This window comes from Lathyrus oleraceus, chromosome 3 (genome assembly GCF_024323335.1).
Source record: "Lathyrus oleraceus cultivar Zhongwan6 chromosome 3, CAAS_Psat_ZW6_1.0, whole genome shotgun sequence".
NCBI lineage: Eukaryota > Viridiplantae > Streptophyta > Magnoliopsida > Fabales > Fabaceae > Lathyrus > Lathyrus oleraceus.
Window position 1 is genome coordinate 226,499,375 of NC_066581.1, and position 72,089 is coordinate 226,571,463.

Genomic DNA, 72,089 nt, shown 5'->3' on the forward strand with positions numbered 1-72,089 from the left:
GCAATGCTTGTGTTTGTTTATCTTTGTGCCAAGCAGGTAAAGTCCTCTTATGAGGCAATTGGTAGATAAAAGAGATGTGCAATCCATCTCCTGCTCTTCAGTGTGTCATTCACTTTGCTCACACACCTTGTGTTGATGCATTGTGGATATTAACCCAAGATCCAGGTTGTGTCAGTCATATGTGGAGAAGAGTTCCTACTTTCTGAACTCCCACACTTTCATTTGTCTAAAGCTCTCCCAGGCCAGGGATAAGAGCTGTGAGGTCTTACCCTCACTTCCCATTTCATCTGCTTCACCCTAACTCTCGATGTTAGGGTTAAGAGCTAACTACACCCGATTCCAGTTGGCTTGTGTTTCACAGCCTAACCTTGTATGAGCCCAATTGTATGCATATAGTGTGTGTGCTTGCTTTTTGTGCTTGTATGTATTTGCCTGTGCTGTTTAGGATAGCTTGCTCCCTGTGCAAGTTAGATAGAAACTTCAACCTAGGACCATGGTGAATTTACATGATAACTATTAGGCTCGAGTTAGTCTCCCTCCTAGTTTGTCATTTCCCAGTCTCTGGTTAGGTTAGAAGTTCTTTCCCTGCGTAGGGGAACTACGTAGCCCTGATCCTCATACCAGATGAGGTACGTAGGCAGGAGATGAGCTGATCTCTCCGGGCGCCCTTTTTCTTTTTCAACCCCTTTGTGTGTGTTTGGAGTCCGACATAAGTCCAGCAATTGACAGTCGGTTTCCTGTGTCTTGTTTGTGTGTTTGGAGTCTGACGTAAGCCCAGCGATTGGCAGTTGGTTTCCTGTGAGTGTGTGTTTGTTGGTTCGGAGCCTGATGTAAGTCCAGCGATTGGCATTCGGTTTCCATGTTTGCCTGTTTGTGTGGAGTCTGACGTAAGTCCAGCGATTGGCAATCAGTTTCCTCTTTGTGCTTTGTTTGGCGTGCGTTAGCCGAGCTACGAGTGCTCTGATTCTTCTCCAGTCAGAGAAGATACGTATGCATAGGATGCGACATCCTAGCGAGCACGTTTCCCCCTGTCCCGAACTACGTCGACTCTGATGTCTGTGCTTGACAGACTACGTAGGCCCAGGATGCGATATCCTGCCGAGTCCTGTTTCTCTTGTCTTTCTGTGTGTTCTTTCCAGCCTTGTGTGCAGTGTGTGAGCAGTTTTTAGCAACCTTGTCCTTTCTTTTGAGCGTGGATCCCGTCGAGTACGACGGATGCGTAGGGGTGCTAATACCTTCCCTTCGCATAACCGACTCCCGATCCCATCTCTCTCTGGTCGCGAGACCATGTCTTTTCTAGGTTTACTTCGAGCGTTTCCTTTCCCTCTTTTGGGATAAATAACGCACAGTGGCGGCTCTGTTGTTTTGTTTTCCCGCCGGTTTTTCGCGTAATGCGACAGCTGGCGACTCTGCTGGGGAGATAATAGAAGTTGATCTCTTGCTGGTCCATATTCCCTAAGCGAGTCTCTCCTAGCGCTCTCTAGGATAGGATTTAGGTTGCTTGTGTTGCTCTATTTATTGCATTTATGCATTTATGATTATTATGTTGTGTATATATTTGCATAAATGTTTGCATGCATCATACTATCATTGTGCTGTCTTCTGTACAGGTGATTCCTCTGATTTGGGGTGGGTGTTCTCAGTGGGGCTAAAACCCAGGCCCGAGTATACACCTAGGATTAGTGTGGTCTCATGTTGCCTCTCATGTTAGGTCAACATGTTTTTTGCGACGTGACATACCACAAGCCGGACGAGGTTTATTTGAGAATGCTCTTCCTTTGTGGAGTATCCACTTTGGTTGGGTACCTCTTATGAGCTGTTGACTTCGGTGACCGTTCTTTCCCGAATCTTTGGTTTAGACGATCTTAAGAGAGCTGCAACGGCACACCCGAAAGGGCAAACCCGTTGAGTATCTTTGCCCGATTGTCGAGACCATTGTCCGCCTTAGGATGACCTTGTTAGAATTCACCTGTGAGGGGAGGGTTTGATTCTTGCAAGTACAGGTTTCTGCCAGTGATGCTGTGTTGGTGATCTTAAGCTGGATTTATGGATCTTTATTTCTGGACGCCGGAGGTTTGACCCTGGTTTTGATCAGAGGGTTCCGTTTATTTCGGATCCCTGGGCTGAATTTGAGGGTACTTGCTCAGATGTGGACTTGGTTCAGATGACTTTGGGTTTCAGATGATTTGTGGTTCCGAGTTCAGGCCGAAGCTTTGATCCCGTGCCGCGTGATACTCAGCCGACCAGTTATGGCTCCATCATTTGCATCATAGCATATTTATTTTCAAAAAAAATAATGCATAAGAAAAAGAAAAGTTAACCTGCATACGCATCGCACGCATCATGCACATATCATTCTTGCATTACAGGTGTTCTTGATCGAGACTTCTCACTCTGGTTCCTGTGTCAGGCAGGATAGCTGATCATCGACCGCATCGTTACTCAACCAGACTCAATCATCATAGGAATATGGACCAGGTTCAAGCAGAATTGGCTGAGATGAGGGCTAACATGGCCCAATTTATGACAATAATGCAAGGGGTTGTTCAGGGGCAAGAGGAGCTGCGTGCCTTAGCCCAAAGACAGGAAGCTATGCTCCCACCGCCTAGCCGTGCCTCACCAGTGGGTGTGCCTGTTCATGAGAATGTTGTTGCTGCTCCCGTCAATGACTACGCTGTAGGGGACGAATTGAGGGGTATTAGAATCAACGGACAACCTCTTGCTGCAGAGACTGTTAACGCCAGAGCTACCCGGGCTCCGATTCGTCATCCTGCTCCGCTTGTTGACAGACAGGAGGATATGTTCACACTGCTTAGTGAAGACGATGAGGTTGTGGAGAGAGTTGAAGAGAGGGACCGTAAAGTTGATGCCCTTGCTGAGAAAATTAGAGCTATGGAATGTCAGAACTCCCTTGGGTTTGATGTGACCAACATGGGCTGGTGGAAGGTTTGAGAATCCCCTACAAATTCAAAGCACCCTCGTTCGATAAATACAATGGTACTTCTTGCCCTCGCACCCACGTGCAGGCCTATTACAGAAAGATCTCTGCTTACACAGATGACGAGAAAATATGGATGTACTTCTTCCAGGACAGCTTATCTGGGGCTTCCTTGGATTGGTATATGGAGCTTAAGAGAGATTCTATCCGATGCTGGAGAGATCTGGGAGAGGCCTTCTTGAGGCAGTATAAACACAACATGGACATGGCGCCGAGCCGGACTCAGTTGCAGAGTCTTTGTCAAAAATCTAGAGAGAGCTTCAAGGAGTACGCCCAGAGGTGGCGTGAGTTGGCTGCCAGAGTACAACCCCCTATGCTGGAGAGGGAGCTGACTGATATGTTCATCAGTACTTTACAAGGTGTATTCATGGACCGGATGGGAAGTTGCCCATTCGGTAGTTTCTCAGATGTCGTTATTTGTGGTGAGAGGACTGAAAGCCTGATTAAAGCTGGGAAGATTCAAGATGTGGGGTCCTCATCTTCCAAGAAACCATTTGCTGGGGCACCTCGCAGGAGAGAGGGTGAAACCAATGTTGTGCAACACGGTAGGAGGAATACAAACAGAAATCAATATCGCCAGGTTGCTGCTGTGACCATTCCGGCACCTCAACCTCGTCAACAACAGCAACAGAGGGTTCAACAACAGCCGCCACAACAACAACAACAGCAACGTCCGTATCAGCCTAGGCAGAGGATGCCGGATCGACGTTTCGATCCTTTGCCAATGACCTATGCTGAGTTGCTACCTGAGTTGCTCATATTGGGATTCGTGGAGTTGCGTACCATGGCACCGTTGACAAATATACCACCTGGGTATGATGCCAACGTGCGTTGTGATTTCCACTCTGGTGCACCGGGGCACCACATTGAGAACTGTCGGGCTTTTCATCATAAGGTCCAGGACCTAATTGACGCTAAAACTATCAATTTTGCTCCTATGCCGAATGTTGTGAATAACCCTATGCCTCCGCATGGTGCACACAGAGTGAACAATGTTGAAGGGGGAGAAGCTGAGGACTTGGTGGTCAGTGTTGAGGAGATCCAGACTCCGTTGATTGGTGTGAAAGACCGTTTGTTGAAGGGGGGCGTATTCCCGGGCTGTTGTGAAGGCTGTGTAGACTGCTCAGAGTCAGAGAATGGTTGTGATCAGTTGAGGGCTGGTATCCATAATTTGATTAACGAGGGATGTTTACAATTCAGTCGGGCTGTTAGAGATCGTGGGGTGGTGTCAACCATCACTATCTACTTCAAACCGTCCGAGGGACGTGGCCAGAGGGCTGGTAATGCGCCTACAACTGTTGGTACCCCTGTTACCATTTCCGCTCCGGTAACCGTCAGTACTCCAACTACAATTGTTGCTTCGGGCAGAAAGGCTGTTGATAGTAGGGTTGTGCCATGGAAATATGATAACGCTTACCGCAGCAACAGAAGGGCTGAGAGTCAGGCCAGACCGGTTAATCAGTCTCTTGTGACTATTGGTGTGTCTAGTAGGTCTCTTGTGACTATTGGGGGACCAGGAGGTTTTACCAGAAGTGGACGTCTGTTTGCTCCGCAACCGTTGAGAGACAACAATGCTGAGGCTCTTGCCAAAGCTAAAGATAAACAGACTGTGGTTGATGAAGAACCAGCTCAGAAGAAGGCGCCCGAGGGCTCATTTGAGAAAGACGTGGAGGAGTTCATGAAGATAATCAAGAAGAGTGACTACAAGATTGTAGATCAATTGAATCAGACTCCGTCCAAGATTTCTATACTCTCATTGCTCTTGTGCTCTGAGGCACACCGTAATGCCTTGTTGAAGATGCTGAATCTGGCTTACGTACCTCAAGAGATCTCTGTCAACCAACTGGAGGGAGTGATTGCTAATGTAAGTACTAGGCATGGTGTGGGGTTTACAGATTTGGACTTGACGCCCGAAGGACGTAACCATAACAAGGCCCTGCATATTACTATGGAGTGCAAGGGTGCTGTGTTGTCACATGTGCTGGTAGACACTGGCTCTTCTCTGAATGTGCTGCCCAAGAAGATTCTGGGCAAGATCGATGTGGAAGGGGTTATCCTCACTCCGAGTGATCTGATTGTGCGTGCATTTGACGGATCCAAACGGTCTGTTTTTGGTGAAGTCACCTTGCCAGTGAAGATCGGTCCGGAGGTGTTTGACATTGTCTTCTATGTGATGGACATCCAGCCCGCATATAGTTGCTTACTGGGGCGTCCTTGGATTCACGCAGTTGGGGCAGTTTCGTCGACTCTCCACCAGAAACTGAAGTATGTCTGGAACGGTCAGATTGTGACTGTATGCGGTGAAGAAGATATTCTGGTGAGTCACCTATCCTCTTTCAAGTATGTAGAGGTGGATGGCGAGATCCATGAAACTTTATGCCAGGCATTCGAGACTGTTGCTCTTGAGAGGGTGGCTTTTGCTGAGCAGAAGAAGCCAGGTGCCTCAATTGCATCATACAAGCAGGCAGTGGAGGTTGTAAACTCTGGTAAAGCCGAAGGCTGGGGCAAGATGGTGGAGTTGCCTATCAAAGGAGACAAGTTTGGAATTGGCTATCAACCGTTGTAGGCGGAGCAGGGTGTGCAGACAGGTCCGAGTACCTTTACCAGCGCTGGGCTGATGAATCACAGTGACGTCTTTGCGGCTAGTAGTGAAGATGGTGACAGTGATTGTGATCTGGACAACTGGGTTCGCCCGTGTGCACCAGGGGAGATGATCAACAACTGGACAGCAGAAGATGTGGTCCAAGTTACTCTTCAAACAGAGTAATTTTCTTTTGTTTTTCATTCTGCACAAAACCCTATGTTCTGCCCAAAGCGTAGTGGTTCATTGTAGGGTCACAGCATGTTTTCAATGATTATCATTAATAAATGACGTTTTGCAAACAATTTTGTGATCCCTGTCTTTCTGTTTTTATTTTCACTTTTAAAATAAAAAATAAAAATGGCAATGTTTTTGTTTTTGTGACTTTCTTGAACTCTTTTTTCTAAAACAAAGCATTAAACATGCAGAAGTGATCTCACGGAATCCACTATGAACAGTTTTGTTATGGCTCAGTATGATTTCAATAATCCCATCTACCAAGCTGAAGAGGAGAATGAGGAAGACTGTGAACTCCCTAAAGAATTGGTCAGATTGTTGAAGCAGGAGGAAAGGGTCATCCAACCTCATCAGGAAGAGTTGGAGATTATTAATCTTGGTACTGAGGACGCCAGAAGAGATATCAAGATCGGGGCGGCTTTGAAAGGAGATGTCAAGAGAAGGTTGATTGAGATGCTGAGAGAGTATGTGGAGATATTCGCCTGGTCATATCAAGATATTCCTGGGTTGGATACCGATATTGTGGTGCATAGACTACCTCTCAGAGAAGATTGTCCTTCAGTCAAGCAGAAGCTTCGTAGAACTAGTCCTGATATGGCTGTTAAGATCAAGGAAGAGGTTCAGAAGCAGTTTGATGCGGGTTTCTTGTCAGTGACGACTTATCCTTCGTGGGTGGCCAACATCGTTCCCGTGCTGAAGAAGGACGGTAAAGTCAGAATGTGTGTAGACTATCGGGATTTGAATAGAGCGAGTCCGAAAGATGATTTCCCATTACCTCACATTGATGTATTGGTTGATAATACGGCTCAATCCTCGGTTTTCTCTTTCATGGATGGTTTTTCTGGGTATAATCAGATTAAGACGGCGCCAGAAGACATGGAAAAGACGACACTCATTACACCTTGGGGCACGTTCTGCTATAAGGTGATGCCATTTGGGCTGAAGAATGCCGGTGCTACCTATCAGAGGGCTATGACGACTCTCTTTCATGACATGATGCACAAAGAGATTGAAGTGTATGTGGATGATATGATTGCGAAGTCGCAGACAGAAGAGGAGCACCTGGTCAACTTGCAGAAGTTGTTTGATCGGCTGAGAAAGTTCAAACTGAGGCTGAATCCGAACAAGTGTACGTTTGGGGTGAGATCCGGGAAGCTGTTAGGCTTCATTGTCAGTGAGAAAGGGATTGAGGTTGATCCAGCAAAAGTCAAAGCTATTCAAGAAATGCCTGAACCGAAAACAGAAAAGCAGGTTCGTGGGTTTTTAGGGAGATTGAACTACATTGCAAGGTTTGTATCTCACCTAACTGCCACGTGTGAACCGATATTCAAATTGCTAAGAAAGAATCAAGCAATCAGGTGGAATGATGATTGTCAGAAAGATTTTGACAAGATAAAAGAGTATTTACAGAATCTCCAATCCTTATACCTCCAGTTCCTGGGAGACCTCTGATAATGTACCTGTTAGTGACTGAGAACTCGATGGGGTGTGTATTGGGACAGCATGACGAGTCTGGTCGAAAAGAGCATGCCATATACTACCTTAGCAAAACGTTTACCGACTGTGAAATCAAATATTCACAGCTTGAGAAAACTTGTTGTGCTTTGGCCTGGGCTGCTCGCCGACTGAGGCAGTATATGTTGAACCATACTACCTTGTTGATTTATAAGATGGATCCAGTGAAGTACATCTTTGAGAAGCCGGCTCTCACCGGACGTGTTGCCCGTTGGCAGATGATTCTAACAGAATACGATATTCAGTACACGTCGCAGAAGGCCATCAAAGGTAGTATTCTGTCAGACTACCTTGCCGAGCAACCAATCGAGGATTATCAGCCGATGATGTTTGAATTCCCTAATGAAGACATCATGTATCTGAAGATGAAAGACTGTGAAGAGCCTCTTGTCGAGGAAGGACCGGATCCTGATGACAAGTGGATATTGATGTTTGATGGGGCTGTGAATATGAATGGCAACGGTGTTAGGGCAGTGCTCATTAATCCTAAAGGTGCACATATACCTTTTTCTGCCAGGCTGACTTTCGACGTCACCAACAATGAAGCTGAGTATGAGGCTTGTATCATGGGGATAGAAGAAGCCATCGATCTGAGGATCAAAACTCTTGACATATATGGAGATTCCGTTCTAGTGATTAATCAGGTCAATGGAGATTGGAATACCAACCAGCCGCATTTGATTCCTTACAGAGATTACACCAGAAGAATACTGACGTTCTTCAAGAAGGTGAAGTTGTATCATGTCCCACGGGATGAGAATCAGATGGCTGATGCTTTGGCTACTTTGTCTTCTATGATCAAAGTTCATTGGTGGAATCATGTGCCACATGTTGCGGTGAATCGACTCGAGAGGCCTGCGTATGTGTTTGCAGCCGAGTCTGTTGTTGATGAGAAACCGTGGTACTATGATATCAAGAACTTCCTCAAGAGCCAGGAATATCCTGAAGGTGCGTCAAAGAATGACAAGAAAACCCTGAGAAGGCTAGCTGGAAGCTTTTATTTGAATCAGGATGACGTGTTGTACAAGAGAAACTTTGACATGGTTCTGCTCAGATGCGTGGATAGACACGAAGCAGACATGTTGATGCAAGAAGTGCATGAGGGTTCGTTTGGTACCCATGCTGGTGGTCATGCAATGTCCAAGAAATTGTTGAGAGCCGGTTATTATTGGATGACTATGGAATCCGATTGTTTCAAGTATGCTCGGAAGTGCCATAAATGCCAGATCTATGCTGATAAGGTGCATGTACCACCAAGCCCTCTGAATGTCATGAATTCGCCTTAGCCGTTTGCCATGTAGGGCATTGATATGATTGGGAAGATTGAACCTACTACTTCTAATGGACATCGCTTCATCTTGGTTGCGATTGACTACTTCACCAAGTGGGTGGAAGCAGCTTCTTATGCTAACGTTACCAAACAAGTGGTTGCCTGGTTCATCAAGAAGGAAATCATCTGTCGTTATGGGGTTCCTGAGAGGATCATCACTGACAATGGTTCGAATCTCAATAACAAGATGATGAAGGAGCTTTGCAAAGATTTCAAGATTGAACATCACAATTCTTCTCCTTACAGACCAAAGATGAATGGTGCTGTAGAGGCGGCAAACAAGAATATCAAGAAGATTGTGCAGAAGATGGTCGTGAGGTACAAGGATTGGCATGAGATGCTGCCTTTCGCTTTGCATGGGTATCGTACCTCAGTACGTACGTCGACCGGGGCAACCCCATACTCCCTTGTGTATGGTATGGAAGCTGTCATACCAATTGAAGTGGAGATCCCTTCTCTGAGAGTCTTGCTGGATGTTAAGCTGGACGAAGCCGAGTGGATTTGGACAAGGTTTAACGAGTTAAGCCTTATCGAAGAGAGACGGCTAGCAGCTATGTGCCATGGGCAGTTGTATCAAAGAAGGATGAAGAGAGCCTTTGATCAGAAAGTGCGTCCTCGAAGCTATCAAACTGGTGATCTAGTTTTGAAGAGGATCCTTCCTCCCGGTACAGATAACAGGGGCAAGTGGACTCCTAATTATGAAGGTCCATATGTTGTTAAAAAGGTTTTCTCCGGTGGAGCCTTGATGCTTACAACTATGGATGGTGAAGATTTCCCGTCCCCTGCTAACTCAGATGTAGTCAAAAAATACTTCGCATAAAATTGACCCGCTGGACAAAAAGAATAAAAGAGTCCAGGCAAAAAAGGGCATCCCGGCGAACCAAAAAAAAAAAAAAGGTTCGGGCAAAAGTTAGAGATAAAAACGAAAAGAATTTGTACACCCGGTAAGTCGAAAACCCGCAAGGGCGGCTTAGGCAAAAATGGGTATCCCGGTGGATTGAAAACCCGAAAGGGAGATCCAGGCAAAAGAGGGATTAAAGCGAAGACTATAGTCTGAGTTATCTGTACTTCATCGCGCTTCATCGTCTGCCATCTCGAAAGATGTGATCGGTCCAGTCATTCTTCTCAGAAAGCAAGGAAGTTGGGAGGAAAACTGATGATCTGTGAGTTATAACAGAATTGGGAAATAGTGGATGACGTGTTCACATTGCCATTAGGATAGATTTTTCCTTTTGTGCGCAATTACCTCTTTCTAGGAATTGCTTCCCAATGTACTCGCCTTTTCAGGCCCATTTTCAATCAATAAAAGTCGTTATTCAGATAAATTGCTCTCTTGTTTTTATTTTTACTGTTTTGTTTGCAAAAACGTCCGAATTTTTGATAAACATTGCATATAAAAACGTGAAGGCTAGACAATAATGTGCAGAGAGATAAAACATTTGAAAATCATTTTGAATGTTGAGGACACTTGAGCGTATCTTGTCCATGCAATTCCCTGGGGCATGTTTGTCGTGCTGTGTTGCAGGTTGTTAACTTTTGATCCCTGGCTGAAGCAGATAAGCTACGGTTGATTCCTTAGCAGTGTGAGAGGATGGGGATGTTCCCCAGCAGATGAAGCAAGTTCGAGACTCGTCTCCCCAGCATAGTCAAGATCAGGAATTCCCCATCTGGATTGTGGCTGTTTCCCCAAGCAAATCTGAAAGCTATCAGAACTATTTTTCTCCCCTGCAGAGACGTCTGTGGATAGCATTTTCTATCCCCAGCAGAGCTGAAGATTGTTAAGTCCCCAGCAGACCTGAGAGTGGGTTGTACCCCGAGCTAGCATGAAAGTTGGCACTTCCTAGCTGAGTCTGAAGATTGATTATCCCCACTGAGTTGGAAGGATGTTGTATCCCCAGCAAAGGCGTTAGTGGAGTTTTTATTCCCCAACAGTCTGGTTTGAAGCTGCTATTCCCAGCGTGGTCGTGAATGCTTGTCCCCGGCAGGGTTGTTGTGGTCTATCCCCAGCGTGGTCTGGTATATTACTTTCCCCACCATAGTTGCTTTTCCTCAGCAGAGTGGTGAATTCCTGTCCCCATCAGGGTAGTTGTATATTCCCCTAGTAGATCTCCCGAGCAGAGGTTTGTGTTGATGATTTTCCCCAGCAGGTTCCCTGAGTGGATCAGGTTCGGTGAAGTTTATCTCCAGCAGAGTTAATTCTACCTGTGGATTGGCAGCTCTCCCCAGCGAAGTCACATTGATTGGTGTTTCCCTAGCAGAGTCCCCGAGTGGATTGGGATCCTTTCCCCAGCAGCAGTGCTATTCTCCAGCAGGAGTGAGAAGTCGGTGTTACTCCCCGCAGAGGATTCCTCAGACAGAGTCTCCCCACAGAGTTGGAGTGTCTGATCAGTTTGCTCCCCAGCAGGAGTTTTCATCATTTGCATCTTGCATGTAGTAAACATTGCATCCTCAAATCGCGTAGTATTTCCATTCAACATGGAGCATTACGCCATAGAAAAATTCAAACATATGCATTCATGTGTTAACCTAATCAGACCATATCCCCGACAGAGGCGGATCTTTGTTCAACATCTGTACGACATGTTTACTACAGTTGCTCCTGACAACATTCAGGATTGATATTCCCCAGAGAGGTTTATTTCCTCACCCGTCCGCGAACGGAAAGTTTGATTCTCCTCAGTGAGATCCCCAACAAGTGTTTAGCCTTGCCCTGACATATGTAGATGTCGTCCCCGTGATATCGGTAAGTGTCATGTCAACACCCGCGTGTGTTCTTTCTTTGGTGTCGGTAAACACCATTCTTTCGGTGTCGGTAAACATCGAGTCTCACCCCAGTCATCGGTAAATGTCTGGTCTTCTTTGTTGATGTCGGTAAACATCATCTTTCGATGTTCGTAACATCCTTCTCCTTCCCTAGTGAAGTGGTTACCTCTCCGTTGGTTTCGATAAACGTCGAGCTTCTCCCTTTCATCCGTTGACGTCTGGTCGAGTCTTTCCCAGTTCATCCGTTGATGTCTGGTTACTTCTCCGTTGGTTTCGATAAACGTTGAGTTTTTCCTATTCGTCCGTTGACGTCTAGTTGTATTCCTTTCTTTCCATTCATCCGTTGATGTCTGGTTACCTCTCCGTTGGTGTCGATAAACGTTGAGTTTTTCCTATTCGTCCGTTGACGTACAGTTATATACTTTCCCACAGGTCATCCGTTGGTGCCTGTTCACCTCTCCGTTGGTTTCGATAAACGTTGAGTTTTTCCTATTCGTCTGTTGACGTCTAGATGTATCTTCCCCAGTAAAGTTCACCTCTCTCCGTTGGTGTCGATAAACGTCGAGCTTCTCCCGTTCGTCCGTTGATGTCTGGTCGAGTCTTTCCCAGTTCATCCGTTGGTGTCTGGTCACCTCTCTCCGTTGGTGTCGATAAACATCGAGCTTCTCCCGTTCGTCCGTTGACGTCTGGTCGAGTCTTTCCCATTCATCCGCTGATGTCTGGTTACCTCTCCGTTGGTTTCGGTAAACGTTGAGTTTTTCCCATTACGTTCGTTGACGTATGGTTGTATTTCTTCTCCAGTCATTCATTAATGTATGGTCACCTCTCCGTTGGTTTCGATAAACGTCGAGTTTTTCCTAGTCGTCCGTTGGCGTCTAGTTGTAATTTCTACTCCCATTCATCATCTTTCGATGTCTGGATGTGGCTGTACATCGGATAAAAAAATCAAAATCCCCAGTGATAAATATCAGATCCCAGTTGAAGTTGTCCTTGGTGAACTTCTTGTATTATCCCCCGCAGAGTGCAAATTTCTACGGTTCTTTGGTATTCAATCCCTGTTTACCCTAAAGGTCTGACAACCGTTGCTCTCATCCATTCAGGTTCCCAGTTAATTGAATAGGGGCAGCTGTAGCACCTCAAATTTGCACCTCCCATTTTGTATATACATTTTCATGTTTAGGTCATTAACATTGCATTGTTCATTACATAGTCCATTAAGTCATCAGGCAAGACTGGTTAGGAGATTCAGTTGTGCAAGCAAGCAAGTGCATTTTCCATGAGATCAAAGCCCTAGGGTTGGTACAATGAGTTCATGTGACCTAAGGATCATTTTGAAGTGGTTTGGCCAAGAGATTGAAGGCTCAAAGCTCATCAGTCAGTGTACAATTCATCTAAAACCCTAAAAAGTCAACAGAAGTCAACTGTCAATTCAACCATGGATTTGGAGGTGGGAGATGGTTAGAGATGCCTCATTTATGTCCAAACAAGTCTCATTTGACATTTCAAACATCAACATTGAAGGATTTGAGGTCAGATCAAAACTTTCCAAAAATAGCAGGTGATCTGTAATTGGAATTTGCCAAAAATGGAAAGGTTTTCAACTCAAGATTACATCATCAATAAAGCTTCAAATGAAACTTTGTCCAACATGAAAGTTGAAGATCTTTATCTCCCATTTCCAAAAAGTCCAAGATCATGGATTTCTCATGTGTGGTTGAAGAGATATGGTTCAATCATGGCCAAGTGTGACTTGAACTTCAAATGTGCATAACTTTCAAACCAAAAGTCCAAATGGAGTGGTTCTTTTTGCATTGTTCTTGTTTTGACCTATGCTTTCCAAATCATGCATTGCATTACACCAATTCTCATCACATAATCACTTGATATTTCACTTGATTTTTGGAGGGAAAAATTAAAGTTTGAAATTGGTGCATTGTTCACACATTCTATCATGACCATTAGCTCCAAAATGGTTTTTTAAGTGAATTCAAACCAAATTCGTGTACTGTTCATCATGATTCCATGCATAGAGGTGAAATATCCAATTTTGCACTTACACTCCTATTTTGCTAATTACAATTGCCATGGCTTAAACATGTTTAAGAGAGTGATTAGGAGGGAGTATATAATGTAAATCATAACTGTTTTCAGCTAACCACAGTCACAATTCTCAGATCTAGATCCAAATCACAAAGTTTTCTCTCAAATTTTTCTTCAATTTTTTCCAAACAAGATCCATTTCTCTTGATCAATTCATCATTTGGAGGCATTATAAAGCAAGTTTGAAGGAAGATTCAAGGAATCCGTGCAGTTTTGAAGCAGCTTGAAGCTTGAACTCAACAATGGTGGATCCAGATTTTTGTGGAATCAAGCACGATTAAGCCTCAATTCTTCTTCCATTCATCCATACAAGTGTTCTAGAAGAGTCTTTAAGCATTGCAAGGCCTGGATAACACGATTTGATAAAGCTGCTCTTCAAGAGGTTCTAAATCGAATCTCTTATTTCTCAAAATGATTATGCTATTGTTGTTCATCTTTTGATGCTGGTTAATCTGAGCTTTATTTCATGAAAATCCATGCCAAATTGAGTTAGTTATGTTGAGTTAAATATTCATGCATGAAAATAGATTGCTTCGATTCTCCTTGTGTATGTTGAATTAGCCTTAGCCATGCATTGATCCTTACTCTATGTTGGAAGAGCTACACGATGATATGTTTAATTGCCATTTCTGAGAAATTTGTTCTTGAGCTGCGTACTGTTCATGCATGAACACGATGAAGGTGATGAGATTTTATTTCCAGAACTGCTTTTGATCTTTCTGCAGTGCTTTCATGTGCATTGCATGTGTTTTTCCATATCGCAACATGTACTGGTCCACGTTGCATCCACCTTGCATTTCGATTGGTCCTGGCGCGTTTGACTCACACACTCAGCATGTTGACTTGCCACATGCGTTTAATGAAACGCAGAGTTTCATTCATTAGGCGCTCTTATTTGAATTTGGTTGGTGTTTGATTCCCAGCCACAACATATAATTCAAATGTCATTTCATATTTCTCATTTCCCTCCTTTCATTCATGTACCATGCTTCATACTTTTTTTTTATTTTTTCATCAACTTCCAAAATTCATAAATAATTAAATAATGATCCAAAAAATATGAGGATTTTTGCATTGTGTCACATTTTCTCTCTAGTTTTTTTGATACTTTTCCATAAATTGTGCATGGCTGGAATTGTTTTTGTGCTAGGGAATGTGAACATGTATCATATCTTGACCTTGCCTTGCCATATCCTTTGTGAAATGCTGGTAGTTTATCCAATGCTCATGAAATTTTACATGTTGAAACTAGACTCATTGCTTGACATTTTGGTGTTGAGTTGGTATTTTTATCTTTCACCATTTCTGTTTTATGATCATGTTAAGGTAGGTGTGACAATTGGTGTCACACCTTTGCTTGTTCAACTTGATTGATTAATTTGCCATGCCAAATGAGTTCCAATTGATGTGATTTTTTGTATGATGCTTGATATGGATGTTGTGGTTGCTCATGATTTTTGTTGGAATTTTTGGATTCATTTCTGATTTAATTGGGATTTTTCACTTTGGATGGTCATTTGTGAGCTTTTGAATTGTCTTGAATTTCATTTGATTGTGAAATGCTTGTTCTTTATCCAATGGATGTGAAACTTTGCATACTATTTCTAGACATGTTGAATGTTGTTTTGGCCTTGGTTTGAGGTTTTTACCATGATTCATTTCTGTTTTATGCTTATGCTAAGTTGGGGTGACAATTGGTGTCACACATGTGCTTGTTGTGCTTGCCTTGACTTAGGTGATTTGATTACCATGCCTATTGATGTCCAATGCTCCTAATTATTTGTGTGATGATCATGTTGTATGTCCTGTTTGCTCATGAATATTGTTAAGATTATTTGAATCATTTTTGAATTAAGGTGCATTTGTTCATTCTGATGTCACAATGTGATTACAACTTGCATACCTTGCCATGTTTGGTTCATGAAATGAATTTGGTGAATGATATTGATATGAGACCTTTTGGATTGTGTTCTTGATTGATTGAAGTTGATTCATGTTAAATTTCATGTTCTGTTTTGAATTTTTTCTCCATCTTTGACCCTAGGCCTTGACCTAGTGGTTTGCTTCTCATGTTTGAGCTTTGATTTCAGGTTGAACATCCAAGTTATATGGTTCATGATGCTCCATCATTTGAGCATTTGATGTTTACCTTTGACTACTAACATTGTGTGTTTTGTAGGGTTGTTAACTCATTTGAGCTTGACTTGTGGCTTATGCCTTTGCTTGTTGGGTTTGACTGTTGATATTGCCTGTTGTCTGTTTGATTGTTTGACTTGTAAACTGATTGGGTTAGATTTTTTCAGGTACCTAAGTTGCTTTGAGTTCTTATTGAACTTGCTTTTGCTTTGCTTGGTTGCTTAACCATTTGAGGTATAATTCTCTGACTGCATGTAGTCTGGAAGACCTGTCCTGTTACTTGGGCAGACACCTGTCTGAAGCCCTCCTTAAGAGGCAATGCTTGTGTTTGTTTATCTTTGTGCCAAGCAGGTAAAGTCCTCTTATGAGGTAATTGGTAGATAAAAGAGATGTGCAATCCATCTCCTGCTCTTCAGTGTGTCATTCACTTTACTCACACACCTTGTGTTGATGCATTGTGGATATTAACCCAAGATCCAGGTTGTGTCAGTCATATGTGGAGAAGAGTTCCTACTTTCTGAACTCCCACACTTTCATTTGTCTAAAGCTCTCCCTGTGCAAGTTAGATAGAAACTTCAACCTAGGACCATGGTGAATTTACATGATAACTATTAGGCTCGAGTTAGTCTCCCTCCTAGTTTGTCATTTCCCAGTCTCTGGTTAGGTTAGAAGTTCTTTCCATGCGTAGAGGAACTACGTCGCCCTGATCCTCATACCAGATGAGGTACGTAGGCAGGAGATGAGCTAATCTCTCCGGGCGCCCTTTTTCTTTTTCAACCCCTTTGTGTGTGTTTGGAGTCCGACATAAGTCCAGCGATTGGCAGTCGGTTTCCTGTGTCTTGTTTGTGTGTTTGGAGTCTGACGTAAGCCCAGCGATTGGCAGTTGGTTTCCTGTGAGTGTGTGTTTGTTGGTTCGGAGCCTGATGTAAGTCCAGCGATTGGCATTCGGTTTCCATGTTTGCCTGTTTGTGTGGAGTCTGACGTAAGTCCAGCGATTGGCAGTCGGTTTCCTCTTTGTGCTTTGTTTGGCGTGCGTTAGCCGAGCTACGAGTGCTCTGATTCTTCTCCAGTCAGAGAAGATACGTATGCATAGGATGCGACATCCTAGCGAGCACGTTTCCCCCTGTCCCGAACTACGTCGACTCTGATGTCTATGCCTGACAGACTACGTAGGCCCAGGATGCGATATCCTGCCGAGTCCTGTTTCTCTTGTCTTTTTGTGTGTTCTTTCCAGCCTTGTGTGCAGTGTGTGAGCAGTTTTTAGCAACCTTGTCCTTTCTTTTGAGCGTGGATCCCGTCGAGTACGACGGATGCGTAGGGGTGTTAATACCTTCCCTTCGCATAACCGACTCCCGATCCCATCTCTCTCTGGTCGCGAGACCATGTCTTTTCTAGGTTTACTTCGAGCGTTTCCTTTCCCTCTTTTGGGATAAATAACGCACGGGTGCGGCTCTGTTGTTTTGTTTTCCCGTCGGTTTTTCGCGTAATGCGACAGCTTGACTGAGAGATGGGATCCTGATGAAGACTCCAGTGATGATGAATTAACCTTTAATGAATTAGCTACTTCTTATAGGAAGTTGTGTTTCAGAAGTGAAGAAGTGTGTAAACAAGTGGAGAATCAGAAGAAACTGATAGCCCAACTAGAGGCTGAGAAGACAGAACACTTAGAAACCATTTCTAAGTTGAAGATCGAAGCCGTGTTCCTAAATTCCAAACTGGATGAGATGACGAAGTATGTCAGAATGCTAAACAGTGGATCTGACACCTTAGACAAAATCCTCCAGGCTGGAAAGATGACAGGAGACATGAGTGGCCTTGGGTTCAATGAATCCTCTCCTGATTGTAGTTTGATCCGCTGTCGCACACGGGTCAAAACGAGTAATAATATATAGTAAACGGAAAGCGACACCTCGAGTATCGTATCGCAAGGACTCTTGACAAATTAACCAAGTATGAAAACAAAATATGGGGGTTTCAATTCGATTTAGAATAAGTGATTATGAAAAGTGATTAAAAAAAGTGATTATAGAATAAGTTGACACGAACCAACCTACTGCATCATCTTCCGACTTATCATTGATTCTTATAAAATTCCAAATTCCTAACGGGTCTGCTCCTATTCGATTACAATTACCATTAACAAGCGTAAAGGAAATTATGCGAGTAATATTCCCAAATTCCAAATTAAGCAAACGGATTAAAAACTATTGCGAATTCAGCAGACGCAACTTGATCGTTCGTGATAAAATAAAAGTTATGTTAACACGAAATTGATTCAGGATCATCATTCATCAATCGAATTTAAGGATTCTATCCTATAGAAACAATTAGATTAAGGAAATAATTGGAATTATAAGAAGAATTCAAAGGAAACAAATTGGAATTAATAAAAACCTCAAAGCGGATTCTGAATTACAGCAGGTTGATTCAAAAGGGATTAGTTCTCCATAGTCATCTTGCTAGCTCTCAAAAAATCGTACATGAACAGAAAAACGTAACCCTCTGTTTTTGGCTGCCTCCACTAGGTAAAAACACCCAAACCCGTTTCACAACTCAACCGGGTCAAATGTACGATCCAGACCCAATACAACTAACCCAAACAAAATATAAAAACAATGCAGCAACTTCAACGAAATTTCTGGCCCTACTACAGTCTGATTCAGCTCTCGACTTCTGAACAAAAATTGTAGATCTTTTTCTTAGCTTTCCATCGACTGGTAGCACGTCTCAATCCGATACTCCTAGCTCAAGATATAATTTTTCTCGTGAAAGCTGCTAATGCTGAAAATTAAATACGAAAATTAAATAAGTGCAAAAATAAAATAAATTATGAAAATACATTAAAACATAAAAATAATCAAAGCAAACCGAAGAAATGCTTAAGTACAAACATGGAAGAACGTGCATCAAAATGCACTGATCATAGTCCCACTGGTAGCAAACCAAAGATGTCACATCAGGTGTCTCAACATCACAAGGAAAGACAACATAAAGGAAAACACCAAAGATGGAGATGTCATTACTGTGGGAAATTTGGTCACATAAAACCGTTCTGCTTTAGGTTGTATGGTTATCCTAGTCCTACTCATTAACCTAGACCCAAACAACACATCCCTGCTAACAGAAAACAGTGGGTTCCTAGGGATGGTGCTACTAACTTGATAGCTCACACTTCCTTCAGAGTCTCAGCCAAAGAAGATTGGTACTTTGACAGTGGATGCTCCAGACACATGACTGGAAGCAGAAACCTGCTAGTTGACCTTCAATCTCATGTCACCAGCTATGTAACTTTTGGTGATGGAGCAAAGGGTGAAATCAAGGGGATTGGAAAGCTGAACTGCCATGGAGTTCCTAACCTTGATAATGTGCTGCTTGTTAAAGGATTGACTGCAAACCTGATCAACATCAGTCAACTATGCGATCAAGGTCTAAATGTGAACTTCACAAAAACTGAATGCTTGATTACTAATGCAAAAAATTAGGTGATCATGAGAGGAGTCAGATCTAAGGACAACTTCTATATATGGATTCCTCAAGAAACTAGCTATTCATCAATATGTGCTCTAGCTAAAGAAGAAGAAGTGAAACTATGGCATCAAAAACTGGGTCATCTGCATCTTAAAGGAATGAAGAGGATCATATCTGTTGAAGCTGTCAGAGGAATCCCAAAATTAAAGATTGAAGAAGGAAGAGTATGTGGTGAATGTCGGATTGGAAAGCAGAAAAAGATGTCACATCAAAAGATAAAACATGACACCACATCTAAAGTGCTGGAACTTCTCCACATGGACTTGATAGGACCTACGCAGGTGGAAAGTCTTGGTGGGAAAAGGTATGCTTATGTTGTGGTGGACGACTTCTCCAGATATACCTGGGTGAATTTTATAAGGGAAAAATCTGATGTGTTTGATGTGTTCAAAGACCTTTTCCAAAGACTTCAAAGAGAAAGAGAGAGTCATGTTATCAGAATCAGAAGTGATCATGGGAAAGAATTTGAGAATAGTAAATTTGCTGAATTTTGTTCATCTGAAGGGATTTGTCATGAGTTCTCTTCTCCCATTACCCCTCAGCAAAATGGTATGGTGGAAAGGAAAAATAGAACTCTCCAAGAATCTGCTAGAGCTATGATTCATGCTAAGAAGTTGCCTTACCACTTCTGGGCCGAAGCTATGAACACGGCCTGTTATGTTCACAACAGAGTAACCTTGAGAAAAGGGACCTCAACCACTTTATATGAAGTCTGGAAGGGAAGAAGACCTACTGTCAAATATTTCCATGTGTTTGGTAGTAAATGCTATATCATAGCTGATCGTGAACAAAGAAGGAAAATGGACCCCAAGAGTGATGAAGGAATATTTCTGGGTTACTCAACAAACAGCAGAGCCTTTAGAGTTTTTAATTCTAGAACAAAAGTCATGATGGAATCTATCAATGTTGTTGTTGATGATCAAGAGACTGATGTCACAGACGATGTTGAAACATTTCTGAATGATGCCCCAGCTGAACTCCTGGACAAAAGTAGTGAGAGTGAGTCCATTCAAGCTAAACCTGAAGCTGATCAAGTAAATAAGGGACCCTCTATCAGAATTCAGAAGGACCATCATAAAGATCTCATTATAGGAGACCCAAATAAAGGGGTCACCACTAGATCAAGGGAAGTGATCTCACATGCATGTTTTGTATCAAAGACTGAGCCTAAGAATGTTAAAGAAGCCTTAACTGATGAATTCTTGATCAATGCCATGCAGGAAGAGTTAGGCCAATTCAAGAGAAATGAAGTACGGGAATTGGTTCCAAGACCTGAAGGAATAAATGTTATTGGAACAAAGTGGATTTACAAGAATAAATCTGATGAAAAAGGTGTGGTTACTAGAAATAAAGCAAGATTTGTAGCACAAGGATACACTCAAGTTAAAGGAGTTGACTTTGATGAAACATTTGCTCCTGTAGCTCGCATGGAGTCCATTAGATTATTGCTAGGAGTGACATGTATTCTGAAGTTTAAACTGTTCCAAATGGATGTGAAAAGTGCCTTCTTAAATGGCTACTTGAATGAGGAAGTATATGTTGAACAACCAAAGGGATTCCCAGACCCAAATCTTCCAAAGCATGTGTATAAGTTGATATGGGATGAAACAAGATCCTAGAGCTTAGTATGAGAGACTCACAGTGTTTCTCATTGACAATGGATACAGAAAGGGAGGCATTGATAAGACTTTATATGTCAAAGATGAAGGAGGAAAGCTCATGGTTGCTCAGATCTATGTGGATGATATTGTGTTTGGTGGGATGTCAAGTAAAATGGTTCAACATTTTGTTGAGCAAATGCAGTCTGAATTTGAAATGAGCCTTGTTGGAGAACTAAACTATTTTCTTGGCCTGCAAGTCAAGCAGATGGAAGATTCTATCTTTCTATCTCAAAGTAAATATGCCAAGAATATTGTTAAGAAGTTTGGCATGGAGAATGCAAGCCACAAGAGGACACCTGCTCCTACTCATCTGAAAGTGTCTAAAGATGAAAATGGTGTCAGTGTGGATCAAAGTCTCTACAGAAGCATGATAGGGAGTATGTTATATCTTACAACAAGCAGACCTGACATTGCTTTTGCTGTAGATGTATGTGCTAGATATCAAGCTGAACCAAAGGTGATCCATATAAACCAAGTGAAAAGGATCCTGAAATATGTCAATGGCACTTGTGACTATGGGATGCTATACACTTATGGATCTGAATCTGTGCTGTTTGGATATTGTGATGTTGATTGAGCTGGAAGTGCTGATGATAGGAAAAGCACATCAGGAGGATGCTTCTTCTTGGGGAACAATTTAATATCATGGTTTAGTAAGAAGCAAAATTGTGTTTCTCTGTCTACTGCTGAAGCTGAATACATAGAAGCTGGAAGTAGTTGTTCTCAACTGGTGTGGATTAAACAAATACTGACTGAATACAATGTCTCACAAGATGTCATGACATTGTACTGTGACAACCTGAGTGGCATAAACATCTCAGAATCCTATTCAGCACAGCAGGACCAAACATATTGATATATGTCACCATTTTATTAGAGAACTTGTGGAGGATAAGACAGTAGTCTTAGAGCATGTTGCTACTGAGATGCAGTTAGCTGATATTTTTACAAAGGCTTTGGATGCAAATCAGTTTGAAGTCCTGAGAGGAAAATTAGGGATTTGCATTTATGAAGACTGGTAGCAATTAATATGGAGTGGAAAAAGTAATCAAATTAGTGTCTATGTGGCTAAAATAAAGCGCCCTCATTATGGTAAATCATCACATTGTTTTGGAAATACCATCTACTCCGTCTTCACACGCTACCCCCATAACCTCACTACCTACTCCAACTCTTCCATCTTCCCGTTCCTTCTTCACAAACCTCTGCTAGGGCAACCGTGTTTTTTCCAAAAAATCTCCAAAATGTCACAACATCAAGATACATTTGCTTCTAAAAATACTAAGTCTACTCAAAAGGTTAGTGCTCCTCCCATGGGCATCCCTGATGATGAGATTATGGATGTTGCTCCACTCTCTGTTATTCCCGGTGCAGACATTGATTTGAACCAACCCATCTTCATTGATGCCTCCGTTGCTGCATACTCCAATCAAGGTAACACCTCTAGTATCCCTTATGGTCAACTCCTGCCGCACACTCTAGGGAAGATAAAAATTACACTGATCGTGTTATAAGAGACGTAGTCACTAGAATTTCGAATTAAGGTCACTCTGTGAAGGGAGTTTCTACTCCCCTTTCTCAAATGTACCCCTCTCCTGAGGTTGAACAACATAGTGGTAAGGATGACGATTCCTCCAATTCTGAGAAGGACTTGGCTGTTGAAGGGTTGTGTTCTCTAGGGCAAACCGTGTCTAAAAAAGGAAAATCTGTGGCATCTAAAACTTCCAATGCTTCCCACTTTGAGAAGCATGATGATGCAAATGATGTGATTGATCTAGAGGATGGTAGCTCTCATGATCAAGAGGAAAGCTTACTTCATCACCTAAAGCCAAGTGTGGCTAAACGCATGAAGACTCGCAAAGGAAGATATGTGGCTGAACTTATGTCAGCTACAAAAGCTAAGAAGACTGCTGGTATTGGTCCCTCCAAACCATGAAGCAAGGTTGAAGTAAAGAAGAGGAAGGTCAGAGATGATTTTGAGCCTGAAGAGGATGTTGAGGAAGATGTCCCTGACATCTCGCCTGTGAAGAAAACCACTGTTAGGAAGTCTCCTGGTAAAGTCCCTGCTGTTCATTTGGATAACATCTCCTTCCATCTTGAGGATGGAGCTGCGAAGTGGAAATTTGTGATTCAGAGAAGGGTGGCTGTGGAAAGGGAGTTGGGAAAAGATGTTGTTGATGTCAAGGATGTCATGGACCTGATAAAAGTTGTTGGGCTGTTGAAGACTGTTGCTGGGTTCTCTCAGTGCTATGAAGGTTTAGTGAAGGAATTTATTGTTAACATTCCTGAGGACATTTCTGATAAGAATAGCAAGGAATTCTGCAAGGTGTATGTGAGGGGTAAGTGTATATCATTCTCTCCTGCTGTTATTAATAATTTTCTAGGCAGAAAAATTGAGGGTGCAGGTGAATTAGAAGTTACAGACAATGAGGTCTGTAGAGAGATTACAACTAGGTAGGTGAAAGGTTGGCTTGTTAAAAAGCACCTTCCTGCTGGGAAGTTGACTGTCAAGTATGCAATCCTGCATAAAATAGGAGCTGCCAACTGGGTCCCTACCAACCATATTTCCACCATTGCTAATACCCTTGGGAGGTTTATTTTTGCTTTTGGAACCAAAATGAAATTTGACTATGGTAGATTTATGTTTGAACAAATCATCAAGCATGTAACTACTAATGCAGTTAAGCTGCCAATTATCTTTCCCTCTATGATCTGTGGAATTATCTTGAATCAACACCCTGGTATTCTGTGCTCTAATGATTTACCTAGTAGAAGAAAACTTGCTTTGTCTGATCACTATAAACTGTTTGAAGGCAGTCATGTCGAGGATATTGTCATGACATCTGCCATGAAAAGGCCAGCCTCAAAAGTTGGAACAACTGTTGAGCTTAAGGAGACTTGCAAAGAGCTAGGTGAAGGGATAAGGGTAGCCACAGCTAGAAAACAATCGTTGGAAGCCTTGATTGCAAGCTTGAAGCAGGCTGAAGGTGAAAATATTGAACATGCTAATGTCAGCCATGAAGAAGAAGCTGAAGCCCACGCATCTAGTGAGAGGTCTGCTAACAATGATGAGACAAGTGGCAATTCTGTTTCTGGTGCTGATGAAGCTGCAAGCTCAAGCTCTACTGAGTAGCTCCTTTGACCTTGGTCCCTATTGATTTGATGATTTTTTGCTGTTTTGGTGGATTTCCTTGTTTTTGGTATTACTTTGTTGATCCATTTCTCAGCTTGCTTACAACTGGTTATGTACTTGGTTATGTAACCCTTTAACTTTTGATATTTCGGTTAATGACTAAATAAACATTTATTTTGTCTCTTGGGTCTCTTTTGGCTAAAAAGGGGGAGAAGTAGCTATAGCTATAGATGATGTTTGTATGATACAAAGGGGGAGAACTTTCTGGTGTGTATTTGTTTGGCAGAGGCGGAGGATTCTCTGTGTTCTGTCTGTGTGAAGCAGGTTGTTGCTTGTTATGGTCTAGCTGAAGGGGGAGATGGTGTGTTATGAGTACAAGCGCTTGTGTGTTTACTAGTTTTTATTGTTGCTAGTAATGTGTGTATGTTTACTTCTGCTGTTGAACTGATACTTTGATTGATTTCTTGTGAACGTGTGATTTGTTGTATGTTTTAGCCAAAATTTGCCAAAGGGGGAGTTTGTTGGTTCTATATATTGGTATCAATTTTGGTAAAACTTAGTGTTATCACAAGATGTCATGCCTGTTATCTTGACATATGATATCAACTTCCTGGAGGTTGTTCAATATGGTTGTGCAGGATTTATTCAAGATGTCAGACCCGATGTTAAGACATGTGCATACAGAACATTCTATCTGAATGTTATGTGTTTTGGTGTTGCGTTTTTCATGAAAGTCTTTGTGTGCTTATGTGGAGATTGCATGCGTTATTCAAGGAGTAATTCTATTTAAATCCAAAATATTCTATTTCCCAAAGAGGAACGATTTGGTACTAATTCCTAGGGAATACGCGTTAAATAGGATTAGGGTTACATGTTGCCTAGGCCCATTCAGAAAGCTTCTATTTAAAGACCATGTAAACCCTGTGTGGTACAAGAGAAGAAAATACAAATGTTCAAGTGAGTGAGTATTAGGGTTTTAGCCTAATGTACGTTTGTGGTTTGTGAGTCATTCATTCATCTAGTTGATGTGTGAATTGGACTGAGTTTTGGGTTATAATTTGTCCACTCTAAGCTTTGAAGTACGAGTGTTTTTGTTTACTTGATTGAAGCTTTTAAGCAAGATGAAGTATGTGTCCTTGAAGTGTATCTTCTTTCTTTGTAGTATTTGTTCTAGTATCACTGCTGTGATTGAGGGGGAGTGAGTAGGGTCTCATATCTAAGAGTTCTTAGATAGAAGTCACACGGGAAGAGATTAGGTGAAAAGATTGTAACTTGAAGTTGTTTACTGAGAGTCTTTGAACTAATTCTGTTTAGTGGATTTCCTTCCTGGATTGGTAGCCCTCAGACGTAGATGTGTTTGCACCGAACTGGGTTAACAATTGCTTGTGTCGTTTTTTCAATTGTTTCTCTGTTTTTATCCTGTTTATATGTCACTTGTTGTTCAGATATTAGTGTCGTGACATTACCTTCGACATCTCATATCTGATACCAGAATTTCACTATTAAATCTCTTCATGATATCACTAATAAACTCCCATTGGTGAATTTCCAGAACTTTCATGGTTGCAACAAATCCAAGGCCATGAAAGTAACTTAGGTCTCCTAATTAACCATATCAAATTCAGTAATCATGCTGAGTTTAAGATTTTAAATCTCATTGTGATTGATTTTTGTGAGGAGTAGATCGTCTATATATAGACAAAATGTTGAGACTATCCAGATTCACATATTTTACATATATTCCATGTTCAATTGTACACTTGGAATAGCGAATCTACAACTCGTCAATTTTCTTGTTCTAGGCTCTTGAAGCTTGTTTTGGGCTATAAAGAGCCTTACTAAACTTAAAAACCTTATATTTTTCACATTTGACAATTAATTTCTAAGGTTGTTCAACATAAACTCCTTATCAAAGATTTCATTGAGAAATATATACTTGATCTACTTGAATAATACTTCATTGCATGAAGTTAGACATAACTACCACTTATCTGGTCTCAATTCGCCAAATAATGAAAAAATGATGAAGTCGATATCAAGATTTTATAGGAATCCCTTTGCAACAATCTTTTCGTTATGTTTAGAAATGGAACCATCTAGAAGGAGACTAGATTACATGTTTGATTCTTACATATATTCTTAATTTCTTTCTCTGTAGAAGTAATCCATACAGAGGGTATAACTACTTTTGCATAGCTGAGTGACTCAACATCAACAAATAAGGCTAGGTACACTAGGTCTCCCTTTGGTGTTATCAACTAGTATATAATAACAACACATTCCTAGAGACCTCTTGTTGGCAATTTAATCCTTTGAGACCTTATTGCTTGATCTACTTGGACAACACCTATTTTAGGTATATGCCATTCACTCCCATCATCAAGGAATACAAATGACACATTTGAACATAATTCAACTTTTTGACTTTTCCAATACTAGAATTCATGCTCATTGATTATAACATCTTTTCTCGTAACAATCCTTTGAGTGATCGTATTGTATAACTTGTGTGAACCTGCAATATAGTAGCTTACAAGATTCACCACTTCACTCTTATCTTCAAACTTCTTCGTTCTTCGGTTTGGGTGTGTTTGAAACATGAAGAGACAAAGATCCTCAAATTCGTGATAGGCGGAATGTGACATGACCAAATTTTCTTATGGAACCATATCCACTCTCTTGGTCGTGAAGGTGTGAAAAACATAAGAAAGGGGGGGGGGTGAATTAGGTTTCCAAAAACAAAATCTTTTTACTAACTCAAAAACACCACACAACAAATGAATAAAGATAAAAGGACACAAGGATTTTTATCCTAGTTCGCTTGAAACTCAAAGCTACTCCACTCCACCCACCAAAGTGATTTTGCCTTATACACAAGGACTTAATCCACTATAATCAACTGATTACAAAAATCACAAAGAATAACCTTCTTTGTCTTCTCAAGGATCCAACTATACCCTAGTCTCCTTAAGAAATCGCAAACAACAAGTTTGAATAAAGGTTTTGTGTCTACAAGTTGCTTTTACACAAACAGATTTTACACAAATGAAATACAAAACACTTAAAGAAAATTGTGTATAAAAATTGATAGCTTTTCACATAGAAGCTGACTTATCAAAAAATTGTAGCGCCTATGTGTTTCTTCAAGTCTCCAAGTCCCACTTATATAGCATAACAAAGAGACTATTGGAGGGAAAATTTGGGAAACTAAAAGAGAAGTTGTCCACTATAGAATTGGTGAAAGGAGTGATACATAGTATAGTCTTTCGCCCATAATTTCAGTGACATGTGTGACGTATAGTACTATCCTTCGCCCAAGAATTAAGGAGTGGAAGGAATATTTGATTTATACAATGTACTATTTGATCGCGTATCCATTTGATCTTATCTTCAAATTCATTGGCTTTTGAGAAACAGTTGATGAAGCATGAAAAGAAAAAACACAAAGTTGGATTCAGAAACTTCAGAATCTTCAGTCAAAATCTTGACAACGTCAACATTCTGGCTTGAGATCCTCATAATCTTCAGACTTTTTAGTCAAAACCTTGATAATCTCAACGTATGGCTTGAGATCTTCAGAATCTTCAGTTAAGTAACAAAACTTCAGAAGCTTTCCATTCTTCAGGAGTTTGATAATCAATGTCACATCCAGAAGCAGAAACAGAGAGAACGTTGCAACAACAACATAACGTCTCTTCAGAAACTTCTCAGAAGGGAATCAGCGCAGAAGCGAATTTTGGAACAAATGTTCAGAAACTGATGATGTTACACGTCATATACTCAGAATTAGAACTGACTGTTAAAGCTTCACAATAACAAACTGTTAAGATACCAAAATTATTCTCACACAAATAATACTTGTTATCATCAAAACTCAAAGGTATAGATGTAGAACCAAATATTGTTCTAACAGGTTGGACTCCCATTGACCGCATATCAGAGATTTGTGACAACTTCACCCCAAATTTCATATGGCATGCATTTGGTCATGTTAATGATAGTTATGTTCCTTCTTTCAGCAATACCATTATGTTGAAGGGTGTATGGTGTCATTGTCTCAAGCCAAATTCTTGTTTATTCACTAAAAGATTCAAATTCATTTGAAGTGGACTTACCACCACATAACTTCTTAGATTCTTAAGTTGCTTTCCTACATTTTCTCTTCCATTACTTTAAACTTCTTGAGAACTAATAATACCTCATCTTTGGTCTTAATTAGATAGACACACATCATTCTGTTGAATTTATTCACAAATAAAATAAAGTATCTATTCCCTCCCAAGAACATTGTGTCTAAGGGACCAAATACATTGATATGTACCACATTAAGTTTACCTTGATCTCTCCTTGGAATTTCCTACACAAATGATTTCCTTGGTTATTTGTCTATTAAGAATTTTTTGCAAATATCTCTAAATGACCTAAGTCAAGTCATGTACATTTCCCTTGACTTTAAGGTACAAATACTCTTAAAATTCAGGTGTCTATACATGGGATTCCATAGCCACACATCATATTCAAGCATCTTAGTAGCAAAAAATTAAGATTTAGTTGCATTTATATGGACTTGAAAGGTACTATTTTGATAGAGATCAGATTTCAAAATAGTTTTTTTTGTGTCAAATACCTCCATCTAACTGTTGGCAAAGTGCATGGTAAACCTCTTTTAAAACAACTGACTTATGCTTAATAAGTTATTCTCCATGCTTCGAACATAGAAGAGATTGATGGTGAATTCTTGATTTCCTTACTTGACTTTGATCAAAACATCATCAACTAACTTTGATGGAATAATTATATTATCAACAAATATCATCTCCGTCTTTCTTGAATCATCAAAATTGGCTACCCATTATTGATGACTTTTCATGTGATTTGAACAGTTTGTGTCCAAATACCACCATTTATGCTTCCAAGTTCATCATTTTTTTTTTTGGAATCATCAAGATAGGGTATGAGTCTTAGTCGCTCTAACCCAGAACCATGTGTGGCTCATTCTTTACATTGCACAAGCCAATGTGAATACATTTTCTCTTACATTTATCTAAAAGTGTTTAAATCGTTGGTAATTATAACTCTGAGTGTTCTTCTTATTTATTGGCCTCTTTCCCTTCTAATCTTGATGATCACTATTATTTCTTGAAGAAGATTCAAGTTGATTATTTTTCTTGGAGTTATCTTGCTGAGATCCCTCTTTCTTGGTTTTCTTTTTCCTTCCACTTTGAACCACCATCCTTATTGGATGTTTGAGCCTATAGAGAATACTTAGTCACATATTTTTTTGTTCTTTCAAGCACCCCATGTTAATGTGCTTCCAAGGAACTATATAATCCCTCAACCTTCATGACATACAAATCCATTGACTCTTCAATCGTCACTACAATATCCTCAAATATGGCGGAGAGAATGCACATAACATTGTTCATGATGGTTTGATCATAAACAACTTCACCATAACTCTTCACCTGATTGGTAGCATATGTGATCCTATTGAAATACTCAACAACTTTCTAATTGTTTTCCATCTGCAACAACTCGAGTTATCCTCTTAATGTTTTTAAATGAACTTTCTTGAGTTTTTCATCACCAGGATGACCTTTTTCAAAAATGCCCCACACCCCTTTGATGAAGTTGCATTCTATTTTTTTTTGTTGGAAATTGACAATACCAAAACATTAATGATGGAGAACATCTCCCTTAAATATTTCTTCTTTGATATTTTTTTAGGCAACAATATGAACATCTAATGCATCATTTGGAAGATCTTGAAGACCAGTTTGCACTATATCCATCACATATTATAACTGAAAGATCGCTTGTATATGCTTGATCCATCTATGCAAATTCTTACTATCAAGAACATAGAGTTTTACACTAAAATTGTTTTCAGGATTCTTCAAAAAACTTGTCATTGTTTACTGAATGAACAAGTATTATGGACTTTAAATCTTGAACACTTAGAAATTCAAGAGCTTTAGGATTTGGATACCACTTGTTAGCACTATACACACATAGAAAAGAAATGGAGAAGAATGAGTTGAAAAAAAGAAAAAAGAAAGGGAAGACTTTGAAAAAAAGAGAAGGATGATATGAAAAAAGTGAGGAACTTAGGTGTAGAGGGTTTCGAGGGGTTTAATTTTATTCATAATATAAAAATCTCATAATTTAAAAAACTAAAAAATTGTATATGACGAATTTGGAGAGTTTACTTAAATTATTGTTATAATATTTTAAAAATTAAAAATATATTAATAATAAATATTAACTTATTATTCTATATAAAATCATTTTTTAAATGAATAACAATTTTTTTCTTTTCAAATCTCATTTTCATAAGCATTATCTTCTCCTCCCTTCCTAACTCGTAAATAGAATCTAATATAGTATATCGTTCCACAACACGCTACAATGATGCACAACATACCTTTGTGAGGATAATTTCTCGATCTATACCACATGACGACAATGGAACACTTATCTAAGAATTATGTTGGATACCACTCAATAGACTTAACACATTTTACCTCAAAATCCTATAATTCGACATATAAAAACGACATCTCATGTAGGCTAAAAACAATTCTCTAGAAACAAAATTATTTCATAAACACAATTTTGTAACCCTAAAATCCTGACACCCTCAATCACAAACTCACTTAATTATTAAAATGTTTGTTAATACATCACTTTCTTTAAAGAGTTGTTCCCTTTAAAGAGTTTTTGTCATTTTTTTAAATGATTAGCAATTTTTTTCTTTTCAAATCTCATTTTCATAAGGATTATCTTCTCCTCCCTTCCTAACTCGTAAATAGAATCTAATATAGTATATCGTTCCACAACACACTACAATGATGCATAACATACCTTTGTGAGGATAATTTCTCGATCTATACCACATGACGACAATGGAAAACTTATCTAAGAATTATGTTGGATACCACTCAATAGACTTCACACATTTTACCTCAAAATCCTATAATTCGACATATAAAAACAACATCTCATGTAGGCTAAAAACAATTCTCTAGAAACAAAATTCTTTCATAATCACAATTCTGAAACCCTAAAATCCTGACACCCTCAATCACAAACTCACTTAATTATTAAAACGTTTGTTAATACATCGCTTTATTTAAAGAGTTGTTGTCTTTCTTCCGATATATTTATACATTCTATTGTCGATCTACGTCCATTTTAAAATCATCAACTTTATCGATCGTAAAATTGAACTCACGACCACATTGTAAATGTCTCAAAATCTAACATCCAAAAAAAAAATACAAAACCGAATACAAAATACATTATCGATAAAAAAAAACTAGTCACTAAAATGTGACAACATGAAGGTAGGAAGAATACATAGGTAGGTATATTATATGTATGTGTCTATGGAAGGAAACATCTTTTCCCCCTTCATCATGACATTCTACAAGCTTCAATTAGAAGTTGATGAAAAATCCCATCATGTTATGTGTGGCACCTACCTTCTTTTTTTTACATTTTGTAAAATTTCTAAATAAATTTTAACAAAAAGCTAAAAAATGTAAATAATTTGTTCTAACTTTCTTTTCATAAAGACTTTCAACTTTGAATAATGGCATGAAATGAACCCCAAGAATGTAGATTTTCCATCAAAATTTTCCCCTACTTTTCATAATCACTTTGTACAAACTTCCTATAGAAGTTGATATGAGATGATTAAATACCATAATGTTGTGCGTGTGTACTTACGTGGAAGTGATAATTGATTATTCTAAACAAGAGGTAGAAAAAGTCAAATAGAATGAGTATAATATTTTTTGAGCTAGAGGTATTATTATCTTTTGTGTTTTCTACTATTTACAATTGGTGCTAGCTAAGAGGAGCTAAAAGAATGTTATCGAGTGTCATCAACAAAGATGGAGAATGTCGTTATGAGTACAAACGATATGATTAGAGAAAAGAATTCTTTGCTCTGCAAGCAACAAAATTTTCTCACTTTTTGGTGTTACATTTTTGCTATTCAGTCAAACTTTGTCCCTCTTACCATCATTGGAACATAACTGCTACTACATAGAAACTTCTCATTATGTGCTAAATTAATTGCCAACCTCATTCTTTGTTAATTGCTAATCATTCTTAAATAGGCCATAGTTGCTTTTTGAAAAAAACAAAAATGAAACTTAATTGAGTGTGTTTTACTATACTAATTTGTCAATTTGCTTTATGTGTCTAAAACATTGGTTTGATTTTTTTTTTGTTGTTGCTCGGTAAGCATTACATAATTGGTTGTCATAAATTTGCAACCATGTAAAGATTGTTACATATGTTGAGAGGTTTATTTTTGCTCACATTTTAAGTTGAATAATTAACTAATTAGTCATAGGATGATGTCACCTTTTTTTTAAGATCTTTAAAATTTTACATTTTTTTCCTTTTAAGTTTGTAAAAATATACTCTAATTAAATAGAAAATAAAATAAGAATTAAGCCACATACACATATTGACACATTAAGGATGTTTTTGTTTTAAATGATATTATAAGGATTATTACTTTTGAAAATATAATTTCGTTTGGTAGAAATTTAGATTCATATAATTATAGAATATGTTTTATTTAATAGTAAATGTAAATGGTAGTGGGAAGTTAGAAATAATTAACTTTTTTTTTGGGAATGTAATATTCTCGCTTTAAAGTTTTAAGGTGTGTTTGTTTGAAAATTGAAATTACATTTTCGGAGATATGATACAGAAAATACAAGAATACCTCGTTTGTTTTTAATATGTTTTATATATTAACATGTCAAATTTTGTTTTCTATCCCTTAAAAAATTATAGGCTTGGTCCTCAAAAATATTTTCTACACGAATTTTGATTCTTGTTATATATATATATATATATATATATATATATATATATATATATATATATATATATATATATATATATATATATATATATATATATATATATATATATATATATATATATATATATATATATATATATATATATATATATATATATATATATATATATATATATATATATATATATATATATATATATATATATATATATATATATATATATTATATATATATATATATATATATATATATATATATATATATATATATATATATATATATATATATATATATATATATATATATATATATATATTCTTTCTTTCAGTTTTATGAGTTAAATAATAAATTAGATAAAATAAATTAATAGATGTTAATAATTGGGCAACTTTTGTTGGAAAAATAAATGCATTGAGAAAAAAGTTAACAACAAAAGAGATTAACGTGAAAACTTCAAAATTAGAGAAAAAATCACGACAGTTGTTAAATAACAATCAGATAAATAACGTTATGTGAAAATTGTTACAGCATATAGAATAACCTCAACCACACAAAAACCTCAATACACTCACACTCTCCAAAGTAAATATTTAACTACACCTCACAACACTCTAACGCAATAGTATAAGAAAAAATATAAAAAGTCAAATACAAGCTTAAAGTGTTTTTGACTAATGCATATTGTAACGAAGAACTTGAATCATTTATATAGCCTTGAACTCCCTATTCCTTCACAAAACTAAACGATGTGAGACTTCGAAGAACTTGAATTATATATATATATATATATATATATATATATATATATATATATATATATATATATATATATCTATATATATATATATATATATATATATATATATATATATATATATATATATATATATATATATATATATATATAATATATATATATATATATATATATATATATATATATATATATATTATATATTATATATATATATATATATATATTATATATATATATATATATATATATAAGTAAGAAAACAAAGAAATAATCAGTTACATAATAGAAAGTTGTTTAATAATTTACTGTTTAATAACCATGTCTCAAATCATCAAGGCTTTGAGTGAGTTAGGATGCAGTTCACATAGTAATATTAATAGCCGAACCTTAGTTCCTGCTACCTTAAACAATGATAGATTTGAATTAGATCAAGATACTTTCCTTAATCAGGAATTAGAAATTCAAGAAATGGAAAATAGATTAGTTAATTGGTTTATGCCAAAAATTAAATTAAAAGAAATTTATAAAATGAACACGTTTGATTTTTATAGTAAAAATATTATCCATACTACGGAATCTGCTAAATCTATATTCAATAAACATGAAATCATTAATTTGTTAAATAGAAAGTTGTTAGAAAATCATGTTAGAGAAGGATATCGTTATATCCATCTAGGATTAATCCAAATAGCTATAAAGCATTTACATAAAATAGGGCTAAACACCCATATTTTGTTAGTCCTTTGTGATACTCGTATTAAAGATTTTCATAACTCAACTATTGCTATAGTTGAATCTAACCTTAATGATGGTCCAATTTACTTTAACTGTCATCCTAATTACTCTATAATTTTAACTGATGAATTCACTAAAAACTCACATGTCATATACGTTCAAGGCCTAAGTGACACATTTAATTTTGGAGTTACCAACATATACGTTATTAGTAGAATTACCTATAAAGTTAATTTTAAATCTCTTAAAATTATTCATAGAAATGAAACACGTATTATTGAAGCTAATCTTAGCAGATCTAATGTTATGACCCCGAAAATTCTTACTGCTTTTAATGTTATTGACAAATTTCCTCAGTAATGGATTTTGCAATATGTTGTTAAATATGAAGAGATTAGAGCCAGATATATTAGAGATGTTATTCAGGATATTGATGGATCATTCAGGATTCGAATGAATAGGAGTCAGTCCTTTCATTACAATCAGTCTAGTAGCATTGGATCGACATCCAACGCTACAAATTTTGTTGATTCAACCATTAGGGTTAACCTTGCAGGAGTAAACTTTGCTCTTACATATCCCTGACCTATTTACTTGGAGAGGAATTCTAGGTCACCATCTCCAACTGAGTCTCAAATCTTAGGAGTTATTACCCAAGAAGAACCCTTTGTCATTGACAAAGCCTGGATTAGAGCCGATTTTGAGGCAGAGTATAATTCAGAGAAGAGAAATTGGTATTTCTCATCTTTCTCTAAAAAAATCATACTCAAATGTATTTACAAAAGTTTTACAAATTTTTAGAAAACCATGAGGTTAATGTTTATTTCTTTACATGGTTTGAATTACCTTGCTTAGAAGAAGGGATAGAAAATCCTTTTGCTGTAAAGATGTACTTAGATGCTTATGTTACAATTAGTACTAAATGGAAGACTGTTAAAAAAGATATAATAGAATTCATTCATCCACCTTTAAAAGCCATAAAAATTACCCCTTCCAAAAAAAACATAGAAATAGAGGCTTCTCCCTTTAAATCTATTACCAATCCTACAAAACAGAGGAAATATATAAATAATCTGCATAGTCAGATGAATTACTCCAACCAAATAATTCACACCATTGCCCAACAATTAGACAAAATAGACAACGATGTCCCTTAACCTAAGGATGTTAAAACCTTTAAAATAGATCATACCCAATCTATATATCATTACCATACTCCTTCTACCCAAGAGCTAAAGCGTATGAGTTTAGGTCGTGATGCTAACCATAAGATAGAAGAATTAGTTGAAAAATTAAGGACCTTTAGTATGAGAAATTCTTCAGGGGAGATAAATAATTTATCTCGGGAAGAAGAATTTGATAATATGGTGAGTAAATTAGGTGAAAGGGCCCCAAGACCTAAAACTCGAAACTACTATCCTAGACCATCATTTGTTGATGTGCAATTTGAAGAAAGAAGTAGTTTGGTTGAAAATAATTATTCAGGAGAATCTATTATAGAATGGAACATTAATGGTGCTTCTGGGAAACAAGTGTTAGATACCATACAAAATATGACTATGGTTGCTACATCTTTTAAACTCAAAGGAAACACAGACAAGCATACTAAAGATATATCAGTTATGGGGTTTACTGGGTAATTAAAAGGATGGTGGGATAATCTCTTTAGTCCTGAAGACAATACCCAAATTAACTTAGCTGTTAAAATAGAATCCAATTAAGTTATTTGTGTTACAACTCTCTTGTATGCTATTACCAAGTTCTTTGTATGAGAGTCTTTAAAGCTCCAACAAAGAGCAGCAAACCAATTACTAAATTTGTATTGTCCAACTATGTCTGATTATAGATGGTATAGAGACATGTTTCTTTCTAAACTCTGCCTTAGGTCAGACGGTGCTGCTGATTATTGGAAAGAAAGATTCATTAGTGGTTTATCCAGATTATTTGTTGAGAAGGTTAAGACAAATATAAAACAAAATTTTAACGAAATTATTATTTACCCGTCCTTAACTATGAGTGAATTATCTAATTATGTTATTGAAATTGGTATACAAATATGTATTGGTTACAAACTTCAAAATAAGATTTTTAAAAAGAAAAAAATGAGTAATATACGTGAAATGGGTTCATTTTGCGAACAACATGGAAATACTCCTTTAAGAGCTCCTAGTAACCCTAAGAATAAAAGGGTTACTATTAAAGGTAAGAAAAACTCCCGTTATCATAAGAAACAACCTTACAAAGATAACTCTGAGTTTCATAAAGCCCCTTATAAGAAAAATCATGGTAAGAAACCTTATAGAAAGCTCTATGCTAAATCCAAACCTAAAGCCAAAGATGTCAAATGTTATAAATATGGTCGTTTTGACCATTATGCTAATAAATATAAGATGCAAGAGAAAATTAATCAATTAGGAAATTTAGATATTTCAGAGGAGTTAGAAGAAAGTTTGATATCTACATTAAAAAATATCTTGCTAAATTCTGAAGAAGAAGACATCTCTTCATCTTATGAAGAAATTCGTCAAATTAATAATTCTGAGGAGTCAAATTTTGATTCAGATGAATGTTTAAGAATAGACTTTTGTAATTGCAATAGTTGTAATAAAAACATTAATGTTCTCACTAATCATCAAGCTAATACCCTAATAGAAATATTAGATAAGATGAAAGAATCTGAAAGTAAGGATGCTTTCATGAGACAAATTAACAACATTATTGACGAAAACAATATATTGTAAAAAGCATGTTAAGAGAGTAGAATTTAAAGATGTTATGAACTTATTTAAAAAAGCAGTTGAGAAAACCGTTTTTGTTAATGACTTACAAGAAGAAATTAAGAATTAAAAAAATGAAATTCAAACACTGAAACCCGGGATGATTAGATAGAACTTAAACTTTTAGAATTACAAGGTCATATGATTACTCAAAATCAACATAGTTTAGCTTCTTCTAGTAAAAACATGAGGAATCTAATGAAGAAGTTATTTTTTCAACCAATGAAGATCCTTATATCAATAAAATAGAAAATATGATATCTCACAAATGGTATAGTAAAATAAATCTAATTATTAAGGATACAAATTTTGAACTAGTTGCTTTAATAGACTCAGGGGAAGATTGAAACTGCATTCAAGAAGGGTTAATCCCAACCCAATATTACGAGAAAACCAAATAATCCTTACGAGGAGCTAATGCTAACAGATTACATGTGTCATATAAATTATTCAACGCTAAGATTTGTAAAGATCAAATCTGTTATAAAACTTCTTTTTTTCTAGTTAAAAACATTTAAGAATCTATTATTCTAGGAACTTCTTTCCTGGCTTTACTTTATCCTTTTATCGTTGATAACCTAGCTATAACTACTAATGCTTTAGGTTGTGAATTTAAGTTTGAATTTTAGACCAACCAAAGATTAGAGACCTTAGCTCTGCCCAAAGTAAAGATATACCTTTTATTAATATTATTAATAATAAAAGAAAATATATTAATTTCATAAACAAAGAAATACATTTTAAAAGGATAAAAGAATAATTGAAATCTTCTTGTGTTCAAGAAAAAAATTAAAATTATGCAAAATAAGTGTACTAAAGATCTTTGTTCAGAACGGTCTAATGCCTTCTGGAAAAGGAAGATACATACTATTTATTTACCTTATGAGCCTGACTTTAAAGAAAAAGATATTCCGACTAAAGTCAGACCTATACAGATGAATAAGCAACATTTAGATTACTTTTAAAAAGAAATACAAGATTATTTAGAAAAATGTTTAATTAGGCCGAGTAAGTATCCTTGGAGTTGCTCTGCATTTTATGTTGTTAATGTTGTTGAATTAGAAAGGGGTAGTCCCCGACTAGTAATAAACTACAAACCGTTAAACAAAGTTTTACAATGGATTATGTATCCTATATCTAATAAAAAATATTTAATTAACATATTACATCATAAAAGTATATTTTCTAAATTTGACCTTAAATCTGAATATTATCAAATTCAATTAGAAGAAACTGATAAATATAAGACCGCTTTTGTAGTATCTTTTGGGCACTATGAATGGAATGTTTTGTCTTTAGGGCTCAAAAAGGACCCCTCAGAATTTCAAAATATAATGAATTCTATTTTTAATGATTACTCCCACTTTACTACAGTCTACTTAGATGATATTTTAGTTTTCTCATACTCCATTAATAAACATTTACAACACCTTAATCAGTTTTATGAAATAAATAAAGATAATGATTTGATTTTGTTCGAAAAGAAATTAAACTTATTTCAAAGTAAAGTAAGATTTTTGGGTTTTGATATTAGTCAGGGCATGTACACCCATATTAGTAGGTCCTTAGAATTTGTTAGTAAATTCCCTGATGAATTAAAAGAAAAAAACTCAATTACAAAGGTTTTTAGGATGTCTTGATTATTTTCCAGACTTTATTCCTAATCTTAGAACTATTTGTATTCCTTTATTTTAGAGACTTAGAAAGAATCCCCCACCTTGGAATGATTCCATGACCAAAAGTGTCATTCAATTAAAGCAAAGAGTTAAGATATTACCTTACCAAGGAATCTCTGATCCAAATGCTAATCTTATTGTTGAAACAGATGCTTCAGAACTAGGGTTTGATGGTATATTAAAACAACTACTTCCGGACACGGATAAGGAACAAGTCGTTAGATATTACTCTGGAACTTGGTATTCAGCCCAATTAAATTATAGTACTAGTAAGAAAGAGATTTTAGTCATTGTTTTATGCATTATCAAATTTCAAGATGATTTGTTTTCAAAATCATTTTTATTAAAAACAGTCTGCGAAGCTGCTAAGAGTGTTTTAAAGAAAGATGTTAAAAAGTTGATTTCAAAACATATTTTTGCTAGATGGAAATCTTATCTATCATGTTTTGATTTTGAAATAGAACATACTGAAGGAATTAAAAATTCTTTACCAGATTTTTTAACTCGAGAAGTTTTACAGGATAAAAATAAGCAAGAAACGGAATGATCCCAGATATAATTATGGGCCTCCATTATCATCAAATAATAAAGTTATAGTTTTAGGATCACCTTCATATATTACAAAAATTACTTCTCCAATACCTTTTTCCCCTAGACCTTTGATTATGCTTGCATTATTATCCCCATTATCTTTTACTCAGAGAATTACTATTTCCCCGTCTTCTCAAAGTAAATCCACATCAAAATTAGCTTTTTACCCTCCTCCGCCTTCTACAAAATCTTCTTTTATTACCAAAAATATGTCAGAACCGATTATCCCTTTAGAGCCTATGTACTGTCTTTCAGATGTGTCATTATTACAAGTTATTTCAAGAATTTTCCCTCCTGGATTTTTCTTTTTACCAAAAGACTTATTAAAAACCCGAGAATATTATGAATTTATTTTGGTTGATACTGATTCTATTTCTCTTACTCATTAATATGATGATAATGATAAATAAAAAGTTAAGTTCTCCGAATTCAAAATTATTAAGGTTTTATCTCCATCAGATTGGAAGCAACCCCCGACAGAAGGAAAATCCTTCTCAAGGTCTTACTCTCCTCAAACATACAATCATCTGGATTACATGGATGCTTGGCCCAACTTCTTAGCAATTGAGCAATTTAACCATACTTGGTTTATTTGGTTTAATAAAGATATTTCATTAAACTTTTCCTATTGGTTTATCCAATGGTTTCAGCTTATTGGACCCAATTTGGATGTTTTCCCCAATTATGCTTCTAAAGCCTTCAATGACTTTACCTCAGCTACTCCTTGTCCTTCGCACAAAGATTTATTATCTTTTTATGCAGTTTTTTGAATTACTTGGATTACCTCCTGGACCTTTTCGTCTGAGCAACTTTGGAAAGATTGTCCAGCTTCTCAATTAATTAAGAAATGTTCTATTAAGTGGTGGATTAAGTTTAATCCAGACCTGCTAACAACAATAAAATTAGAAACCTGGTGTAAAGCTCATCCCAATATTTGCAAAAATATCAATATTAGTTCAGAAGATACTGCTTTTCTTATTGATCGATCTAAGTTACTAGCCACTTTATCAGTTGCCACTAGCCATAATGAATTTTTAAATAAATTGAAAGATGTTATGTCTGCTTTATCAGAAAGTGATAGTGTTTCCAACACATCTGACCACTTGAATGACAATGAAGATGACTGCTATGGAATTACAGATCTCGAAGGATAAGGATGATGGGTGAAGATAAGATCAAATTATTTTTCTAAAAGAAGATAAGATCGTATTACTTTTCTGAAGATAAGACTGACTTTTATCAGCCCATTATGTCATGTTACTTTTTGGCTTGTTGTATTCATTAAAGGTCATGTGGATCATATTATCTTTGATTATGTATTTCATTATTAGGCCTTGTCGGCCACTTGTTTGTATAGTTTTAGGATGATTTAAAATTTATTTGAAGTCCGTGTTCTTTTCTTCTCTATATAAGAAAATATAGTTTGTGGTGAAGACCATTCAAAAATGAAGAGATTCAATTGAGAAACTTTAAGCTTGCCATCCATTCTAAAATAACAACATAGAGATTTATTGAATTTTCCGACTATTTTCAGTTGCTTTTGAAAAAACTTCAAATTAGATTTTTCTAAGAAATGTGTTTTAAAGTAAATTTCCAATGTAAGCGTATATAAAACATAAAGCATAAAGATATGAAACAATTATGATTGAGGGCGATGGTAATATGATGAGAATCCTCAAAATATCAATTAGATTAAGAAAACATACTGTAGTTAGGTTTGAGGTGGTCAAATTAATTATCATTATAGCCAACCTGTCTGTGATTTATTTCTTTTTTATCACTTGATTAGGCTCTTAGAATAAGTTAATCATTATTAAGATTTATAAAACACTGTTTGTTCTTGTAGATAATAACACGTTGAAATTAGACCTGGTTAAAATTTACGTTTCGGTGTAATAGTATTGTATTCTATGACTTTGGAGTAATCAGCGTTGTTATTTCAATTTTTAATATAAAATCTCTTGTAATTTTCATTTCAAATATTCCACTAACTTGGTCATCATTGGAGACTTCATAGAAAGAGAGAAGATAAGATTGTTAGAGTTTTTTTAAGAAATTAATGATAAAGTATTAAAATACAAAATAATATAAATAATAATATATCAAAAAATTAAACTATTATTTTATTTAACATTTTTCCTCAAACTAATGTATTGAAACGGTGTTTTATAAAAAATGTTATTTTAATATTTTGAAAAGAAACGTGAGCACTCTTTATATAATATTTTCTATAATATTAAAGATTAATCACTACGTGTAAAGTAAAGACATATAAATTTTTCAATTCATATAAAAAATATATGATGTTCCAATATGTGTAAAGTAAACAATGTGAGCTTTTGAATTTTTTTAATTCCCACACATGTGTGTTTTAAAGAATTTAAAAAAGACCAATAAATCTCTTTTGAGATTATACATTAAAAAAAATGTCTTATGAGTTGAACATTTGTGTACTTTATAAATTTTAGATTTTATTAAAAGTGATTTGTTTTCTTGAATTATATCTCTAACATCAAAATAGACATAATTTTTTCTTAGGTGTGTTTTTAAAAAGATGGTGCATTAAAGACCCTGATCCTGATTTAGTGAATATTCTAGGAATTTCGTTAAGATTTTCTTTGAAAGTGATCTCACTTTCACATTTAGAAAGATGAGTCTATCAATAATACTCCAAAAAAAAGCTTGACAAACTCTAAACATGAAATATGACACTAAGGAAATAGTCTCTAAAGAGGATTTTGTGGGTCGCTACCTCAAGTACAAAATGAATAATAATAGATCAATGAAGGTCCAATCCCATGGGAAATTTTAAATGATATTATAAAGATTATTACTTTTGAAAATATAATTTCGTTTGGTAGAAATTTAGATTCATATGATTATAGAATATGTTTTATTTAATAATAAATGTAAATGGTAGTGGGAAGTTAGAAATAATTAACTTTTTTTTTTTGGAATGTAATATTCTCGCTTTAAAGTTTTAAGGTGTGTTTGTTTGAAAAATTGAAATTACATTTTTGGAGATATGATACAGAAAATACAAGAATATCTCGTTTGTTTTTAATATGTTTTATATATTAACATGTCAAATTTTGTTTTCTATCCCTTAAAAAATTATAGGTTTGGTCCTCAAAAATATTTTCTACACGAATTTGGATTCTTGTTATATATATATATATATATATATATATATATATATATATATATATATATATATATATATATATATATATATATATATATATATATATATATATATATATATATATATATATATATATATATATATATATATATATATATATATATATTAAGAAATAATCAGTTACATAATAGAAAGTTGTTTAATAATTTACTGTTTAGTAACCATGTCTCAAATCATCAAGGCTTTGAGTGAGTTAGGATGCAGTTCACATAGTAATATTAATAGCCGAACCTTAGTTCCTGCTACATTAAACAGTGATACATTTGAATTAGATCAAGATACTTTCCTTAATCATGAATTAGAAATTCAAGAAATGGAAAATAGATTAGTTAACTGGTCTATGCCAGAAATTAAATTAAAAGAAATTTATAAAATGAACACGTTTCATTTTTATAGTAAAAATATTATCCATACTACGGAATCTGCTAAATCTATATTTAATAAACATGAAAACATTAATTTGTTAAATAGAAAGTTGTTAGAAAATCATGTTAGAGAAGGACATCGTTATATCCATCTAGGATTAATCCAAATAGCTATAAAGCATTTACATAAACTAGGGCTAAACACCCATATTTTGTTAGTCCTTTATGATACTCGTATTAAAGATTTTCATAACTCAACTATTGCTATAGTTGAATCTAACCTTAATGATGGTCCAATTTACTTTAACTGTCATCCTAATTACTCTATAATTTTAACTGATGAATTCACTAAAAACTCACATGTCATATATGTTCAAGGCCTAAGTGACACATTTGATTCTGGAGTTGCCAACATATACGTTATTAGTAGAATTACCTATAAAGTTTTTAATGTTAATTACAATTTTAAATCTATTAAAATTACTCCTAGAAATGAAACATGTATTATTGAAGCTAATCTTAGCAGATCTAATGTTATGACCCCGAAAATTCTTACTGCTTTTGATATTATCGACAAATTCCCTCAGTAATGGATTTTGCAATATGTTGTTAAATATGAAAAGATTAGAGTCATATATATTAGAGATGTTATTCAGGATATTGATGGATCAGTTAGGATTCGAATGAATAGGAGCCAATCCTTTCATTACAATCAGTCTAGTAGCATTGGATTGACATCCAACGCTAGAAATTTTGTTGATTCAACCATTAGGGTTAACCTTGCAGGAGTAAACTTTGCTCTTACAATTCCCCGACCTATTTACTTGGAGAGGAATTCTAGGTCACCATCTCCAACTGAGTCTCAAATCTTAGGAGTTATTACCCAAGAAGAACCCTTTGTCATTGACAAAGCCTGGATTAGAGCCGATTTTGAGGCAGAGTATAATTTAGAGAAGAGAAATTGGTATTTCTCATCTTTCTCTAAAAAATCATACTCAAATGTATTTACAAAAGTTTTGCAAATTTTTATAAAACCATGAGGTTATTGTTTGTTTCTTTACATGGTTTGAATTACCTTGCTTAGAAGAAGGGATAGAAAATCCTTTTGCTGTTAAGATGTACTTAGATGCTAATGTTAGAATTAGTACTAAACGGAAGACTGTTAAAAAAGATATAATAGATTTCATTCATCCACCTTTAGAAGCCATAAAAATTACCCCTTCCAAAAAAAACATAGAAATAGAGGCTTCTCCCTTTAAATCTATTACCAATCCTACAGAACAGAGGAAATATATAAATAATCTGCATAGTCAGATGAATTACTCAAACCAAATAATTCACACCATTGCCTAACAATTAGACAAAATAGATAACGATGTCCCTCAACCTAAGGATGTTAAAACCTTTAAAATAGATCATACCCAACCTATATATCATTACCATACTCCTTCTACCCAAGAGCTAAAGGGTATGAGTTTAGGTCGTGATGCTAACCATAAGATAGAAGAATTAGTTGAAAAATTAAGGACCTTAAGTATGAGAAATTATTCAGGGGAGATAAATAATTTATCTCGGGAAGAAGAATTTGATAATATGGTGAGTAAATTAGGTGAAAGAACCCCAAGACCTAAAACTCGAAACTACTATCCTAGACCATAATTTGCTGATGTGCAATTTGAAGAAAGAAGTAGTTTGGTTGAAAATAGTTATTCAGGAGAATCTATTGTAGAATGGAACATTAATGGTGCTTCTGGGCAACAAGTGTTAGATACCATACAAAATATGACTATGGCTGCTACATCTTTTAAACTCAAAGGAAACACAGGCAAGCATACTAAAGATATATTAGTTATGGGGTTTACTGGGCAATTAAAAGGATGGTGGGATAATCTCCTTAGTCCTGAAGACAATACCCAAATTAACTTAGTTGTTAAAATAGAATTCAATTAAGTTATTTGTGTTACAACTCTCTTTATGCTATTACCAAGTTCTTTGTAGGAGAGTCTTTAAAGCTCCAACAAAGAGCAGCAGACCAATTACTAAATCTGTATTATCCAACTATGTCTGATTATAGATGGTATAGAGACATGTTTCTTTCTAAACTCTGCCTTAGGTCAGACGGTGCTGCTGATTATTAGAAAGAAATATTCATTAGTGGTTAACCCGAATTATTTGTTGAGAAGGTTAAGACAAATATTAAACAAAATTTCAACGAAATTATTCTTTACCCGTCCTTAACTATGAGTGAATTATCTAATTATGTTATTGAAATTGATATAGAAATATGTATTGGTTACAAACTTCAAAATAAGATTTGAAAAGAAAAAAAAAAGAGTAATATGCGCGAAATGGGTTCATTTTGCGAACAATATGGAGTTACTCCTTTAAGAGCTCCTAGTAACCCTAAGAATAAAAGAGTTGCTATTAAAGGTAAGAAAAACTCTCGTTATCATAAGAAACAACCTTACAAAGATAACTCTGAGTTTCATAAAGCCCCTTATAAGAAAAATCATGGTAAGAAACCTTACAGAAAACTCTATGCTAAATTCAAACCTAAAGACAAAGATGTCAAATGTTATAAATATGGTCGTTTTGACCATTATGCTAATAAATATAAGATGCAAGAGAAAATTAATCAATTAGGAAATTTAGATATTTAAGAGGAGTTAGAAGAATGTCTGATATCTACATTAAAAAATATCTTGCTAAATTCTGAAGAAGAAGACATCTCTTCATCTTATGAAAAATCTTCTTATGAAGAAATTCGTCAAATTAATCATTCTGAGGAGTCAAATTTTGATTCAGATGAATGTTTAGGAATAGACTTTTGTAATTGCAATAGTTGTAATAAAAGCATTAATGTTCTCACTAATCATCAAGCTAATACCCTAATAGAAATATTAGATAAGATGAAAGAATCTGAAAGTAAGGATGCTTTCATGAGACAAATTAAAAACATTATTGACGAAAATAATATTTGTAAAAAGCATGTTAACAGAGTAGAATTTAAAGATGTTACGAACTTATTTAAAAAACCAGTTGAGAAAACCATTTTTGTTAATGACTTACAAGAAGAAATTAAGAATTAAAAAAATGAAATTCAAACGCTAAAAACCCTGGATGATGAGATAGAACTTAAACTTTTAGAATTACAAGGTCATATGATTACTCAAAATTAACATAGGTTAGCTTCTTCTAGTAAAAAACATGAGGAATTTAATGAAGAAGTTATTTTTTCAACCAATGAAGATCCTTATATCAATAAAATAGAAAATATGATATCTCACAAATGGTATAGTTAAATAAACCTCATTATTAAGGATACAAATTTTGAACTAGTTACTTTAATAGACTCAGGGGAAGATTGAAACTGCATTCAAGAAGGGTTAATCCCAGCCCAATATTACGAGAAAACCAAAGAATCCTTACGAGGAGCTAATGGTAACAGATTACATGTGTCATATAAATTATTCAACGCTAAGATCTGTAAAGATCAAATCTGTTATAAAACTTCTTTTCTTCTAGTTAAAAACATTTAAGAATCTATTATTCTAGGAACTTCTTTCCTGGCTTTACTTTATCCTTTTATCGTTGATAACCTAGCTATAACTACTAATGCTTTAGGTCGTGAAGTTAAGTTTGAATTTTAGACCAACCATGGATTAGAGATCTTAGCTCTTCCCAAAGTAAAGATATATATTTTATTAATATTATTAATAATAAAAGAAAACATATTAATTTCATAAACAAAGAAATACATTTTAAAAGGATAGAAGAATAATTGCATTCTTCTTGTGTTCAAGAAAAAAATTAAATTATGCAAAATAAGTTTACTAAAGATCTTTGTTCAGAATGGCCTAATGCCTTTTGGAAAAGGAAGATACATACTATTTATTTACCTTATGAGCCTGACTTTAAAGAAAAAGATATTCCGACTAAAGCCAGACCTATACAGATGAATAAGCAACATTTAGATTATTTTAAAAAAGAAATACAAGATTATTTTAAAAAATATTTAATTAGGCCGAGTAAGTATCCTTGGAGTTGCTCTGCATTTTATGTTGTTAATGCTGCTGAATTAGAAAGGGGTAGTCCCCGACTAGTAATAAACTACAAACGGTTAAACAAAGTTTTACAATGGAATATGTATCCTATATCTAATAAAAAATATTTAATTAACATATTACATCATAAAAGTATATTTTTTAAATTTGACCTTAAATCTGAATATTATCAAATTCAATTAGAAGAAACTGATAAATATAAGACCGCTTTTGTAGTATCCTTTGGGCACTATGAATGGAATGTTTTGCCTTTAAGGCTTTAAAACGACCCCTCGAATTTCAAAATATAATGAATTCTGTTTTTAATGATTACTCCCACTTTACTATAGTCTACTTAGATGATATTTTAGTTTTCTCAGACTCCATTAATAAACATTTACAACACCTTAATCAGTTTTATGAAATAAATAAAGATAATGATTTAGTTTTGTTCGGAAAAAAATTAAATTTATTTCAAAGTAAAGTAAGATTTTTGGGTTTTGATATTAGTCAGGGCATGTACACCCCTATTAGTAGGTCCTTAGAATTTGTTAGTAAATTCCCTGATGAATTAAAAGGAAAAACTCAATTACAAAGGTTTTTAGGATGTCTTAATTATTTTTCAGACTTTATTCCTAATCTTAGAACTATTTGTTTTCCTTTATTTAAGAGACTTAGAAAGAATCCCCCACCTTGGAATGATTCCATGACCAAAAGTGTCATCCAATTAAAGCAAAGAGTTAAGATATTACCTTACCAAGGAATCTCTGATCCAAATGCTAATCTTATTGTTGAAACAGATGCTTCAAAACTAGGGTTTAGTGGTATATTAAAACAACTACTTCCGGACACGGATAAGGAACAAGTTGTTAGATATTACTCTGGAACTTGGTATTCAGCTCAATTAAATTATAGTACTATTAAGAAAGAGATTTTAGTCATTGTTTTATGCATTACCAAATTTCAAGATGATTTGTTTTCAAAATCATTTTTATTAAAAACAGACTGCGAAACTGCTAAGAGTGTTTTAAAGAAAGATGTTAAAAAGTTGGTTTCAAAACATATTTTTGCTAGATGGAAATCTTTGCTATCATGTTTTGATTTTGAAATAGAACATATTGAAGGAATTAAAAATTCTTTACCAGATTTTTTAACTCGAGAAGTTTTACAGGGTAAAAATGAGCAAGAAACGGAATGATTCCAGATATAATTATGGGCCTCCATTATCATCAAATAATAAAGTCATAGTTTTAGGATCACCTTCATATATTACAAAAATTACTTCTCCAATACCTTCTTTCCCCAGACCTTTGATTACACCTGCATTATTATCCCCATTATCTTTTACTCAGAGAATTACTATTTCCCCGTCTTCTCAAAGTAAATCCACATCAAAATTAGCTTTTTACCCTCCTCCATCTTCTACAAAATCTTCTTTTATTACCAAAAAATATGTCAGAACCGATTATCCCTTTAGAGCCTATGTATTGTCTTTCAGATGCGTCATTATTACAAGTTATTTCAAGAATTTTCCCTCCTGGATTTTTCTTTGTACCAAAAGACTTATTAAAAACCCGAGAATATTATGAATTTATTTTGGTTGATACTGATTCTATTTCTCTTACTCATTAATATGATGATAATGATAAATAAAAAGTTAAGTTCTCCGAATTCAAAATTATTAAGATTTTATCTCCATCAGATTGGAAGCAACCCCCAACAGAAGGAAAATCCATCTCAAGGTCTTACTCTCCTCAAACATACAATTATCTGGATTACATGGACGCCAGGTCCAATTTCTTAGCAATTGAGCAATTTAACCATACTTGGTTTATCTGGTTTAATAAAGATATTTCATTAAACTTTTCCTATTGGTTTATCCAATGGTTTCAGCTTATTGGACCCAATTTGGATGTTTTCCCCAACTATGCTTCTAAAGCCTTCAATGACTTTACCTCAGTTACTACTTGTCCTTCGCACAAAGCTTTATTATCTTTTTGTGCAGTTTTTTGAATTACTTGGATTACCTCCTAGACCTTTTCGTCTGAGCAACTTTGGAAAGATTGTCCAGCTTCTCAATTAATTAAGAAATGTTCTATTAGGTGGTGGATTAAGTTTAATCCAGACATTCTAACAACAACAAAGTTGGAAGCCTGATGTAAAGCTCATCCCAACATTTGCAAAAATATCAATATTAGTTCAGAAGATACTGCTTTTCTTATTGATCGATCTAAGTTACTAGCCACTTTATCAGCTGCCACCAGCCATAATGAATTTTTAAATAAATTGAAAGATGTTATGTATGCTTTATCAGAAAGTGATAGTGTTTCCAGCACATCTGACCACTTGAATGACAATGAAGATGACTGCTATGGAATTACAGATCTCGAAGGATAAGGATGTTGTGTGAAGATAAGATCAAATTATTTTTCTAAAAGAAGATAAGATCGTATTACTTTTCTGAAGATAATGCTGACCTTTATCAGCCCATACTGTCATGTTACTTTTTGACTTGTTGTATTCATTAAAGGCCGTGTGGATCATATTATCTTTGATTATGTATTTCATTATTAGGCATTGTCGGCCACTTGTTTGTATAGTTTTAGGATGGTTTGAAATTTATTTGAAGTCCGTCTTCTTTTCTTCTCTGTATAAGAGAATATAATTTATGGTGAAGAGCATTCGAAAATTGAAAGATTCAATTGAGAAACTCTGAGCTTGCCATCAACTCGTGTAAGTGTTTTTCAATAAAATCATGTATTTAAATACATCAATCCTTATATATATATATATATATATATATATATATATATATATATATATATATATATATATATATATATATATCTTCTTTTACAAGACTAAGTGATGAAAATCTTCTTTAACATGTATATTTCAATAAACTCCAACAATCTCCATCTTAATTGAAAATAATACACTAACTTCCACTGTCTTCACCGACAATCATACTCTACCATAAAGAGTATACACACTTGAAACTATATCACTCCAAGAATTTTCACATATCTTCATTGACAATCATAGTTTTAAAAACTATTATACTCCACCTAAATAAGAGTATACTTCACTTGAAACTAAATCACTTCAAGAATTTTTTTACATGTTGAAACTTTATGGTGCAACTTCCATGTTTGTAGGAACATCTTCAACCATCGACATAATCTCACAACGCATTTTGCATCAATGCTCATGTGTTAATCCACTAGCAATAGCTCATCTTTTTTTATGACAACGAAAAATGTCATGAGGACACCTCAATTTTTAGAGAAGATCATCATCTCCCACAACGAGGGATACATTGTTAGCATTTGACTCAATGCTTTTCTCTGACGCTACCCCATCAGGATATTTATACTTTACATGCTCAATCTTTCCACATGTCCAAAATCTCACACATGTTTCATTATTTTTCTTCACATAAGACCTTCCTCTAGCAACCAACAATAAATTTGATGCAGTATTATCCTTACCCTTCAATCTTTTTTCTTCAAATTTTTTTTTACTAACAACTTCTTCAAAATTCAAAGTTTTCTTCCCATATATCAAAACAAGTTAAATATGCTCATAGGAAAATGTGAGACCATATGAGTCTCAAAGTTTTGTCTTCATCATCAATCTTGACTCCAACAGATTCTAATTCAGAAACAATACCATTTAGAACACTTAGATTATCATATACTTCCGTATGTTCATCCATACGCAGGTTATGAAACTGATCCTTCAACAACAACAAACTTGATATACCTTTTTCTTGATATAGCCCTTCAGATTTCTCCCAAATTTCTTTGGTTGATGACATACGAATAACATTCACAAGAATATTCTTAGCCAAAGACACACAGATTATACTCGAAGCTCTCAAATCTAATTCCTCTCACTTCTTGTTGTCCATGCTGAAAATGTTTCCTTTCAACACCTTGTATCTTAATTGTATCAAAACATCTTTGACTTGAATTTTCCATATGTCAAAGTTGACTATTCCATCAAATTTCTCTAAGTCAATCTTCAATGCACTTTAAAAACATAACAATGCAGCTAAAACCTTTCTTGCAGCAACACAAAATTTTCCCAACCAACATAAAGTATAAAGTTTCTTTTATGATGTGGAAAATCAGATAAAACTGCAACCACAGAGCATACTAAAAAAATGTATACCCCATTAAACCAAACTATAATACCACTTGTTGGAAAAAATAAATGCATAGAGAAAAAAAAGGAACACGTGGAAATTTCAAAACTAGAGAAAAACCACGATATTATTTTCAGTTGCTTTTGAAAAAAATGCACTGTGGTTGCAGTTTTGACTGATCTTCCACATCAAAAAATAAATTTTATATTCTGTGTTGGTTGAGAAAATTTTGCTTTGCTCCAGGAAAGGTTTTGGTTGAAATGTCAAGTTTTTCAAGTGAAATGAAGATTGACTTAGAGAAATTTGACGGAAGAATTAATTTTGGCTTGTGAAAAATTCAAGTCAAAGATGTTTTGATGCAATTAGGATTACACAAGGTATTGAAAGGAAACATTTCCAACATGGACAACGAGAAGTGGGAGGAACTAGATTTGAGAGCTTTGAGTATAATTTGCATGTCTTTGGATAAGAATATTTTTGTGAATGTTCTTGGTACGTCGTCATCCAAAGACCTTTGGGAGATACTTGAAGGGATATATTAAGGAAATGGTATATCAAATCGTTTATTATTGAATGAGCAGTTTCATAGCTTGCGTATGGATGAACATATGAAAGTATCTGATCATTTAAGTGTTCTAAATTGTATTGTTTCTGAATTAGAAACTATTGGAGTCAAGATTGATGATGAAGATAAAGCTTTGAGACTCATATGGTCTCTTCCATCTTCCTATGAGCATATTAAACCTGTTTTAATATATGGAAAGGAAACTTTGAGCTTTGGAGAAATTTCTAGTAAGATTATTTCAGAAGAAAGAAGATTGAAAGGTGAGGAGAATACTTCATCAAACTCAACGTTGGTTGTTAGAGGAAGGTCGTATGTGAAGAAAAATAATGAAACAGGTGTGAGACGTTGGAAATATGGAAAGCTTGAACATATAAAGTATAAGTGTCCTGATGAGGCAACATCAAAGAAGGACTCTGAGTTAAATGCTAGCAATGTCTCTCTCATTGTGAGATAGGATGACCTTCTCTGAAAATTAAGTGTGTCCCTCATGACATTTCCGCTGTCATGGAAAAGGACGAGTTATTTCTAGCGGATTAACACATATGCATTAATGCAAAGTGTGTTGTGAGATTATGTTGATGGTTGAAGAGCTTTCGACCAACATGGAAGTTTCACCATAAAGTTTCAACCTGGTTTTTGACATGTGAAAAATCTTGAAGATGTTTAACTTCAAGTGAAGTATACTCTTCTTTAGGTGGAGTTTGATAGTTTTTTTAAACTATGATTGTCTGTGAAGACAATGTGAAAATTCTTGGAGTGGTGTAGCTTTAAGTGACTATACTTTTTATGGTGAAGTATGATTGTCGGTGAAGACAATGAAAGTTGATGTATTGTTTTCAATCAAGGTGGATATTGTTGGGGTTGGTTAAAAATATACATGTTGAAGAAGTCTCACATCGCTTAATTTTGTGAATGAATAGAGAATTCAAGGCTATATATAGAATACAAGTTCTTTGAAGTCCCACATTGCTTAGTTTTGTGAAGGAAGAGGGATTCCAAAGTTATATATAAGATTCAAGTTCTTCATTCAAAGATGTACCTGTCAAAAGCACTTTAAACTTGTATTTGACTTTTTATATTTTTCTCTTATACTCTTGATTTAGAGTGTTGTGATGGATAGTTAAATATTTATTTTGGAGAGTGTGGGTGTATTGGGGCTTTGGGGTGGTTAAGGGTAGTCTACGTGTTGTAGCCATTTTCACATAGTATTATTATGTGGTTGTCATTTGGCAATGATCGTGGTTTTTTCTCCGGTTTTGAAGTTTCTACGTTAATCTCTTGTGTTATTATTGTGTTCCTCTTTTTCTCTATGTTTTGTTTGTTTGTTCCAACACTTTATCCCTCTAGACTTTGTCATATTATGAAACGCATCATTCAAAATTAGAGTAGCTTAGGTTTAATTACAAAGTTATTTTGAAATGATGTTGAAAAAACAATAATTTTTTTTGTAATTAAGCTAAAATTAGAAAACAATCGCATAATTAAAGAATCTAAATCTTTAATTTAATATATTTAAATATATGTGAGCTTGATGAAATATCTTGATTAGAACAAGAGAAAGACCGCTCTGATTATTTCTTTATATACCTTGTGAAAAATAAAAATGATGTCATTAAGATGTTTAAATTTTTTGTAACTAAAACTAAAAATTATTTTAATAAAAAACTAAAAGATTTCCTAGTGGTAGAAGAACTGAATACAATTCTTACACTTTCAATGAAGAATTATTCATGAAACAAGTGTACTTCACTCTCCTAAAATGAATGATAAATAGAAAATAAATAATAAAATATTTACCGAATCAGTTATAATGTTTAATTAGTAAATGACTCGGGCGTTTACACAGGTGGATTAGAAAAAAAATTCTTTAAAAAATACATACTTATGTATTTAAATATAGTTATATAAAATGGTGATATTCATTTCAATTAAGTAAATAATATTCGAATGTATAATTTATTTGTAAATTTGTCCCGTACAAAAGCAGAGGAATGTGGTATGAAAAAATGATATTTGAATTTACAAAATGATTATATACAGTTGTAAACATTATTTTAAATGTATTATAAAAACCTATAAATTATGTGATGGCTAATCAAATGATACTCAGTATGACAGCATGATATGACTACACTATGAAAATAAAAAATCAACATAGATATATTGCACTTGCTATTAATTTATAGAATTTTGACATACTTCATATTTGTTTACCCTTGACATAGAGTTTCACGTTAAATTTAATGATATATGGTTTATGTAGTTTATAGTTCCAAATCATACACAAAAAAACACCAAGCTCATTCACAGGGCCGGCCTTTCACAGGCGCAACAGGCTCTATGGAACTGGGCCCCAAAATTTTGGGGGCCTATTTTTTTTTTTTTTAAATCTAATTAATATGAAAAAATTTAAAATATATATTATTTTTCCTCATTCCAAACGCAACCTAAAACCGAAAAGACGCCAAGGAAAATGAAACGTCGGCATTAAAGAAACCCAAAACAAAGTTGTTTATATACATCACATAATAAACCAAAAACAAAACAATATTAGAAAGAAAAAAACAAAACGGCGACGGTGAGAGTGTGAGACGACGGCAGTGCAGTTTAATCGGTAAGTTTGTTCAAATCAAAGTAGTTTATCTTCATGTTTTGAAAGAAAAAAAATAAAAATTAAAGAAAGAACATACATAGATAGAAACTTGTATGTGTTTCTTGGTTTATGATTCTTTCTCCCATGGCTCTATTGTGTTTTTTTTCTCCTAAAATTCTAAAATTGGTTGAGTTAATTTTACTGTAAAAAGAAAAGAAGAAATGGGTTAAGTTAGGTTTCAAAGAAGAAAGAAGAAAAGAATAGAGATGGAGAAATGAATAGAGAATAGTGAGTGCCGAGTAGTAGCTGTCAAATAAATGGTATAAGTAGAATAATGAGTTATGAGATTATTTTGTATTTTTTTATTACTTTATACTTTTGAGTTTTGATTAGTTCATATTAAAAACTAATTGAAAAGTAGAAAGGTTGCAAGTTGTCAAAGAAGTGTGATAGAAAGATTGCAAGCTGTCAAAGAAGTGCTTTTTATATTGTTGTGTCAAGAGTATGTCATTTCTATGTGTGTGACTCATTCAATTATCTCAATAGACAATAGTTTATGATAGAATCTAAAATTTAGAATTAATTGTAATAGAAAATATCAACAACAGTAAGATAAAATTAAAAATAATTAATTTTGGAGCATTTTATTTTCTGTATATTTCATAGTAGTGTTAGTAAAAATAGTGATAATATAATTAAAGTATTATTAATAATCCCATTTTATGATGATTACAAACATGTTTTTTTTTTCTGGTACTATTTTTGCTTGCACTAATTAATAATTTATTGTAGGAACTTAATTTAACAACGAGGCTACAAATAGATCGATTGCTAGTAAATATTGCAGAGTTGATCATTGGCGGACACAAGACATTGTGAGATATTCCAGGTTTTTTTTTACTATGCCTCCTATTATGCCTCCTATTATTTTCAATAGAATATAATGCTCATTTCAAAATCGTGTGCATGCAATTTTCAACTGTGAAAATTGATTATACTAATATGGTATTTTAAAACCAACATAACACCATTACACATTTGATGTTATCTACTTTTATATATGAAATATTAAAAAGATAACAATTAAAATCATAGTAACACTGTCATCATTCATAAACACAATAATCTTATATAAACACATGTCACACAAACTCAATGAAACGCACTTTTGCTTTTGATAAAAGTGATAAGCCATGCATTCAAACAGAAACCAACCATACATTAATAAATAGTTCCATACTGATTGTAAAATTTAAAATATAACTGAGCAAACATCTCATAATATAGTTTAAACAGAAACCAACCAGTCATGAAATGAAGTTGTCGCATTACGCGAAAAACCGGCGGGAAACAAGAACAACAGAGCCGCCACCGTGCGTTATTTATCCCAAAAGAGGGAAAGGAAACGCTCAGAGTAAACCTGGAAAGAACATGGTCTCGCGACCAAAGAGAATGGGATCGGGAGTCGGTTATACGAAGGGAAGGTATTAGCACCCCTACGCATCCGTCGTACTCGACGGGATCCACGCACAATAGAAAGGAAAATGGTTGCTAAAACACTGCTCACACACACACTGGCTGAAAGAGACACAAGAAAACAAGACTGAAACTGACTCGGCAGGATGTCGCATCCTGGGCCTACTTAGTCTATCAGGCATAGACATCAGAGTCAAAGTAGTTCGGACTGGGGAAAACACATGCTCGCTAGGATGTCGCATCCTATGCATACGTATCTCCTTGGACGAAGGAGAATCAGAGCATTCGTAGCTCGGCTGACACGCACACAAACAAACATAGGCAAAGGCAAACATGGAGCCTGAATGCCAATCACTGGGCTTACATCAGCATCCGAACCAACAAACACACACAGGAAACCAACTGCCAATCGCTGGACTTACGTCGGACTCCAATCAGAAAAAGAGAAACAAACTCACACAAACAAAACAAAAAGGGCGCCCGGAGAGATCAGCTCATCTCCTGCCTACGTACCTCATCTGGTATGAGGATCAGGGCGACGTAGTTCCCCTACGGAGGGAAAAAGGACTAGCCTAACCAGATAACAGAGGGAGACACAACACTAGGGAGACTACGACTCGAGCCTAGATGTTGTCATGCAAAGTCGTCCCTAAGTTAAGGTTTCTAGCTAACTTGCACAGGAAGCAAGCCTATCCTAATCATGACTTGCACAGGAAGCAAGCCACACCAAACCTAACTTGCACAGGAAGAAAAAGGGTCTCGATTGCAACTAGGGCAAGAGAAGGGGGAGGTCTCAATCGCAACGAGGGCGAGAGAAGAGAATTAGTGTTAGTTGTTAGTCAAACTCGACAAGACATCGCATCTCGTGCCTACGTATCTCATCTGGACATGAGAATCAGAGTTGCCGTAGTTCGGCTAAACTATTCCCGTTGGTTTGTGTTTTTTAAGTGGACAAAGTCACTGCGCAATCTACCTGATGCTCGACCTTTGGAGACTTACTCACCTGTAGTAGAAGGAGTTAACGTATCCTTAAGAGGGAATAATGTTTGTTTGTGTTTTAGGAAAGCTCAAGCAAGAAAGGAAGTCCTATACGAAGGAACCGTGCTACCTTAATTGACATGCAAACGAGACTACGCGGAGTCTAGTGTTAGATGCCCAAAAGTGCTTATTTGAGCTATCATATGTGGGCATCTTTCACTCTTTTGCCTTGCTAAAATTGTCAAAATCACATTTGTTTTACATGGAATGTGTTACATTGATAAACAAGCTTGGTGCCTTTGATGTGTGTGTTATTGTGCAGGAAAGGCATGAATTAATTGATAATAAAGACACAAGAGAATTGGCAAAGGAACCAAAGAAAAGGAGCATTTCATCTGCCTGCTCGCTAGGCGAGGCTGAGGCGAAGAATGGGTTCGCTAGGCGAGCTCCTGGCGAACAGCTCCAGTAAATTAGCAAATTAATTCGCTAGGCGAGCTCAAGGCGAAGTTTGCAGCGAATTCATTCTGTTTTGGTGAAAAGTGCAGCCAACACTCACTCGCTAGGCGAGGCTCTAGCGAGTCCCCAGCGAGCATTCCAGTAGCAAAACTTCTCAACCTCGCTGGGGCGAGCTTGAAGCGTTTCCTTCGCTAGGCGAAGGTATGTTCGCTAGGCGAACATGACAGTTCACCAACGCCCTGTTTTCTCTGGGCGCAGGGGCCTTTTGTGCTCATATTTGACCTTCGCTAGGCGAGCCATTCTGCTCGCCTAGCGAACATGACAGTTCTGCACTTGTCTATAAGTAGCAGGTGCCACTTTTGGGCACCATACCTCATTTTTACCAACTTTTCCATTTTTTGTACTTTCTTCTAGATATTTTACAGCATTGTTTTGTGGGAGCTTTTATGCCCTAATTTCATTTCTTCTAGATATTCTTGGCCTCGATTATTCGACTTGGATGTTGATCAACCCTCTTTCCTTACTTGCCGACCAAGCTACCATGAAAATGAGTAGCTAAGTCTTCCATTTGTCAAGGTTAGATGTAGGTGATTGCTAGCTTTGTGTGTAAATGTAAGGATCCTCATATGTAAACTCTTTAACGGTAAATATATGATGAAAACTTTGTTTCTATTTAAAACCTTTGTGTTGGTATTTGATCGAGAGATGTTTACCGATTCTTGACCTAGGTTTTCATCCAAACTTGTTTGTTAGCTAGAGATAGTAACGAATGATTTTGTTCACCATAAGGTTGAACCAAAAAGTTGTCATTTTGATAGATTGTGTTCGAGAGAAACAATGGATCAAAATGGCAAAACTCACAATGGGTGTTCGAGAGAAACGCATTGAGAGGACCTTGTGAAATAATTTATCATCTAAAGGAGTTTATAAGATTGTTGACCGAGCAAATACATGCAAAGCAAATGTAATCATTGAAACCTAACTTTGACAATATTTCTCATATTAATCAAAACATAACTTTTTCCGCAATTAATTACTTTGTATGCAAGATAACTTGATTAAAACCAAAACCCTAGTGTTACATTAAGTTAAGATTAATTCAACCATTGAACGGCAGTGATATCTTACAATCTCTGTGGATACGATAACAAAAACCCGACACTTAAAAACTGTTTCAACAAAATGGCGCCGTTGCCGGGGATTGTAAATTGATATTGCGAGCATCGCAATGGTTGTTTAAGTTTTAGCTTGTGAATTTTTGACTTGTGCTTGTAATTTGTTTGGTTTAGTGTGCAGCTTACGTTTTATGCGAGGGCAAATCCCTGTGGACGAACTTCTTTTTGATCCTGAGATCGAGAGAACCGCAAGGAGGCTCAATAGCAAAACGAGACGTAGGAGGCAACAGGCTAGGCAACGCCAAGAGCAAGGAGAAAGTTCTTCAACCACAAATCCACACCATTTCATACCAAACATGGAGCCACAACCACCACCACCTATTTCTACTCCATGTATCAATAGTCCAAGGAACACCGCTCAGTTTGCCAACCAAACAGGAAGGCAAGCTGAGATGAAGACGGGAACTCTGAATTTATTATATGGGAGTCCATTCACCGGAATGGACCATGAAGACCCATTTGCTTTTCTCACAAAATTTTATGAGATAGCATTGGCTGCCGGAGTAGATCAGGCTCAGGAGCTTCCGTTGTTCAGACGTTTATTTCCCCACGCTTTGCTCGGTAAAGCAAAGGATTGGTATCTCGATCAAACACCTGCCGTAATGACCGACTGGAACGTGTTAGAAGAGAAATTCATTGAAAGATTTTTCTCCCATAACCGATTCATGGAATCAAAGACGGCCATCTCGGTGTTTTCTCAAGGAACCAGTGAATCTTTGAATGAAGCGTGGGAGAGATTCAAGTCCATGCTTAGGAAATGTAAAGGGCATGGATTTGATGAATTAACTCAAATCCATATCTTCAGAAATGGACTTCAACCAAACTGTAAGACGTTGTTGGATGCCACCTCGGGTGGCTCGTTGATGTCAAAGAGTGCCGAAGAAGCCACAAACATTATCAACCGTATGGCTTTGAATGATCTTCAGAGTCAAAGTCGTGGAAATTCTTTGAAGAAGGCGGGAGTGCTTGAGTTAGGGACGAATGATGCCATACTTGCCCAAAACAAGCTCATCTCACAACAAGTGGAACTCTTAACGCAACAAATCAAAGAGTTAAGAGAACCGTCAAAAGCTAAACAAATAGCTTGTTGTGAACTTTGTAAAGGTGAACATGACACCGGATTTTGTCCACCTCCCGGTTTTGACGAAGTGAACTACATGGCCAATCAACGGGACTATCAACCAAGACAATAACAACCTTATCAACCGCACCCTCAACAACAACAACAACAACAACAACAACAACAACAATTCCAAGGGAACCAAGGGTTCCAACCTAGAAGCAACTATTATCATAACCAAGGTTATGGAGGTGGTTCTTCTAGCCGTCAAAACCCTCCCCAAAATACGTATCAATCTCAACAACCGCCGGTAGTCAATTCTATATTGGAAGAGACATTGACGCAATTCATGCAAATGTCAATGGCCAATCAAAAGAGTAATGACGCGGCCATAAAAAATCTTGAAACTCAAGTTGGGCAACTTGCCAAGCAACTAGCTGAACAACAAACCGGTCCTTCTTTTTCGGCTAATACGCAAACAAATCCTAAGGAGCATTGTAAGGCGATTATGACGAGAAGTGGGAGGGAGTTGGGTAGTGAAAATGAAAAAAGAGTTGAGAGTGAACAAAGAGAGAAAGAGAAGGAGATTGAGGAGGAAATAGTGGAAGAAAATGTTGATGGTGAAGTAGGAGTGTGGAGTGATGAGGAAGTAGTTGAAAAGAATAAAAATAATGGTGAAGTTGAAAAAGAAAAAGGTGTGGAGATTGAGGAAAATAAAAATGATGAGGTAATAAGGGAGGTAGTGAAGAAGCCTAGATGGAAAAGTGCTAGAATTGCAAAGGGAAAGGAGGTAGTGAGCGCTACTCCGGTCCAAAATCTCCCTTACCCTCATGCCCCTTCCAAAAGGGAAAATGAACGGCATTACGCCCGGTTCATGGATATTTTTAAACAATTACAAATTAACATTCCGTTTGCTGAAGCCTTGGAACAAATGCCAAAGTATGTCAAATTCATGAAGGACATACTAACCAAAAAGCGGAGGTATACGGAACCGGAGACCATCGTCCTTGATGCGAGCTGTAGTGCCATTATTCAAAGGACGCTTCCTAAGAAAGAGGTGGATCCGGGAAGAGTTACATTGCCGGTTAAAATTGGTGATGTGTATGTCGGAAAGGGACTTATTGACTTGGGGTCGAGCATAAATCTTATACCTTTGTCAATTATCAAGAGGCTTGGCAACATCGAGATTAAGTCCATCCGAATGACATTACAATTGGCGGATAAGTCGACGACCCATCCTCATGGCGTAGCCCAAGATGTGTTGGTGAAGGTCGACAAATTCTTTTTCCCGGTGGATTTTATTGTAATTGATATGGAGGAAGATGATGATGCTCCGCTCATATTGGGCCGACCATTCATGAAGACCGCAAGAATGATGATAGATGTTGATGATGGTTTAATGAAGGTGCGGGTTCAAAATGAGGAGGTCACCTTTGATCTATTCGAGGCGATGAAGCATTCCAAGGACAGAAATGATAGCTTTCGCATCGATGTGATCGAAGACGCTATTATGGAAGTTTCAAAGCATATTCATGAGATATCTCCTATGGAGTTAGCTCTTGACGACTCATTGGAGGTTTTCACTGTTGAGGAGGAGCTAGCTCTTGAGGAATGCTTAAAGGAACTTGATAGCTTGGAAGACCTACAACCGTGGGAAGTAGAGGAAGAAAATTTGAAGAAGGAGGTAATTGACGAGAAAGCGCAAATTGAATTAAAAGAGTTACCTTCGACTTTGAAATATGTGTTTCTAGATGAGACCGAGGCAAAGCCGGTCATCATAAGCAACCTTTTGACAAAAGAAGAAGAAGCCCGTCTAATCATGGTGCTAAAAACCAATCAAGAAGCTATGGGTTGGACTCTTTCCGATCTAAAAGGAATTAGTCCATCCTATTGTATGCACAAGATTTTGATGGAGGAGGATTTCAAGTCGGTGGCTCAACTACAACGCCGCTTAAATCCTACGATGAAAGAGGTTGTAAGAAAGGAAGTGGTGAAGCTTTTGGATGCGGGAATGATTTACCCGATCTCGGATAGTCCGTGGGTTAGTCCCGTGCACGTGGTTCCGAAGAAGGGTGGAATGACCGTAATCCGTAATGACAAAGACGAATTGATCCCGACTAAAGTTGCAACGGGGTGGAGAATGTGTATAGATTATAGACGGTTGAATACCGCGACTCGTAAGGACCATTTTCCACTCCCATTTATGGATCAAATGCTTGAAAGACTATCGGGCCAACAATACTACTGTTTTTTAGACGGCTACTCCGGGTACAACCAAATTGCGGTTGACCCGGTTGATCATGAGAAGACGGCTTTCACGTGTCCGTTTGGAGTGTTCGCATACAGAAAAATGCCTTTTGGGCTTTGCAATGCGCCGGCGACATTCCAACGATGTGTCCAAGCTATTTTTGCCGATCTGATAGAGAAAACAATGGAAGTCTTCATGGATGACTTCTCGGTGTTTGGTGGGACGTTTAGTCTATGCTTGGCAAATTTGAAGACGGTGTTGGAAAGGTGTGTGAAGACTAATTTGGTGCTAAATTGGGAAAAGTGTCACTTCATGGTGACCGAGGGGATCGTACTAGGCCACAAAGTCTCTAAAAGGGGCTTGAAGTGGATAGAGCTAAGGTTGAAGTAATTGAAAAATTACCCCCTCCGGTGAATGTGAAGGGCATCCGTAGTTTTTTGGGGCACGCGGGGTTCTACCGGCGCTTCATCAAGGACTTCTCAAAGGTGGCTAAGCCTTTGAGCAATTTGCTCGCCAAAGATCAGGTATTTCTCTTCACCGAAGATTGTTTGCAAGCTTTCGAGGTTCTAAAAGAAAAATTGGTTACCGCTCCAATAATAGTCGCTCCCGATTGGAATGAAAATTTTGAACTAATGTGTGACGCGAGTGACTATGCCGTTGGAGCGGTACTTGGCCAAAGAAAGGACAAAACTTTTCATGTTATACATTATGCGAGTAAGGTTCTTAACGAGGCTCAAATAAATTATGCCACAACGGAAAAAGAACTACTCGCAATAGTGTATGCGCTAGAAAAGTTTAGGTCCTATCTTATAGGGTCTAAAGTCGTTGTGTACACCGACCATGCGGCGATTAAATATCTGCTAACCAAGCCGGATTCGAAGCAAAGGCTCATCCGTTGGATCCTCTTGTTACAAGAATTCGATGTAGAAATCAAAGATAAGAAGGGGTCGGAAAACTTGGTAGCGGATCATTTATCCCGCTTAGTGAATGTCGAGGTTACCGCATCTGAAAAGGAAATCCGGGAAGAATTTCCTGATGAAAAATTGTTTAAGGTTCAAGTTAGGCCGTGGTTTGCAGACTTTGCAAACCACAAGGCTAGTGGTTTTGTGCCGGCCGACCTAACTTCGAACCAAAAGAGGAAGTTCCTTTCGGATGCGAAGTATTATGTTTGGGATGACCCATACTTGTTTAAGTTGGGTAGCGATAACCTGTTAAGGAGATGCGTAACTGGTGATGAAGCCCAGAGCATCCTTTGGCATTGTCACAACTCGCCTTATGGCGGACATTATAATGGGGTTAGAACGGCCACTAAAATTCTTCAATCGGGATTTTATTGGCCAACTATTTTCAAAGACGCACATACCCATGCGCAAAGTTGTGACAGTTGCCAAAGAAGTGGTGGGATAGGTAAGAGAGATGAGATGCCTCTCCAAAATATCCAAGAAGTGGAAGTGTTCGATTGTTGGGGCATAGATTTTGTTGGACCTTTCCCACCCTCTTACGGGAATGAGTACATGCTTGTAGCTGTTGATTATGTCTCTAAGTGGGTTGAGGCGATTGCCTCACCTCGGGCGGATGCCAAAACGGTGATAAAAATTTTAAAGAAAAACATCTTTTCCCGTTTTGGAACCCCCCGAGTGTTGATAAGTGACGGAGGGTCACACTTTTGCAATGCACCTTTGGAAACAATTCTAAAACATTATGGTGTATCGCATAGGGTGACAACTCCGTACCACCCTCAGGCTAACGGGCAAGCGGAGGTCTCTAATCGAGAGATTAAGAGAATCCTAGAAAAAACCGTGTCCAATTCTAAAAAGAGTGGTCCCAAAAATTGGACGAAGCATTATGGGCCTACCGTACGGCCTTTAAAGCTCCAATTGGCCTAACTCCGTTTCAATTGGTATTTGGTAAAACTTGCCATTTGCCGGTTGAATTGGAGCACAAGGCCTTGTGGGCCCTAAAGTTTTTAAATTTTGAAAATGAGGCGGCCGGTGAAAAAAGGAAAGTACAACTACTTGAGTTGGAGGAGATGCGCAATGCCGCATACCACTCAAGTTGGTTGTACAAGGAAAAAGCAAAGAAGTATCACGACAAGAAGATCCGTAACAAAGAATTTGTGCCCGGACAATTGGTCTTATTGTTCAACTCCCGGTTGAAGTTGTTTCCCGGGAAGTTGAAATCAAAATGGTCCGGGCCATTTCGGGTGAAAGAAGTAAAAGAGTACGGGGCCATTATCATTGAAGACATGGACGAGAAAGATAGTTGGACCGTGAATGGCCAACGATTGAAAGTGTATCTCGGCGGTCATGTGGATCGCGAGAGTTGTGCTCAGCCGCTCGATGCTCCTCTGTGAGCATCGCACCGTCGAGCTTAGCCGACGTTAAACAAGCGCTAGTTGGGAGGCACCCCAACATTGTAAGTATTTATTGTTTTATGTTTTGTGTTGTCGTGAGCACCCTGTGCTGAAATCATGTTGGATGACTTGCAAGTGCAGCATTTGCCAATGCACTTGCTGTCATGCTCGCTTGCAGCTCGCTAGGCGAGGCAGAAGCGAGCGTGCTCGCTAGCTGCTCGCTAGGCGAGGCAGCAGCGAGCGCTGCAGTACTGTTTGCTATTTAAATCTCAGCAGGGCCATTTTGCCCTTACCTTCAAAAATTTGTCTGAACGGCTCTGCTGAGGATTTTGTGCGTGGCTTCTCAAACTCCCTCCTTTGCATCTTTATCACCGACACGTGCTTCTGTCGGTAGATTGCAAACTCTCCCCACTTCTCTTTTCCAAATCCGTATACCTAAGGTTTGCCCTATTACATGTTTCTTTTTGATTGCACTCTTAATTTCCAAATGTGAATGGTAAATAGGATAAGTGTGGTATGGGAACCTTGAGGTTGCATGTATTATTTTGGGAGTTTGCAATGTTTGTACATTTAGGTTTTCAAATTGGGGATTTCATCTATTTTAGGTTTTGCATGCAATTAGCCAATCCCCAATAGCATAGAACGATTCAATATCATTAGAAATCATTAGGTTCTGATGTGGGAACCATGTGTGTATGGAAATTGGGGGAAAATTCTTTGAATATGCAGAAAACTCCAAAACCCGTAAGGTTCGCTAGCAGCTCGCTAGGCGACCTGGGGCGAGCGTTCGCTGCAACTTCGCTAGGCGAAGCAGCAGCGAACATGACAGTATTTTGATTTATGTTTTAATGGCTAATCTGTGTGTTGGTATGTGTTGTTTCTTTGTATCTTTTGCAGATGGAGTCTAGATCTGGAGCTGGTAAGAAAAGGAAGGGAGCTGCAACTACTTCCAGAACCGTGCCGATTCAATTCGACCAAGACAAGTTTGTAGGCCCGAAACAAGCGGCACGGTACATAGCTTTGGAAAAGAGAAAAATACTCCCTGAGAAGCGTTTTCTGATCAACCCACAAGGCACTTACAGAACTTTCGCCGGGTTGATAGATGCCAAAAAGTGGGATAGGTTGATAAGTCCCTTGGAGCATTACGACATTGCTACAGTGCGGGAGTTTTATGCTAACGCACTGCCCGACGACGACGAGCCCTTCACTTGGGTTTCTAGAGTTGTCGGGCGTACTATTCCTTTTGACCGGGATGCGATCAACCGAATCCTAGGGGAACCGCTCCAGCTGGGAGCTGATCAGAGAGACCAGTACCACACCGACCTCAGGCTTCACAAAGATGTCCCTGCCATTACCGCCGACCTGCTTTTACCTGGGAAGTCGGTTGAGCCGAACCCATCTGAGGTTCCTGTGAGATATCACCGGGAGGACATGACTCCCATGGCTCAGCTGATCCTACTCTTGGTTTTGACCAACATCCAGCCCAAATCACACACCTCTACTGTGCCGATCCCAGTGGCACATTTAGTCCATTCCATCCTCACTAATGTCGAGATAGATGTCGCGAGGATAATCGCCAATGAGCTGAAGACCGTGGTTGAGAGCGGGCTTAAGTCTGGGGCTCGTGTTAATTGTCCCTTGGCCTTCCCGTGTTTGATTATGAGCTTATGTGTTCAGGCTAGGGTGAGACTTCCATCTCGTGGGCAGGTTCGAATCCCGGCACCGATCGATGATAGGTATGTGGCTAAGTATTGTAGAGCTAAGACTACTGGTGGCAGTGCATCCTCAGGAAGTACTCGGGCTGCTGATGGTCCTAGTGCTTCTTCTCCCGGACTTGATCCGTACCTGAGGGCTGTTTGTGACTACAGTTTTGAGTGGATGGCAGCATCCCAACGAGCTATGATTGATATGCACAACAGTATGCAGAGGTTGGAGCTGCAAGGTAATGACCCCTCCGGTGCTCGAGCATTGTTAGCGCGTGAGCAGTTTATGCTTAACGCTAATTGGCCTGTGGACAGGCCAGTCTATGGTGAGGGGGTGGACGCTGAAGCTGAGAATGATGATGATGATGTTGATGATGAGGCTACCGGTTCTGAGGCCGGTAGCGAGGAGGAGTCCTGAGCCCTTTGTGGGTTAAGTTTTTGTATTTGTATTTCAGTTTTTATTATGTCATTTCCATTTGTATTTTCGAATTTTGTATTTTTGACCATGGGTTGTACTATTGGGGTGTTTTGTCCCCCACGAACAAATTTTTATTTTCAGTTAATGTTATTTAATTATGTTTTTAATTTTGTGTGTTTAATAAATTTTTGGTTGAATGAGTGGCAAACCCTTCTAGATTGGTTGCTCCTCAAGAAGTACCCAATGAAGGTGCATCCGAGCTTGGATGGCAATGATAAGAATAACAAGTGAATGAAGCTAAGGTACATGGTTACCGTCGGCTAGAATTTTAGAATGCATTAGGAACTTTACTCTCTTTGGTAAATTGAATATTGTCTTTGTGCAACATAATAGAATGAATGTTTCATCTAGAACTTAAAACCACAAATTGTGAGGAAACCTCCATTGTTCACTTAAATGCTGGATTCTAATAAGTTTTGTTGATTCATGTGATTCATGCTTTGTCTTTTACTATTGTGAAATTGTGGAAGCAATTAGAAATGATCAAGGCACTTGTTTTCTTTCGAGCACAACTACATCCAAAAACAACTTACCTGTGAGCAGAGAGAGTATTTGTTAACCCCTTTGAGCCTGAACAGTTGAATCTCGGCTTGTAATAAAGCGAGATCTCAAAAATCTTTTTTTTACACAACCCGGAAAATCTTGATTATTGTTCTTTTGCCGTAAAAAGTTAAGAGCATTCACTTAGGGTGTGGAAGAAATAAGTTGGGGAGAACGAAAAAGAATTGGTAAGTACCACAACTCTTGAAAAAGAAAAGAAAAACCGAGCAAGCATAGAAAAATATATGTATAGAAAATGTAGAAAATAAACATCTATTTTGTATATTTGATGTGAAAGAAAAGAACAAAAATAGAAAGAATGAAAAAAAATGCTTGCTTGGAAGAAAAATAGTGAAAAATAAAAGTGGAGTTGTGGAATATGTGTTGTGAAGGTTACAAATAAGAAACAAAGGAAACAAAGTCGAGTAGTGTGAATAATACTGTGAATGTCTCTTTTGCATCGGCACTTTCGTTTCAATGGCCTTAGAAATGACCCTTGTTTGTTAACCTAACCAAGCTTCAACCGAAAAGCCCTTAGTGATCTTTTTGCTTCCACAGTAGCATTTTTAATTGATTAGACATTGTATGAATCTGTTTGATTTCTTCATTATTTGTTAGAGAGTGAGATTAGTCCCGCGGTTGCAAACGCGCAAAATCTTCATTCCTTATTCGAAGAGGAGAGATAGGATGATTCATTCAGAATAGTATTGTTGTAGATAGATAAATATTTTGCATTGCTATTTAAGTTTAAGTTCCTAGGTATTATTTTATTCGAACCGTTGGGAACTTGTATATGCGAATTTCGCTTGTGTTGAGCCGTTTATCCAACTTCGGAGAAACCGTTTCTTAATGCAAATCCTCTTGTCTTTCAAGAGGCATACTTTGCTTGAGGACAAGCAAGAATCTAGTTGGGGAGAGTTGTTAGATGCCCAAAAGTGCTTATTTGAGCTATCATATGTGGGCATCTTTCACTCTTTTGCCTTGCTAAAATTGTCAAAATCACATTTGTTTTACATGGAATGCGTTACATTGATAAACAAGCTTGGTGCCTTTGATGTGTGTGTTATTGTGCAGGAAAGGCATGAATTAATTGATAATAAAGACACAAGAGAATTGGCAAAGGAACCAAAGAAAAGGAGCATTTCATCTGCCTGCTCGCTAGGCGAGGCTGAGGCGAAGAATGGGTTCGCTAGGCGAGCTCCTGGCGAACAGCTCCAGTAAATTAGCAAATTAATTCGCTAGGCGAGCTCAAGGCGAAGTTTGCAGCGAATTCATTCTGTTTTGGTGAAAAGTGCAGCCAACACTCACTCGCTAGGCGAGGCTCTAGCGAGTCCCCAGCGAGCATTCCAGTAGCAAAACTTCTCAACCTCGCTGGGGCGAGCTTGAAGCGTTTCCTTCGCTAGGCGAAGGTATGTTCGCTAGGCGAACATGACAGTTCACCAACGCCCTGTTTTCTCTGGGCGCAGGGGCCTTTTGTGCTCATATTTGACCTTTGCTAGGCGAGCCATTCTGCTCGCCTAGCGAACATGACAGTTCTGCACTTGTCTATAAGTAGCAGGTGCCACTTTTGGGCACCATACCTCATTTTTACCAACTTTTCCATTTTTTGTACTTTCTTCTAGATATTTTACAGCATTGTTTTGTGGGAGCTTTTATGCCCTAATTTCATTTCTTCTAGATATTCTTGGCCTCGATTATTCGACTTGGATGTTGATCAACCCTCTTTCCTTACTTGCCGACCAAGCTACCATGAAAATGAGTAGCTAAGTCTTCCATTTGTCAAGGTTAGATGTAGGTGATTGCTAGCTTTGTGTGTAAATGTAAGGATCCTCATATGTAAACTCTTTAACGGTAAATATATGATGAAAACTTTGTTTCTATTTAAAACCCTTTGTGTTGGTATTTGATCGAGAGATGTTTACCGATTCTTGACCTAGGTTTTCATCCAAACTTGTTTGTTAGCTAGAGATAGTAACGAATGATTTTGTTCACCATAAGGTTGAACCAAAAAGTTGTCATTTTGATAGATTGTGTTCGAGAGAAACAATGGATCAAAATGGCAAAACTCACAATGGGTGTTCGAGAGAAACGCATTGAGAGGACCTTGTGAAATAATTTATCATCTAAAGGAGTTTATAAGATTGTTGACCGAGCAAATACATGCAAAGCAAATGTAATCATTGAAACCTAACTTTGACAATATTTCTCATATTAATCAAAACATAACTTTTTCCGCAATTAATTACTTTGTATGCAAGATAACTTGATTAAAACCAAAACCCTAGTGTTACATTAAGTTAAGATTAATTCAACCATTGAACGGCAGTGATATCTTACAATCTCTGTGGATACGATAACAAAAACCCGACACTTAAAAACTGTTTCAACATCTAGCAAACCTAGGGGATACAATCACACCACACAAGCACATACAGCATGAAATAAACACACCAACAAGGGGCTTAAACATCAAGGCTAGGTTTTAGTCGAGGGGTCATATCAACCTCAACAAACAAACCACTGGAACTGGGTAGTGTTAGCTCTTAACCTTGCCATTGAGGGGCTAAGGTGAAGCAGATGAAAGGTGAGTGAAGATGAGACTTCACAGCTCTTATCCCTGGCCTGGGAGAGCTTAAGACAAGAATGTGTGGGTTCAGAAAGTGGGAACCCTTCTACACATTTGATACTGACTCAACTGTACAATTGTACAAGATCTTGGGTTTGTATCTGCAATGCATCAACACAGTGGTGTGAGCAAAGCAGATGATACACAGAATAGCAGGGGATAGATTGCATATCCCTTGGGTTCTGCCAATTGCCTCTCCACTTAGGAGGTCTTTGAATATGTACAAGGACAAAATTAAACACTCACAAACATTGCCTCTTAAGGAGGACTTCAGACATTTGCCTGGCCAAGTAACAGGCCAGGTCTTCCAGACTACATGAAGTAAAGAAGTTATACCTCAATGCAAATTGCTCTTAAGCAAAGCAAAGCAAAGTTCACAAGGAACTAAAAGCAACTAAAGTACCTGAAATCAGTCAAGCACAGTTAGTATACAAGTCAAAGTTAAATCAGAATGAAACAAAGGTTAACAGTCAACACAAGCAGATAAATGTGCAATGCACAAGGTTCAAGGCATGTGAGCCAAGCAACCTACAAAACAAATAGATTAGTCATGATAAACAAACACACTCAATCAATTTGTATTGGTCTCATTGGGTAATTGTTGCTTAACCTGAAAAAATGAGCTTAAACATGAGTAACAGGACCACTAGGACAAGCCTAGGGTCAAAAGGGGATAAGAAAGTCAAAAAAGCAAATGAAATTCAATCAAAATCATATTCAAACAATCAAGAAACAAACTCAATTGGGTTCACATTCATATCAATCATCATCATCATTTTATAAGCAAAAGAAGTCAAAGCATGGCATATGGAAGCTCAAAGAAGTCAACAGCAAGACTTAACTCAAAACCAATCATAAACATCCCAAAAAATCATCAAATAAATCATGATCAAACATAATCCATAGCATGGTAAGCATGTCAAATTTCAGCTCAATTGGATCATGGGAAGGTGGTCAATGAAAATCAGAAAGGCAAGGCAATTCCAAACATGCTCAAAGAAATCAACCAAACATGCATCAACTTGAAAAACTCATAAATCAGTGGTAGCATATGAGAAATGAATGGGATCAAAACCATGGCAAAGCTTAAGATGTCTACTAATCACATATCAAATTTCATGGCCATCCAATAAAGTATGAGAATTTCACAAATGAAATGGGAACATGTGTCACAAAAAGTCACCATAAGACCAAACAGGGGAGAAAAATCTCAAACAATTAGGAAATGCCACAAACAATTCCAAGAAAAATCACATGTAAACTAGACATACATAAGTTCAATCATGCAAAAATCCAAAGCAATTTGAGGTCAATAAGCATGGTATTGAAAATCATGAAGTTGCACATCAATGGTGTGACACAAATTGTCACACCCTAATTCAAAAAATCATAACTCTCACACCAGAAATGATAAATTCATAAACTCTAAACCAAAATCACCATGAATGTCTCTAGTTTAAGCACAAAAAATTTCAAAGCCATTGGATAATGCATCATCATTTCACAAATGTTTTGGCAAAGTGTACAAGAAATGGTCACATGAACAAAACCCTAGCACCAATAAAAATCCATTCATCCAAAAATTCTGGAAAAAATATGACAATTAACTAGAGATCATGATGAACAAAATGAAAAAAGTCTCATGAATTTTGGATTAACAATGGTTGACTTATGATTTTTGTAAGTTGTGTAACAAAATGAAATAAATATTGCAATAACAATTAAAATAACATGACTTAATGAGGTGATGTGGCACGGAAATGGCACTTTAGTAAATATTGGGAAACATTAGTGAAACGCAGCGTATGGGACAAAAGAAAGCTGCATTCTAATTGGCCCAGGCAATGGAATAGTGCCTTTCCCATGCAAAGCTTAAACAAAACGCGAAAAATCTGGAAATGGCTAGGGTTCTCGTGTACAGTACAACATTCATCTTCATCGTCCAACTCGTGCAAATTCAACTTTCCCAGAAAATGAAATTAAACATACCAATCGACACATCTACGCATGAACAACATAAATCCAACCACAATTTCCAATGAATCGAGCTAATCAACATGAATCATGCAAAAACATATTTCAACATCAATCTTTAAATCAGCATAACTTTCAATGATTCAAGTTTTAAAATGACCAGCACAACAAGACCTAGCTAAAGCATATCATAGTTTTGTAAATAGTGAAAATCGAAAACTCACCAAATCTGCAAAACAGTTGAGATGCAGTGATGATTTGGTTGCAAATGGCCAAAACAGTTGTTGCTTCAAGCTTGTATTGATGGATGGTTGAAGACTTTAAGCTCAGGAACGTTTGGTTTTGCTCAAATCAAGATTTGCCATTGATGTAGGTTGTTGCAACAGTAGCTTTTCTTGTGCTTACAGTTGATATTTGAGGCTTGAAATGACTTCCAAAAAGGTGTTGAATCAAGGCCAGGTACACAGTAACACGAGCTCTATGGAAGTTTCAGTAGAATTTTCCAAAATGAAAAATGGTGTGTTTTTGAGAAAGTGATTTTTCTGTTTGTTTTGAGTGGCTGCTTGGCTCACATGCCTTGAACCTTGTGCATTACACATTTATCTGCTTGTGTTGACTGTTAACCTTTGTTTCATTCTGATTTAACTTTGACTTGTATACTAACTGTGCTTGACTGATTTCAGGTACTTTAGTTGCTTTTAGTTCCTTGTGAACTTTGCTTTGCTTTGCTTAAG

General features: G+C 36.7%; 1 protein-coding gene across 1 annotated transcript; it reads left to right on the forward strand.

The window, feature by feature from the left end:
* The first annotated feature begins 33,906 nt into the window (after positions 1–33,906).
* On the forward strand, positions 33,907–34,683 carry LOC127130545 (uncharacterized). The gene has a single exon (XM_051059534.1). It carries the CDS (start codon positions 33,907–33,909, stop codon positions 34,681–34,683), a length of 777 nt encoding a protein of 258 aa, XP_050915491.1.
* The last annotated feature ends 37,406 nt before the right edge of the window (positions 34,684–72,089 follow it).

Coding starts and splice junctions, on each gene's coding strand:
- LOC127130545 (XM_051059534.1), top strand. CDS start 33,907: ATGTCTCAAATCATCAAGGCTTTGAGTGAGTTAGGATGCAGTTCACAT.